Source organism: Sabethes cyaneus, chromosome 1 (assembly GCF_943734655.1).
Source record: "Sabethes cyaneus chromosome 1, idSabCyanKW18_F2, whole genome shotgun sequence".
NCBI lineage: Eukaryota > Metazoa > Arthropoda > Insecta > Diptera > Culicidae > Sabethes > Sabethes cyaneus.
In genome coordinates, this window is record NC_071353.1 from 50486734 (window position 1) to 50558284 (window position 71551).

General features: G+C 39.8%; 7 protein-coding genes across 11 annotated transcripts; 2 read left to right on the forward strand and 5 right to left on the reverse strand.

Annotated features, from left to right (window-relative positions):
• Window positions 1-1893: 1893 nt before the first annotated feature.
• Window positions 1894-3785, reverse strand: LOC128744193 (uncharacterized). Of its 5 annotated transcripts, none has more exons than XM_053841039.1 (3): window positions 3500-3785; window positions 2687-3042; window positions 1894-2601 (listed from the first exon to the last, which is right to left on the reverse strand). In XM_053841039.1, exons 2-3 carry the CDS (start codon window positions 2943-2945, stop codon window positions 2138-2140), a joined length of 723 nt encoding a protein of 240 aa, XP_053697014.1. In that variant the 5' UTR covers window positions 2946-3042; window positions 3500-3785; the 3' UTR covers window positions 1894-2137. The 5 variants fall into 5 exon arrangements, with proteins under 5 accessions (XP_053697014.1, XP_053696997.1, XP_053697033.1 ...); XM_053841022.1 differs by having other exon boundaries at window positions 2687-3045; XM_053841058.1 differs by lacking the exon at window positions 3500-3785 and adding an exon at window positions 3291-3331 and having other exon boundaries at window positions 2687-3045.
• A 3291-nt stretch (window positions 3786-7076) lies between these two features.
• On the reverse strand, window positions 7077-9695 carry LOC128745664 (uncharacterized). Its single transcript, XM_053842743.1, has one exon. It carries the CDS (start codon window positions 9693-9695, stop codon window positions 7077-7079), a length of 2619 nt encoding a protein of 872 aa, XP_053698718.1.
• Window positions 9696-10853: 1158 nt separating this feature from the next.
• On the reverse strand, window positions 10854-13109 carry LOC128745665 (uncharacterized). The gene has a single exon (XM_053842744.1). The coding sequence runs from the start codon at window positions 13107-13109 to the stop codon at window positions 10854-10856; it is 2256 nt and encodes a 751-aa protein (XP_053698719.1).
• Window positions 13110-19159: 6050 nt separating this feature from the next.
• Window positions 19160-20770, reverse strand: LOC128740404 (beclin-1-like protein). The gene is made up of 3 exons (XM_053835948.1): window positions 20549-20770; window positions 19424-20474; window positions 19160-19363 (listed from the first exon to the last, which is right to left on the reverse strand). The coding sequence occupies exons 1-3, from the start codon at window positions 20658-20660 to the stop codon at window positions 19252-19254; spliced, it is 1275 nt and encodes a 424-aa protein (XP_053691923.1). The 5' UTR covers window positions 20661-20770; the 3' UTR covers window positions 19160-19251.
• Window positions 20771-24345: 3575 nt separating this feature from the next.
• Window positions 24346-25836, reverse strand: LOC128745390 (zinc finger protein ZFP2-like). Its single transcript, XM_053842454.1, has 3 exons — window positions 25762-25836; window positions 25558-25696; window positions 24346-25506 (listed from the first exon to the last, which is right to left on the reverse strand). The coding sequence occupies exons 1-3, from the start codon at window positions 25776-25778 to the stop codon at window positions 24346-24348; spliced, it is 1317 nt and encodes a 438-aa protein (XP_053698429.1). The 5' UTR covers window positions 25779-25836.
• Window positions 25837-32138: 6302 nt separating this feature from the next.
• Window positions 32139-34281, forward strand: LOC128739679 (phenylalanine--tRNA ligase beta subunit). The gene is made up of 3 exons (XM_053835178.1): window positions 32139-32309; window positions 32368-32581; window positions 32638-34281. Exons 1-3 carry the CDS (start codon window positions 32252-32254, stop codon window positions 34136-34138), a joined length of 1773 nt encoding a protein of 590 aa, XP_053691153.1. The 5' UTR covers window positions 32139-32251; the 3' UTR covers window positions 34139-34281.
• A 7600-nt stretch (window positions 34282-41881) lies between these two features.
• On the forward strand, window positions 41882-42682 carry LOC128745666 (protein atonal-like). Its single transcript, XM_053842745.1, has one exon. It carries the CDS (start codon window positions 41882-41884, stop codon window positions 42680-42682), a length of 801 nt encoding a protein of 266 aa, XP_053698720.1.
• Window positions 42683-71551: the final 28869 nt, after the last annotated feature.

Sequence of the window (71551 nt, forward strand, 5' to 3'; positions counted from 1 at the left end):
CGTCTTATAATCATGTCGATAAAAAAAAATCTTGCATAGGAATATCGAGCGACAATGGTTCCTTTAACTTTAATGTTTATAATTCTTTCTACAGTTCATGAAGCTTCTGCTCTGTTTACATAGCCGAATTGACGGTAATATAATACACCCTTAACTGAATAGAATCGTTACCTTCTGGTCAATATTATATTTTCTCGGACAGCTTAAAGTTATTAGATACCCTTAAGTCGTGCGAAATTCACACATGCTACTTTTCAGATGAAATATCCATCACCTATCACCCATCAACCATACTCTGCACAAACAACACTAATCCACATTACATACATGGATTCCTGCTCATTGTCGAATTCCCGGTAATGAGATAACTTACGATGAGTAGGGTAGCACGGGGCAAGATGCCCACCTTAAGCTCACAATCAATATATCCGAAGAAATCTACAGCAAAAGGCTCAAAACCCTCGCTACGTTATCTTTTACAGTCTTTTCTATAACCTGTATGCATATTGGGTGCTAAAAGTTATAACGCATATCAAATATTCACGAGCAAAAATTCTTCGATTTTTGGGAATTTTTGCAACCTGCGGGGCAAGATGATCATCCTTTCCAAAAGCTATTAAACCTTCATTGTATTTCACGTATAATCTAAATAATAAATATTATGGATTCAAGCTGGTCATAAACTATTTTAAACATTATTTGAATAATTTGGAGTGTTTAGTTATAACCATAAAAAAGTTGTTCATTGAATGTACGTATTCCTCGGTGGTCATTATTAGACAATATGACAATATGTTAAATAATGTATTTTTATCGAAAACAAATAAATATGCAGGTTTATTCCATTACAAATATTTTATGCAGCGATTGTTGCTGAATTAAGGTTATGGTTATGCAATTCAGGGTAGCAATCTTGGTCTATAAAGCGGTGCGCATTTTGCCCCGCAAGTAGATGTATTTTTTAAAAGCAATTTGTAAATACGTTATCTGCATAATTGCGGCAATATCAACATCTGATTCATTACTAAAATCAATGCCACGATAACTCTTTCGTTAGATGAAATTTTTTTTAAATCATGATTAAAACCTTATTTTATGGCTGCGCAATCTTATAATAAATGTAGTATTTTTAATCATCGATCTATTTTTTATGGTTATCGAAGAGTTCAATGATTTTATTTTTGTAATTGTTTGAATTATTGTTAGATGTAGTGTTTATTTACACGTACGGTTACTAATTATATACCTTTATAGCGTATATAACGTTTTTTGGAAGGGTGGTCATCTTGCCCCTTCCTACCCTATCTTGCCATAGCAAATCATAGAGCTCCAAATGTTTGTATTACTTCCTGGTTTAGTTTAGAGTTAGTAGGATTGTTGCACTAGCCCAGTAGCTGTCCTGTACTCTACCAGCTGGCTGTGAAGTCTGTCGCTAAAGAAGGGTCAAGTCTTAGAAAGATGTATGTATAAGCCCAAGGCTTTGCTTTTAGTCCCTGGTTTAAACCCAGTGGATTTTCAAAAGATTTTATTATGGCTGCAATGGTCATGACGCACATATTGGAATGGTCGAAAATACCCTTTGCGATTGCAACAAGTGTTACTAAGATATATATCATATTGTCTGGTACTGCAGTTGACGACTCCTATCAGGAAGCTAGATCCAAACTAAAGGATTTTTTAAAATTCCGCGGGAGTAGGAAGACTATTTGCCAACACGAGATGCATTGGCCAATTACGGCTATGAAATTCTCATTCCGTAATATCGTTTCCTGAACAATCGATAAATGTTTAATTTATTCACTTAATTCTTCGAAAGAAATTTTTACCTCATCGTAACGTTACTTAATAATAAAAAAGCATACTTGAAAAGAAAGAAAAATTTATTATCTCTTAATGGATTCAAAAAGGTAAGAAATACTAATTTCCACGATTTACATATTATTTTCGTAAACTTCGCTTAATTCTAAATACTTAAAAAATTCTCTTTAGTTCCAAAGTATGGCTAACATGAGTTTTGTTTGCAGTTGGTGCATTTCTGTTCGATTTAAGTAAAAAACTACAACACTTGTGTTGTAACTGGATACCGCAGAATTACATATCTATTCGAATGATTGAGCGTTAACGTCCTAGCAGCTTTTTAGTATAGCATAATTGCGCCTTGCGTCTTCTCATCGGTCTGAGGCTCTAGCATGCGATTCCGCTCTCGCTTCTCCATTTTCACGGCCACAGTCAGTAACACAAGGTTTATGATTACCACTATAAATCCTGCCACCACTAAGTAGAAGCTAGTACCTAGGGCAGCCAATCCCGTACTATACCAATTGTTGTTCCGGTCCTCCGCAATCAATACGTTATTTCTCAGGTATTGAATAAATTGTAACAACCAACAAATGAACGAAAGAACCTGCGATATCCCGGATAAAAAGTTACTGATGAACAACACCAGTATTGTGCCTGTTTTCTTCGATGCCGACGATGACTTCAGGACAGATGCTATAGCTCCTACAGCTCCGCTTAGCGCACCGAGTCCAACTCCAATTGTTGTTCCAAGCCACAACCAGTAGCTCATCACATCCGGTTCATCCTGAAGTACCGCCAAAACTATCAAAACAATATGTCAGTCATTAGATTCAATATCGTTCTATCTGCTTCGAACAATAATGAAGGATAAAATATATATACTTACTGTTGACCTCATGTCTGCGCCAACCGTACGCAACGTTGAGATGTTTTTGACCGCTGAATAGCCCGAAATTTATACGGCCTTGCGATTCAGTTGAATTGTACCTTTTAGCGCTGGATTGCACCCAGTTATCGGTGGTGAGAGCGGCCACTAGAAAGCCTACGATTAAGCAACTACCGAAAAAGGTAGCAAATACAATTCCTCTTGTTTTGAGACTCATTTTGTATCGCAGTGCTTTTGTGGTAAAAACTGTCTGTCGCATACGTTATTTCCAATCCTGGTTCCACTTTGCGATGCCTACTGGGGTGGTCGGAAGCTTTTTAGGCATTATGCCAACTAACCAAAATGAGTCGAATGCTCTGCTGAAAGAACAATTAGATGGGATAGTTTACAATTTTGAAAAGCAAATGAAACACGAAATAATCGAACAAGTTTCTAAAAAGACTTCGCTAGGAAACCAGACGACCAACCTTTTTCACCGTGAAAGTGGACTTGTTTTTAAACAAAATATTTATGCTAGCCCTATGCGGAAAAAAATTAGCTTTCAGCATAAAAATTAATGATCGTATAAACGCGACTTGGGCTGGATCACTTATTGTGTACTTACGTCTCGATCAAGCTGTCACCAACGTCACCTGTGTCATGAATATGGTGAATATGTCATACGAAAAGTGGCTTTAGTGACACAATTCAGAGATCTCAACACTGCAACAACTACCACTACTGATCAAGAACTCCTTATGTGTTTATTGTATCGTAAAAATTCCAATAGAGAACCTCCTTTTTATTCGCTCTCTAAACACCACTTATACTTACCTGATGTTTGCCACCTATCTGCAGGACAGTTCTTGAATTTTCAACCCACTGCAAATTCACACAGCAATTAACCTTTTTTGTTTATTGCGGCTGACCTCCCCTGTTGCTTCCCGTACACTGTACGATCGGCAATAATGATCGGTAACGTTTCGCGGATATAATTGTTTAATTTAGATGTTCATTATAGGAGGATTTGCTTATGCGAATCGTGGAATTTCACTTTTCAACAGTGCGATCGATGATGAAAGATCAACACACTCCAGTGTCCAGTATCGCAGATGCAGCACCTGGCCTGTCGCTGGCAATGCTTGCTGGTGCTCGTTTCAGGTAAACAGAAGAGAGCAAGCAAATGATCGTAAACGTACACACACATACATAAGAGCCTAACCTTTTGTACAAACGGAAAAATCGAAAAACGCACAATCGTCATGTCTAGTTTGATAGGCTATGTGTTTGTATACGGTGTGTCGGTTAGTATTGGGCGATACCTTATCGATACCCGCGATATCGATACTCGAAGGCCGATATTTCGATATATTTTATCGATACTTGCGACGTCGATATTATGATAAATCGATAATTTCACCCCGATACTGTTTTGATAAAGCGGGATATGCAGCTGAAAAAATATAGGCTAAAACTAGGCCAGAAAATGCTCAAGAAAGCAAAATTTTAAGGATTTTTTCGCACTCTTTTCTTTTCACATAGCTAAGCTTTATTCTCAAATTTACTTTATTGGAATTGACACTTATGCAAAACCTTGAACAATGTCACTTACATGTTGAAGTCACTTACTTATTGAACAGTAAGTGCATACGATACGCGATTTTCAGTAATTCAGAACTGACCAGAGAGCACACTAGCACAGAGAGTAGTATTGGGTGTTAACGGCATTACCAAAGACTTTCCAGCTTTTCACGCGCCATAATAGCGATGAAAGTGGCAGTGGTGGGACAGAAATCTAGAAGAGCTAGAACCGGAAAGGAGCAACTCCCGGCGGAGCTCTGCAGGAATGGCCAAGAACCGCCAGCAACGACACCTCACTGGATGGTTCCCTGAAACCCCTGAGTTTGAGAGAGGGCTGCCGAATGAGTGGATTGAGGGAGTGGTTTGTCCCATCTACTGAAAGAGTGATCGGATAGATTGCTGTAATTACCGCAGAGTAACGCTGGTCAAAGCAACCAACAGGGTACTCATCCAGATTTTGTTGCGTCGTCTATCCCCGGTGGCAGGAGAGTTCGAAGGGGAGTACCAAGTGGGCCTGATGGAGGTGTTACTACGGATCAAATTTTTACTCTTCGGCAAGTCATCCAGATGTGTCGGGAGTGCAATCCATCATATTTTTGTGGATTCCGGGGTAACGTACGATTCAGTCGGGCGCGAACAGCTGTGGTAGGTGGTGCACAAGTGAGGTTTTCCGTACAAAGCGACGTGTCCGAAATAGAGCTGCACTGGAGCGAGTGATGCGTTGCGTGCGTGTTTTGGGGGCACTCTCTTTGCTCTCTTTGTTTTTATTGATTAATTTTTATGAATCCCTTTTTTGTGTAGCATTTCCTAATCCCAGAATGCCGCCCTAAATAGTATCGATAAATCTAATATCGATGCTTCACGGACGATATATCGACGGTATCGATAAAGCGGCGGATTTGATATTGATATTCAATTATCAATACTTTCGGCAATTTTGCCCAATCCTAGTGTCGGTGTATACCGTGATACGGTCTCCTCTTTTTGAACGTTTCCTGATCGAGCATAATCACCACCAATAGGGTGAAAAGGGGTAACATTGTATATATAAATGTAGGAGTGAGTCAATGTGATACAGCAAAGTTTCGTTAATTGGTGGTTCGTTAATTGGGCGGTTCGTTAATTGGGTGTTCGCTAATTGGGCTATGTGACAACTTGAATGTCAAAATTGTATGGAATTTTCGAGTTTAGAAATTTCTAACAACTGTCAGTCGGCCCAATTAGCGAATCAGCTAGAGTGCAGTCGTGGCCCAATTAACGAATTCAGGCTGTATATACAGGTATGGCAATGTTGGTTAAGTGGTGTTAGTGCAATGAAGAAATTTCATCATGCTGAGGGTGAAATCGTAAATCGACCAATCACGATGAAGCATGACGTCAAACTTCAAAAACAAACCCCATTGTCCGATGCGGTTTGTTTTTGTAGTTTGACGTAGTTTTCTGATTTTTTGCTACCAATACCATCAAATGTCTTCATCTGCCACACCTTTTTAAACCTCATTGGGAGTGAGTACCTGAACAATTAGTTTGTTATAGAGTGTGCAAAATAATCCACACGTTCTTTCCACGTGAAAAATCACGTAAATTTCTCTACAGGGAGTTACGTGACTTTCAGTTGAACATTATTGGAAAATACAATAACATCTACCTGATTTCCACGTAAATGCACGCATACTAATGCAAACTACGTTAAATTCACGTAAATAGTACGGGAAAAGTTAGATGGAAAATAATCACATAACTTTTCACGTAATTTCGACGTGAAAATTATTTTGAGTGTAGTTTTTACGGCTTTGCAGACTACGGATCCTTAGCTCATTATGCAATCCGTAGAAAGCCATGTTCGTAGTTGCTATCGCTCTTTTTATCTCATGGCTCAATTTATTGTTACATATCTATTGTCAATTGCAAAAAAATTGTACCATCCAAAGTGCGATATCGCTCATAAAAGTGCTATTTTGCATTAAATCGTTTCGGTATCTTCGGCGCACTTATTGCTTGGAAGATAACGAAAAAGTATGCCGAAGATACCGAAACGATTTAATGCAAAATAGCACTTTTATGAGCGATATCGCACTTTGGATGGTACAATTTTCTTTGCAATTGACAATAATATTCCCACAAAATTACAACCGCAGCACAAATACCCGAAGGGCTTTCACGCTCCTTGTTAACCTTCATATGTACTTCGTTTTGCTGGTCGAGTTTATGATAAGCTCTATTCTCGTAGCTTCCATATTCTGACCCTCTTTGCACACCCGCCCTTCTTAGACTATACTTGCTTACTTTACTTTAGTGGTGTCGGCGCAGCCAAATAAAAGGAGAAACTATATTGATAGCTTTCGTGTATATTATAAGTTGATGCTTCAAATCTATACAAAATTTTAGTTCTAAGTTAGTTTAGGTTTTGTTAATTCTAAGTTTAGTATAAGACTTACATTTTAGTTTCCTTTTAGGTTGCCAATAGTAATAAGTTTTATCTTTAGCCACGCCACGTGGGATCCTGTTTTTTACATAGTTTTGATTAAGTTTATATTTTAAATCGTAAGAATCTTCGTAATTTTTACCTTTGAGTAGTTTAAGTCTCTTGTTAAGTTTCACTTTTGCACTTCTAGCTTTAAGCCAACTAATTTTAAGTATTTATTTAAGATAATTTTAAGATAACTCAAATGGAGCGTATCACGGAAAACATGTCTATACTGCACGAGCGTTTTATAGAAAATAGAACAAATGATATATTTTATCTGACGTTTTGGGTATGCGAACTCACCGCTGTCACTGACGTTGAAGCGACGCTTCGACTTCCGCCGATCACCCTTCAGGAACGGTGTTAACGCAGGGTGGGCAGTTCGTTGATTTCTGCTGCGACAGTCTCCCCCGGGTGTAGTCCGGAGTCCTCTGGAACTTCACTCTTCTCTCTTACGTCGAGCAAGGCCAGCCGTGACACCGGTCGAACCAGGGTCTTTGTACCGATCTTTACAATCGCTCGCCGGCTGCGACCATCTGGATGTTGGATTGTGCGGACGATTCTCCCTCGTTCCCATCCGCCACGCTTCGTTGGGTCTGCGACCATTACCAAATCGCCAGTATCTAGCTCTCGTGTTTCACTGAACCATTTTCCTTGTCGACGAATTACCGGCAGATATTCGGTTAGCCAACGTTGCCAAAATACCTCTAATTGGCGTTGAATGATATCCCAAGATCTTATAAGTATCTTTCGACGGACCAGTTCGTTGGATTGTTCTAGAGCTAACATCTTCCCTTCTTCGTCCGGTCTTTTTACCCCGTTCGTACTCAGCATCAGGAAGTGGTTTGGTGTGAGCGCTTCTGCCTCTTCCGACTCGAGAGGTAGATACGTCAGCGGCCTTGAGTTGACCATGTATTCAGCCTCCACGACCAGTGTCTGCAGCCCCTCGTCGTCTAGTTTTCCTTCGGCATATGCGTCACCCATAGCCGCTTTGACTGAGTGTACCAAGCGTTCCCAGCCGCCACCCATGTGTGGTGCTCCCGGTGGTATGAAATTCCACTTTGTGCTGGCACTAGTGAAAGTTGTGGATAGTCCCAGGTTTATCTGATCCTGCAGTACCCTCTCAGCTCCCTGGAAATTTGTACCGTTGTCACTGATGAATTCCGCTGGCGGTCCCCGGCGACCCACAAAACGACGAACGCACGAGATGCATGACTCTGTTGATAGCGTGTAGGCGACTTCAAGGTGGACGGCTCGTACCGTCAGGCAAGTGAAAAGCGCAATCCAGCGCTTGACGTTGGATCTCCCCAATTTTACCAGTAGTGGTCCGAAGTAATCTAGCCCTGTGTAGGTGAAGGGTCGTTCATGATGTGCCAGGCGTGCTACTGGAAGAGGCGCCATCGGTGGGACTGTTGGTCGTGCTTGACGAAGCTTACAGTAATTGCAATCACGTTTCGCCTTCTTTATTACCAAGCGAAGCCTAGGAATAGTGTATAGCTGGCGCATCTCGTTGACAACTGTCTCCGCATTTCCATGACGATAGTAGCGATGGTAGCGATTTACCAAGAGTTCAGTAGCACGGTGTCTTCTCGGAAGGATCAAAGGATGTCGCACTTCGTAAACAAAACTTTTCGCAGTCTCGATCCTGCCGCGCTCGCGCAGCAAACCATGTTCATCCAACATTGGCATTAAGTGGTAAATGGAACTGTTCTTCCCGATGGCACCTTGCCCTGGTTCGTTCGCTGCTTTTTTCAATAATGCCGCAACTTCATCTGCATAGGCCTCCCGCTGCACTTGCTTAAAGATGGTTTCTTCCGCTGCTTGAAGTTCTTCCTGCTGCAAATCTCCGGAGTATTTCGACTGTTTCTTGGACGTATTATGCAGGAATCGCAGCGCGTAGGCGGTGGCGCGTTGCAGTCTATCCCAAGAGGAAAACCGCTCGAAATCTATAGCTGGTTCGAAGGCCCTGTGATGCAGAACCGAGACACGACTTTCTTCTGTAGTGGCGGTCACTGGATCTTTGACCCGTGGCCATTCTTCTTCTGTAAGTTGTAGAAAGCGGGGTCCCGTAAACCAGCTGCTATTCTTGTTGAAGTATGGGCCGCTTCCCCATTTCGTTGCTTCGTCCGCCGGGTTGGACTTTGTCGGTACCCATCGCCATTGAGCTGACGTTGTCGATTCCAGGATCTCGCCTACTCGGAAGGAGACGAACTGTCGATAGTTTCGTGGATCGGACTTGATCCAAGATAGTGCTGTTCTGGAATCTGTCCAGTAGAGAACCCTGGATACTTGAATTTCGAGTTGCTCTAGGATGAATTTCGCCCATCTTGTGCCTAGTACACATGGCTGCAGCTCCAATCTGGGAATGGACCATGGTCTCAATGGAGCGACTTTTGATTTAGCAGCAATTAAACTGCACTGCGGAGAGCCATTCTTGGAGAATGTGCGCAGATAGACCGCACAAGAATACGCTACCTCGCTGGCGTCTACGAATACGTGTACTTCAGAATCCTGGTACGTTGCTCGGGTGGCCTCGCTGAAGTAGCACCTGGGAATTCGGATGTCGGTTATATGGTCGATCATCTGAATCCATCTCTGCCACTTCATATAAACTTCGTCGCTAACTTGCTCGTCCCATTCTGTACCTTCTCGCCACAAGTCCTGAATCAAAACCTTGCCGTGGATAATAAACGGCGAGAACAAGCCTAACGGATCAAATAGCGTCATCACGCATCGTAGGACCTGCCTCTTTGTTGGGCGCGTAGCTGTGCGAATTAGTGTTTGAACTTCCTCACTCATCGTTGTCGAAAAACTTAGTTCATCACTGGAAGGGCACCACAGCATGCCAAGTACTCTTTCTGTTTTCCCAGTTTCAATGAGCTTCAGTTGCTTATCTGCTTCAGGTTGAGTTTCTCCCAACTTGCTCAATACCGTGTCGCTGTTTGATCGCCAGTTGTGCAGTTTGAATCCGGCGCTGCCCATTGGCGTAGCTAGGAAAGTTCCCTGGAGGGGGCCTAGGGGGTGCCTTCCAAAAAAAATTTCATTCATCTTGTTACTCCGACCGCCACCGATAGTACAACGTTTTGTAGGGAAATACCAGGCGGGTTTCATGAGGGCCCGCGCAATTACGGACCAGATGTTTACCATCCCACAGATCTTGCAGAAATGTTGGGAGTACAACGTGTTTACGCATCACATCTTTATTGATTTCAAAGCAACATACGATACAGTCGATCGAGACCAGCTATGGCAGATAATGCACGGACACGATTTGCTACAACTGATCCGAGCTTTGGATCGAGTGATGCGTTTCGTGTGCATCTCGGCGATACTTTCGAATTCCTTTGAGACACGGTGAAGGTTGAGACAATGTGACGGCATCCAACTAGAGGGTGTGATCCGATGAAAGCGAAATTTAAGAGGAGTGGGCTAAACATAAATGCGTTGAAGACAAAATACATGAAAGAAAGAGACTCGAAGGAAACAAGCGCGTGCTTCCCGCGGACGGCACGCGCCCTTTCCCTGTTCGAGCGGGAAAGTACTGGGGACGATATATGGTGGTGTACAAACTAAAAGCGAAGAGTAGCGGAGACGTATGAATCACGAGCTGCAAGCCCTATTTGGAGAGATTGCCATTTTCAGGTGGCGAAAGTCATTAGGCTATAGCGCAACGAAAACAGTATCACAACAGTACAACTGCTCCAGTATCAGGAACAGGGAGGCTCAAAGTGCAAGATGGGTCGACCAGGTCCAAAGTGATTTGCGACTTCTGAGACTGGGAAATTGGCGACGAGTGGCCCAAGCTGGAGTTGAATGGAGACGACTACTTGAAACAGCATGACTCAGGGTGGTTACTAGGCTAGGCTAGTGAAGAAGAAAATATCTACGCAGCGGGAACATGTACACTGAACTTTTTTTCGGTTTTAAAATTCCAATGGGGAAAATTTCTGGAGGGGGCCTACAGATTTCTGGAGGGGGCCTAGTACCCCAGGCACCCCCTCTAGCTACGCCAATGGCGCTGCCGTGTACGTATCTCACATCTCTGGCTACCTTCGCTGCTTCTTCCACTGAGCTAAAGCTTGCAAGATAATCGTCCACATAGTGGTCGTGAATATTCGCCTTCGCTGCCTCAGGATACTTTTACGAATGTTGTTCAGCGTTTCGATTCTTTACGAATTGCGCCGAGGCTGGCGAGGAGGTGCTTCCGAATATAGCGACATCCATCATGTAGACCGCAGGCTTCTCGGACGGATCGCTGCGCCATAAGAACAGCTGAGATATCTTATCTGCATTTCTAATTCTGATCTGGTGGAACATCTCCTGAACATCTGAGCTTATTGCCACCCTGTACAATCGAAAGCGTAATAGAACACCTGGTAACGAGGAAAGTTGATCTGGGCCCTTCAACAGTGTGCTATTCAGGGATACGCCTTTTACCTTCGCGGCCGCATCCCACACAATGCGGGTCTTCCCCGGTTTCTTGGGGTTTGTCACTGCTCCTACTGGTAAATACCATTTCCTCCTGTGGTTAGCGGATTCAAGTTCCGCTGCCGCAGCTTTGTGCGCGTAACCTTTCGCCTCGTATTCGCGTATTTGACGATGAAGGTTCTCCTTCAACTCCGGGTCGCGATTCATTCGGCGTTCCAAGCATTCTAGACGTCGCACGGCCATGGGATAACTATCTGGGAATTCCACCTGATCCTCTTTCCATACCAATCCCGTCTCGAACCGGTCTGCCACACGTCGAGTAGTAGTTTCCATTACCGTCAGCGCTCGTTGCTCCTGTTCCGTAAGGAGAGTCCCCGTCGGACCAATTCCAACGTTTTCGGTATCAAAGAATTGTTTTACTGTTCCATGGAGCTCCTCGTCGCAGCCACATTTACTAACGTGGAAGTTGTAAGACTCACGATTACCACTTCCTCGTGGGCCGTAGACGCACCAGCCTAGCCTAGTTTTTACCGCCACTGGAGCCGCGCTGTTGCCTTCTCGTATTTTGAGTGGGAGTGCTAGCCGTAAGTTGTCAACGCCTATGAGAATCTTAGGCTTAGCATTCCAATAGCTGTCGATAGGGATGCCCGTTAGATGCGGATGTAATTTTACAGCTTCCTCTATTTGGAAACTTTGGCAAGGAAGTCCAAGATTGTCGACGGTCCTTGCGTTGACTAATTTGTGTCGCTGGCTCTGTCCAGTCCCAGCAATTTCGATGGTAATCTGCTGCGAGCCCTTTTCCATTCGTGAGGTATCACCAGTGCATCGCAGGCACAAAGGACGGGGAGTTCCGCTTACACCAAGCGACGTAGCCACATCGTTCTCCACCAGCGTCATGTCCGATCCCTCATCCAGGAATGCGAATGTATTGATCGATCCGCGCTTTCCGTACAGCGTTACTGGAATGATCCGAAACAACGCAGATGAAGTAGAGTGACGATGTGTATGGGTTTCGGCTATTTGTATCCTCGATGGCTGTGGAGGACCCCTAGTAGAGTGGAGGAGTGGATGGTGGCGGAATGAACATCCTTCGAAATCACACGTTTTACGTATCCGACATGCTCGTCGCCCATGATTAAAAAGGCAATTCTGGCACAGCTGTAATGTGCGAATTCTCCTCCAGCGATTATCGACCGATAATTCCTTGAACGCATCGCAATCACGCACACGGTGTCCACTCTTGTTGCAGTTCAGGCAGGTGAGTGATTTGAATGATCCCCGTGATTCATTCCAGGCTTCTTCCGAACTAGCTGGGCCACCAGCCGCATGAGCGTTCACAAATCCTTTCATCTTTGGACGGTCGCGCGCATTTTGCTTCCTGTTCATCGACTCCAAGCTAACCACACTAATCGCATCCTGTACCACAGAAGCCATATAATCGCCGAAGATTTTCAGATCGACGCATTCGAAATCTCGTTTGTACTTCGCCCACGTCATTCGTTGTTCCGGGGGAAGCTTCTCCACGAGTTCCTGTAATAAGGACGGATTCGATAAATGAGCGCGTTCATTCGCTGCTTCGATATGGTCACATAAGGTCTGCACTGCCATTCCAAATTCAATGAGTCCTTCCAGTTTATCGGATTTAGGCGCTGGAATATCGCGAACCTTATCCAGTAGAGCTTTTATCAGTAACTCCGGTCTTCCAAAGCGCATTCGCAGTGTCTCCATTACTTGAGGAACCGCCGCTGGCAACACCAACCGACTTCGAACCGTGTCTAAAGCTGGGCCAGTCAAGCATCGTTGTAGACGAAGCATGTTTTCAGCTTGCGAAAAACCGCAAGCTTCAGTTGTGTAGTGGTAATTCGAAATGAAGATCGGCCACTCTGAGGGGTCACCGGAGAATCGAGGTAATTCCTTTGCGAGAGACTGTCTAGCTGCTAGCTGCTGCTGTGTGGGAGCACTAGTCATCCTTGAGGGGGGATACGCTTGGTTTTTTGTATACTTTCTGACTGACGAGGGGGCTGAGACGAATCAACCATACGCGGGGAAATTTCACGCGTTTGCTCACCGCTCGGGTGTTGTTCAGGTTGACGGTAATATTCTAATAAAGCTTTCAGATCATCCGAGTGCGCGAATGTTTCTCGTCGCTGTTCTCGGTGTACTATAGGAGATATAATAAATTCTTCCGGGCGCGCGACATTTCGCTGCTGCTCTCGGGTAAATCCACATTTATTGGTCGTGGGGCAATGGTATTCAGTATATTCATTTATTTGATCACAGGCTTGACGCTTACCTGGGGGTTCCATATTGTCTTGGAATATTTCAGTCGATGTGACTGTCTGACTCACCGAAGGCAAACCTGCTTGGCTTACCACTTCCCTCGATCGATTATCGGTAACTTCCGCTGTACCGGTTGTAGCACGTCGTTCATGTTGATGCCAACCATCTTCCGGTACAGTTAGTACAGTTCGGCGAGTTTTCGGGATAGCTCCTGTCTGCTTCTCCAAGCGCGGTTTGTTCGCCGGCATCTTTGGTAGCAGCTCCTCTCCCGGGTTGCTTGCAGTCGCTGGTTGATTCGGCACACCAGCGTCTGTTTTCGATTGAAAACCTTCCAGCAAATTCCGACATACTTCCAACTGGGCTTGCAGCGCTGACAACTGCTCAGAGGTTGGTCTGGCGCGCCTCTCGCACTGCTCGACACGATTTCTGAGTTCCAGAAGGGCAGCTCGTGAATCGGTGGGGGAATTTTTCGTATTCTGTCGAGATCTTGGAATAGATGATTCCAGCACGGCAGAAGGAATTGAAACCATGGGTGGTACAGCTGATCTTGGTGAACCTGACAACGGCACTGAACGAACGGACGACGCTCGGGGAGCTCCAGGTGGTGGTGGAGTTGAGGGGCGATTACACTGCGCTGGAGATGCCACCTTTTCACAGCGGTTTTGTGGTAAAACACTGGCACTACGATTGTCTGTCGTCTCCTGACCAAGCACATTATCGATGAGCTGCTGCTGCTCGTCAAGATGTCGCCGCTGTAGCGCAATTTCTACACGAGCACGTTCCGCCACCAGGTGCCTTTCCACCAGGTTGATTAGGCAAACCGAGAAATCCGATGTAGCGCTGCAACGACTGGATCCGCTTCTTGCCGAAGCAACATCGTCATGGTACTGGTGGGTAGAACAAAAGCCGCACACCCACGATCGATTCGCTACGCTATCATCCACTCCGGCGCACGTGTAATGCTGCCATTTGTCGCAATGGTCGCACTGGACCATGTCCTCAACGTGGTTCGGTCGTCGACAACTCAAACAGTTCATCTGTTCGTGGTCCTCTCGCTCAGCGGGTAATTCATCGCTTTTGTGTCCATCCATGATAAACGAATAGTAGCAAGGTCCTTGCTTCTAACCTCAATGTAAAATATTTGAAGTTTTGTCGGCGCAGCCAAATAAAAGGAGAAACTATATTGATAGCTTTCGTGTATATTATAAGTTGATGCTTCAAATCTATACAAAATTTTAGTTCTAAGTTAGTTTAGGTTTTGTTAATTCTAAGTTTAGTATAAGACTTACATTTTAGTTTCCTTTTAGGTTGCCAATAGTAATAAGTTTTATCTTTAGCCACGCCACGTGGGATCCTGTTTTTTACATAGTTTTGATTAAGTTTATATTTTAAATCGTAAGAATCTTCGTAATTTTTACCTTTAAGTAGTTTAAGTCTCTTGTTAAGTTTCACTTTTGCACTTCTAGCTTTAAGCCAACTAATTTTAAGTATTTATTTAAGATAATTTTAAGATAACTCAAATGGAGCGTATCACGGAAAACATGTCTATACTGCACGAGCGTTTTATAGAAAAGAGAACAAATGATATATTTTATCTGACGTTTTGGGTATGCGAACTCACCGCTGTCACTGACGTTGAAGCGACGCTTCGACTTCCGCCGATCACCCTTCAGGAACGGTGTTAACGCAGGGTGGACAGTTCGTTGATTTCTGCTGCGACAAGTGGCAACGGTCCGTTACCGATCCTGCGCCGAACGAATTATGGTCCTCCAGTACCGTCGGCCCTGGGCTGCCGTTCTCCAATCCCCACGAACACCAGCTGAACGTGCATCGTCTTTGACAGCCCGCACCCACCGGGTGCGGGGTCTACCTTGGAGTCTACGGCCTCTTACTGGTTCTCTGCTGAAAATAATTTTGGCTACTCTTTCGTCGGGCATACTGGCCGGGTGTCCAGCCCACCGCAGCCTGCCATATTGCACTACCTTCACTATCAGCATATTTGTTTACTTGGTACTACAGCTCGTGATTCATGCGTCTGCGCCACACCCTATTTTCCATTTTGCCACCAAGTATAGATAGGGTTGCCAAGTGGCCGGTTTTTGGCCGGCCCGACCGGTTTTTCACTTGCAAAGCCGGTGGCCTGACCGGCAAAAAGGCCGGTTTGCCGACATATGAAGCAGGATTTGTACTTTTTACCTGATTTTTACATTTTCTGATAAATTTATTAGAATTTTTATTAGATACCTGCCAGAAGCAGGTTGTTACTACCTCCAATAGTCCATTCAATACTCGGTGTGGTTGCGAGCGTGATGTCCTGCCGTTCGTTTCCACTGACTGCTCATCCCATTTACACGGAAAGCACGGAAACTATCAACGGTTACATACTACCGGCGACTAGACACATTTACACATTCCAGGCAAATCCTCGAATATGCTATAAATACAAAAATGCCATAGCGACCTGACCCGCGGTCTCACCCGCTATTCTAACGCATGATTTGAATCCGTCCAGCGTCGCACGAATCAGCGTAACTAGTTTTGTCGGAAAACCATGTTCTAGCATTATCTGCCACAGTTCATTTCGTTTAACTAAATCGTACGCCGCTTTAAAGTCCACAAACAGATGGTGTGTCTGCAAGTTGTACTCCCGGAACTTGTCTAGTAACTGACGCAGAGTAGACATCTGATCCGGCGTTGAGCGACCCTTACGAAAACCAGCTTGGTACTCGCCGACGAAGGACTCCGCTAACAGGATACGGGAACGCACTTTGTAGGCAGAATTGAGCAATGTAATTCCTCTCAGCGGAGACAACGCAAAAACTTCAGGTATTCATTAACCGGTGCCTGCGATACATCATTCGTGCCTGGTGGCCTGATAACTGGATATCCAATGAGGAACTCTATCGTCGGTGTCGTATCGTAGATAGAAGTAGATCGGACACACCTTGAGGAAAGGAGGGAACGAGGTTTGCAGAGAAGCACTCGACTGGAATCCACAAGGACAGCGTAGAAGAGGCAGACCCAGAGGCTCATGGTGACGGAGCTTAGCCGACGACATCCGGGCTGTAGACGAGAACCTGTCCTGGCGACAGGTAAAAGCCATGGCGGGTAACCGACAGCAGTGGAGATCTCTGATTTCATCCCTTTGTTCTGCCGGACCGGCGGACATGGACACATAAGTAAGTAAGTAAGTAATTACTCGATAGTTTTTACACTCCAGTCCATGTCCCTTTTTGAAAATTGGGCAAATGAGGCCATCCAACCACTTCTCCGGCATTTGTTCTTCCTCCCGGATCCTGACAATGATCCGGTGGATTGCTTCGTACAGCCCCTCGCTCCCCGCTTTTAGAAGTTCAGCTGGGATACCGTCCTTCCCAGCAGCCTTACCGTTTTTCAGCTCACTGATTGCCTTTTTAGCCTCCTCTTGTGTTGGTGGCTCCACAGTATGACCATCGCTTACAATCCTATCCTGTCCCTGCTGAACTCCGCATTTACCTTTCCATTCAACAGTGTCTGAAAGTGCTCCTTCCACCTGGCTGCTACCGCGGTTTTGTCGGTAAGCAGGTTGCCAGCACTATCACGGGAAAATTCCTGCATCTCACCGTTTTATAGAAAGGCCGTGTGTCGTTGCTGACGTATCGCTCCTCTGCGCCGGCGAGCACGTGCTCCTCGTACTCTTTAGATGATGGATTCTTTTTTCCGCAGCTCTAGTCTCTCTGTACCTCTCTCTGTTTTGACGCGCTGCCGTAGTGAGTATGCGACTCCTGGCCTGGTTCTTTTCATCTGTCACTCTCTGGTATTGGGCATCAAACCAGCTGTTACGCTGTCTTCCACGCGTCGTGTCTACCACCTCTGTCACAGCTGTTTCGATGGCACCATGGATGTTCCTCCACAGCCCATTTATATCTTCTTCTTCTACCTGCTGTTCTGCGATTCGTTGGTCAAGCTTCCTGGCGTACTCCACTGCTACGCCGTCTGTCGTTAACCGCTGGATGTTGAAACGCAGCGTCCTCTCAATGCGAGCTTTCGCCGTGTTCGACAGCCTTGCGCGAATCTTACTCACTACGAGATAGTGGTCGGAGTCGATATTTGGTCTCCGAAAAGACCGTACATCGATAACATCCGAAAAATGTCGATCGTCAATCAAGACATGATCGATCTGAGAGCTAGAGTCTCCATTTGGATGCCTCCAGGTGTGTTATCGAATATTCAAACGTGGAAAGTAGGTGCAACAGATGGCCGTTCCTCTGGCCGCGGCAAAATTTATGAGCCTCAGACCGTTATCATTGGTCGACAGATGAAGGCTACGTCTTCCAATAACTGGACGGAACAATTCCTCCCTCCCGATCTACGCGTTTGCATCTTCGATGATGATTTTCACGTTGTGTTTTGGGCACTCTCTTTCTTAGACTATTATAGTCTATAATAGGTACCTTCTTATGCGATCATATGTCTCACCCGTGTTCAACAGTCTGTCATCCGAAGTCTACCATTAGAAGAAGTTACATAATAATCTCAAAATGCATTATAAATCAATTATTAAGAAATGCAAGCTGGGGATTTAATGTTGACGTAGGACTACGTCTTTGTTTACTACACTGGGTAGCACTTTGTAAAAACCAAAACGGAACTGTAACGTTTGAATAAAAGATTTTAAACATCAATAGCCTTTTTACCACTGCATGGAATTTCATCGTCAATATGTCGTTGCTCGTTGGAGTTTTTTTTCTTCTACTAATCACATGTAAGCACACTTTTTGCTTCCATTGCCCCAGACAACGATTTTATACACCGGTGGTTTCGTGCGCTTCGATTACAGAAAAAAGTAACCAAGCGAATATTTTTTCCAGCGAACCCAGTCTAAATTAATGCCCTGAGAGTAAATCGTACCGAACAAGTGCACAACCACCCCTTCTCCTCGACCAATTTTGTCGATCGATCACTTTTTAGTGAATCAAAACAGAAGTCTGGTATGAAAAGGTAACAGTGCGTTGTATTATAACTATTTAGATTACTGTGATAATCATTTAATGAAACATACCGCATTTTGCACTGTTAATCTGACACCAGAGCAGCGTTTAGTTCAATTAACTCATGAGTTGACTTCATTTTCCTTTTTCTTCAGTTCATTTTGCTTGAGCGAGATCCTGTGCGATATTCGGTTGTGATAATCGAGCAAATCAGGGTAGTCTAAATAGGTGCAAATGTCGCAATATTTTAAAGTAGTTATTCGTGAAATGAGTAAGCCATTCTTTTATACCTGAATGAGCTGCATGCATTTATTTTGGCTCATCGTACAAGTTAGATGTTGGTGATTCTTTACCTACTTTCATTCACATTGCATCTGATAACTAAGAACTAAGATGTAATGAATATTCGTTTATAGCGTGTGATTTTCCAGACTGGTCCCCACCAAGGAAACTGGCCCTTGAATGTGTAAAACGAGCCTGGACTTTAATTTTAAAAACGTTAATAATAAGTTTAGCGTAACACTGGATAAGGAGCGCTATACGAGTTCATGATTCTATAACTCAAAAATGATAAAATTAGAAGAAACCATGGTTTAAGAAACGAGGGCACCAAATTGGGTCTTCGCCAAGGGCTCCGCAATGTCACGCTACGGCTCAGTCTGCTCAGTACATTAATATACTACTGTAATTTCAATTCTAAAATCATATGTAAATCATTGCTTCTGCAAATTATATTTATCATTTTGATTTTGTTTAGTTGAATTTTAAAATAGAATTTTATTAACGCTTTTTTTTACATAAAATACACATCTTGAAATTAAAATTATCAGACTCACATTGCGCCAAGCGAACGTTTGATACTAGTGTTTATCATCAGTAAACTGAGAGGAGACCCACGTCAATCCCCACTTTAAATTCGTTAGCAAAAATTTCAAAGCTTTAGTCCATTGTTCTTCGGAGTTGAATTGAATCCTAGCATTAAAAACGTTATTAAATAAGAAAAATGGAATATCAATTTTCACTCATACTTACTTTATTGAATAGCTGTTTCCTGTAGCTGAGTCTTCGATCTTTCCTTTTTCCATTCGATATGGCAGGCAAAAGTCCGGATCTTTTTTCACGACCTCTTCCTTAAATTGTTGCAAGCAATCAAGAAATGCCACCATAGCTGCATCGAATTTTGTATCCCAGAAGAATCGGAAGCCTCCACTTCCATATAGCGGTAGTTCTTTGCCTTCACCCAACACCTCGATGTGCGAATGGTTTCCATACGGTACAAGTCGATAATTTTTAAAGGTTAAATTCATTTTTCTCGCCAGTGCTGACAGCAATAAGCAAGTCTGTCCCCAGGCGGCGTTTATCTCGGACCAATCAACCGGAGCAGAAGGAAGTCGGCCCAGACGAAAGTTATTGATTGTTCCGAAGTGCCCGGAGTGCCAGATGTGAAATGTAACGTTGAACACGTTTGTTTTCTTTAGTTTATCTAACTGAACCTGCGCGTATGACATTTGACATTCAAGAGAACGGAATTCATCTTCGGTTGTTATAACGTCCCGCCGATGCTTAGTGTATTCTCGCCAGTATTTTTCTTCCTCATTGCTTAGCCTTTGCTTCTCTAATTCCTGTTCTTTTACCGCCAGTTTAATCGCAAGCTCCTCGCGAGTCATTTCCGCCAAATCCTGCAGCAAGCGTTCTTCCTCTTCCTTAAGATCGACTAGTTCCTTCTCCAGGAGATCAATGTTCGGGACATCGTCTGTCATCTCCAACTTCTTCAAATAATTATTGTAATCATTCCATTCATCTTCCGCCATCTTCAACTGCTTATCCATCAGTTCTAACAGGGTATCGGTGCACTCATCACACAGAGGATGATCAATTTCAGAATTGTTGGACAGTGCATCGAACAGTTCCGCTTTAACTCGTAAATTTTGGCTAAGCGATTCTCGATCTGGACCATCTGAGAGAAGCATGAATCCGTTAGTATCATTTCCACTACATTCAGCAAATCGAAACGGCGGTACAAAGTGATCCAAACTGGCCGATTGTGATACTATGTCCACTTCTATATGGGAATTGATAGGAACTGTAAAAAGTATGAAATTCACTATTCGTTTCAACCGAGCAAACGAAAGGGATATAACAAAGCGTTATACTTACGGGCTAGTTCCGCCAGTGTGTGTTCCCCAAGGGCAGCGAACGAATCATCGATGTGAATCGGTTGTAGACATCGCTGACAGGAGAAACTAACACTGACCTTTGGGTCGTTCATATTTCACCTGCTAAGAATCTTATTTTATTTTAATTATACTGATTGTTCGTAAACGATGTACATGGAAAACATTCGCAAATCGCAACCTGTTTACTACGAAGATAACTAATCAAAAACTACAAAAAGACTAAAACTAAACCCCATCAGATAACTGTTTGGTGTTTGTAAACACCTGTCAAACTGACGTTTGCTAGGGCCATCAAGAAATGCTAGTGAGCCTATAGTGTGTGAGAGATACGCGGAAACTAAATCCAACGATTTGGCATCAGTGTGCAAAAACTGCCAGCACTTGCTGCTGAGCAAAATGCAGCAGCTGTATAGTAAGCACCTGAGAGAGATTCGCGGATAGGAAAAAATCACGGTCCTGCTAGGCAACCTGTTTTTGCAGCCAACATCTTACCATGAAATAATTTGCGGTTTCGTCACTAACAAGAATGACATTAGCTGTGGATCGGTTATGCAGGAGTGAGAGGGGGAGCGAAGAGTGGAGGAGAGGATCCGGGAGTTTGATATTTGATGTTTTTGATATTATTCCTACTGCAAACAGCCTTAGCCAGGTCCACAGCTAATGTCAAAAAATCTTTATATGTGTGCGTGGTGGAATACTTCATTTGCGTAAATGAAACAGCATGACACCGCTATTAGGGTTGCCAAGTGGCCGGTTTTTGGCCGGGCCGACCGGTTTTTCACCTACAAAGCCGGTGGCCGGTCAATCCTGCAAAAAGACCGGTTTTCCGACATAGGAAGCCGGAATGGTACTTTTTTCCTGATTTGTTAAATTTTCTGATAAATTTATTAGCAATCCTGAGCAGTGGATCATTGAAGATAGCCAGTTTTGCAGTGACAATACTTTGCTTCTGGCGGTAATATACATTAAGGCGGTAAACCATTTCGCGAAATTTTTAACTTTTTGGCTAAAATTTGACAGTTCGATGGTTTTCCGAAAATAACCCTGCTCGGGAGCATGGTTAGTTTTAACCAAGGGGTTTCCAGTAAGGCGTATAAGTGCGTAGTAATCGGAGATTACTTTTGTAATCATTTACGAATTAATTAGATAATCAATTGTAAGCAGTATAGTAATCAATGATAATCTTAAGTAATCTTTGATAATCATGATTAACTTTCAGAAACCACAAGAGATTGATTACTGGTAATCATAGGTAATCAGTAAAGTAATCAACAGTAACTTTTTTCATACACGGAGAATAAAAATGTCGTTTCAACCATATTTATGGTTGTTTTACGCACAAACAAAAATTTCGTTTTGTTTCAAACTGAAATATATGATTGAAATAAAAATATTTATTGTTATATCAATCTTAACTTCAAATTTGAAAATACTTTACTTTTAATTCAAAACTGCTATTTTCTTGATTCAAACAGAATCTCGTTTTGAAACAACAATATTTTCAGGTTGTTATAAAAATATTTTATTAAGGCTTAAAGCAACAATCATTTTGTTTGAAACAAACTGGAGCTTTCTCGCTCCGTGTAGGTGCGTAGTAATCATTGCTGTTCGATACCCCTTGGTTTTAACCAAGTTCTGAGAGCCAATGAGATATGCACAGGTGAGGAAGAGAGCTTCGACAAGTTTCACTGATTTTTCGTTAGATTTTTTTTACATTGGTATGGATGCTTATCGCATTATAAATTTGTTCAAACAACCCGGGTTGAAATGAGATGAATTTTATCCATCAAATAAAAGCAAATGAACATAAAAAATTCCTCCGATTTTAACTCGGACAGAAAAAAACAATATTTTCATCCTCACCTTATATGCTCTCATTGAGCAAAAAAACTATCAATCCGCCAAATATGAAATGGTTCACATTCTGATCTGAGCTGATTTTAACCACTCAAGAAGAAATAACCATCGAACTGTCAAATTTTAACCAAAAAGTTAAAAATTTCGCGAAATGGTTCACAGCCTAAATTGTCCACCAGCACCAGAAGTAACTAGTTGTCTTCTACTAGTATCTTCAATAATCCATGCAATGTTCGTTGTGGTTTCGATTTCGACGACTACCTAAATAATAATTAACGCACACTATCCAGCTTTTTACGAGCCATAATGGCGCACGTCTTCGTAATATTTGATCAGCTTTTTTGACATTTCCCTAATACATCGCACGTTTTCTTTCCGTACGTTCCTTTAGTTTTACCGTGAACGCGCGGAAAGAAAACGTGCGATGTATTATGGAAATGTCAAAAATGCTGTCCAAATATTACGAACACGTCCGCCATTATGGCTTGTAAAAAGCTGGATACATTCCAGGCAAATTCTCTTAATATGCTGCCTCAACCCCCCCCCCCCCACCCGTTGTTTTTGAAGGCAGTCCGGCCGGTTTTTGAAATTTTCGGACTTGGCAACCTCCGCTATACGTTCTGTTCGTTTTACTCTGCAAAGCCGGTATGCTGGCAGATGGGTAGTATTTTCAAATCTTAGCCAGATTTTTGCAAATAATTCCCACGCCAGCAGTAGATGTTGGCTATTGTCAAGCACATTGAGTAGGGATAGGTTTGCCAGTCCCTTGGGGTCTAGGGTTGCCAAGTGGCCGGATTTTGGCCGGCCCAAACGGTTTTTCACTTGCAAAGCCGGTGGCCGTTCAATTCGGTAAAAAGGCCGATGCAGCGGGATTTGTACTTTTTACCTGATTTTTAAAAATTTATGATAAATTTATTAATAATCATTAGCAGTGGATCTTTGAAGATAGCTAGTTTTGCAGTGACAATACCTTGCTTCTGGCGGTAATACACATTAAATAATTTAATAATTATTGTCCACTAGCGTCAGAAGCAGGTTGTTACAACCTTCAGTAGTCCATTCAATGTTCGGTGTGGTTGTAACTGTCCTGCCGTTCGTCTCCACTGACTGCTCATCCCATTTACACGGGAAACTGTCTTCCGACTCCCGGTTACATGCTACCGGCGACTAGACTACATTACACATTCCAGGCAAATCCTCTAATATGCTAAATATAAATCCACCGACCTGACACCACCCACGTATATTTGAAGGCGGGAGCGACCGGCCGGTTTTTGTAATTTTGACTTGGCAACCCTAAATGGTTTACAGCCTAAATTCAGCCAGTTTTTCTTTTCTTTCGCTAATAATAAATATTTTGCGGACATACAATTTTAATATGTTATAACTATTTTCTCAAGATTAAGTAATCTACTGTTTTTCATTAAAAGAACGTCAAAATCACCTGTTCTTGCACTAGAACTAGGCCGAAAAAAGATGCAATCGCTTAAGGGGCCGAAAATGCCCTCCCGTCCCATGGAATATCAGCGATTAAAAAAATAGCCCTTACCCGCCAAATGGCGGAGTTGGGCACTAGGTGTTGAATATGATGGTGCCAAAAAAGACACCATTAAACTTTTTGTTTTTTAGTGGCTACTAGGAAAAAATGTCACATAATTAGCGTCATAACGCATACCAACCTGGGCAAGGTATATAGTTACCCCTCACAGAAATATGTAGGTACATATGACCAAGAGAAATTAGTGTTTGGTCTTCTTGAAATAAGACAAAGTATTTAATGTGATTATTTCCCATTATGTTCTAGCGTATGAAATTTAATACGTGATTTCAATGGAGCCCGGGTCATAATGGGTTAAATCTACACAAAGGTCGTTCTAACCTAATACTAAATATTAAAAATTCTGTTGATTTATTTCGTGGCTAATTTGCTTTCACTTTATTTACATGAAACACCGGTTTAGTACTTTGCTGTGCGTGCATACACTTTCTATAATCTTCACCGCATTTGTTGCACCGGAACGGATGCAGTGCCTGATTGTGTAGCTTTAGATCCTCTGCACAGGAATAGTTTAATAGACAGATTTTGCAAAAGTACACTTTGTCGCTGCTGGATATGTTGTGCACCTCCAAAAGGTGTTTCTGCAAAAAATATTTGCTTACATATGTAGAGGGACAGTGACTGCAGCGCAGTCGATCGCTTTTAGGATCATTACGAAGTAACTGTATTTTAGGCGCGACATTTTTAGTACGTTTGATTGTTATCTGTGACTTGTCCAATTTAGCCAGAGCTGTTAACTTGCATGTTTTTAGATGCTGTTTAAAATTGGCTTCCTGAATAAAGCTACTATTGCATTGAGTGCATTTGTACAGTGTGATGTGCGGAACATTTTGATCCGCGTTTGATTGTTGGCACCGTTTTGTCGGTGTTACGACTATCTTAGGGGCAGACGTATTTTGTTCGAGATCCTTATCAGGGTGATCATTTTTCATATGAATAATTAGATTTTCACGATTCCTGAAAACCGCGTTACACGACGAACATGTTACTACCAAAAATGTATTGCGTGTTGGTAATTGTCCAGCATGTTTTTCCACAGGAGGTTTTGCTACCCGTTGTTGCAAGGGTTGTTTTTTAAGTAATGCATCACTAAATGGTATAACTATAATTGGACTTGGATTTTTGCCATCTTCATTCTGCATATGTTTCCCAGTAGTTTTATCCACCGTCGATCTACCTTTTTGCTTGACGACAAGCGTTTTAAGCTCTCCATCTATATGATATAGGTCAATGTCTTTAACTATAGGTCCCGCTTGATTAGGACTATTAATTGCCGAACCATCATTATCATCCTTGGCTTCCATCTGTGAGTCGTAGTCCAATATATCTATTAAAATTTCCTCTGTTGTTTCGGTATCTAATTCTTTTATGTTGGGTTTTATATCACAGTTATCACAATTTGAGCGACGGAACAGTCTCACAAGATTGTGATTACGTAGCACATTTTTCCGAAATTGGTAAAACTCATTCAATTGAGCAACGCAAATGCCACAAATCGCGCTGGGAAAATCATCGCTAGCAAGCTGCAATAAGACGAACATTATTGATAGTCAAATTTATAAAACGGCACGCACATTAACTTTTGCCAAACTATTTAATTGTTGCAGGATCTGTTTGAGGGAAGGATCATTGGTATGCTCAGACTCCAGCACTGTCAGAAGGTTCAACTGGGAGAGACAAAATCGACAATACACGTAAGGATTTCGCGCAGGACTGAAAAATGCGTATATTTAATTTTTACACGACACTATTATTTCATTTTATATAACATGACTTACACTCCCGATGTTTGCATTTTGAATTGTAGATATTTTGAGTTTGTAATAATTATATACTTTTACGGCGTCTGTTCATTAGCGAAAAAATATATGTTATTTAAATACCTATGCTAGTGGCCACCCCACCGCATGACGCCACCGTACATTGTCAATCTGCATCAATGTGGTATATACAAGTGTGGCGATGTTAGTTAAGTCGAAAACATCAAGAAGACAGGCAACTCCAAAAGTTGAACGACTGTAACAGCAATGCTATCTGCCGAGTTAAAGTTGAACCCTACGGGGTGAAGTGGCTGTCAAATTCATACATTTTCGATGTCCCACGCATAGGTACCAAAATGTTAATTTTGACAAGAACCAAAAAATTTGCTGGGAATTCCCTTTTATCGACGACCATTTGAAAGTTGCTCTCTTCACTCCTACATGAGAAAGAGAAAGCAACACACCATGCCCTTGGTTGAACCACCACATACTATAGTGTGTGTAAATTAGAATATGGATGTACACAAACAGGTATGCAATGCATTGCCACGTTCGCACACATTTTTTCCGACCAATACATACCGTGGACCCCCGTTCGTTTGGCTGTTAAACACGATTTGTTTGTACACTCAACCCCCGCTAATATGAAAAACACCTCGTTCAGATTGGACGAGTTCATTTTTAATCTGAATATTTGGTAATGCTATTCATTTTCGTATACGCGCAAGACGCGCACCCTATGAATTTGTTGTTTTGGTTTGACGAAAACAAACGTTTTGAAAACATTTCAAACATGCGCGAATTCTAAACGTCCGGTTTGTAGAAGAGGCAATTGGCTCGGCAGTTTCGACTAAAATGGTCTATTTTGAGTGCTAGCGGAAGGTAAGTTCCATATGAGCTATATTGCCAAAGCTCTTGAGCAAGAGGAAACGCATTAAGTTTTTTTGCTTTTTTCATTTACCTGGTCAACTTTAACGTCAATTGTGTATGACGCTTGATCGGTTTTTAATGTGAACGCATTTATACCACCGGGGTACAGATTAAAAATATTCAGATTAAAGAAGGTCATACCAACGGGGGTACACGGTACTTACCTAGCGTGTGTAATCTGTTTCACATTCCATTTTCCCAACGATTGTGATAGAAATCCGATCAGAGATTGAAATATTCGCTGCTTGCAACCTAGGACAGGACGTGCTAAGTGTCAACCGCGGCGTTGACCCAAAATTGACCCAATTTCTGATTGGCTGAAAGCGACGAGCAACCGTTAACTGGAAAATACAACGCAGTATCGCTTCCAGTGTTGCTGAAACTCATTAGTGGGAATACGACCATAAAGTATTATTTCCGAATTTTGATTTCTTTTGTATTCTGTAGTTCTATGCTTGGCTCACCATTAGTTTTGTTTGTACACGAATTTTAATTTTCAAAATGAAATGCAAAACATGATTTTGGTCGCTTAAACTGTGGCGAATTCGGGAGCTGTTGTTCGGCAAACGAAGTTATTCTTTAAATAATATGTGCAGGCAACAGTGGTGCAGAGTGTAACAAGAAATATTCAATCGGGATGGCGGTAATAATAAGAAGAAGGGTAAGAAGCCAGATGGCACGTCCTGTCCTAGCTTGCAACTGCCGACTAAATCAAACATCAAAATAATAACAAAGAACAGGGCGGCCAGTTCATACGAGTTTCAGCATATTTAGGGTGGCCAGTTGTTCAAATTAAAAACTACAAGGTATACAGCCGTAAGGATTGTACGAAAGGGTGACGTAGGACTATATCAGATCATCAGATCAAAGACTAATGTAAACCGCATTTCTGGTATTTGTATATTTATAAGAATCTGTGAGTGCCATTGTTTAAGTGACTGTTTAAAAGAGAAGAGCGAAATATTCAGATTCAATTATTCATTGAACGCAATGGTGGCTATGAAAATACGTGGACAGGGTTTCATAAGTACAACGCCTGCAACCTTTCAGACATACAGATTTCTTTTAAAAATCACTTATGTGCATCATAAAGGTAGGTAATGGTAATAAATGGTAATGAATGACCAGCCCACAGATAATGTCCTTCTCTTTTGACATGAATGGCAACAGGTCGAGAAGGTTTTACTAGTTTACTTTCACAGCTTGCCGCTTGTTACAAAGCAGAAAATATGGCACATACGCATTTCTGTTTTATTTGTATAGGAGAGTCCTTATCCTCCTACCACAGGGGTGAGGGGTCTCAAACCATCATAAAATAAATAAATTCAAAATAAATTCATGCTTCCAAAAACACCCACATGCCGAATTTGGTTCCATTTTCTTGATTCGTTCTCGAGTTGTGAAGAAATTTGTATTTCATTTGTATGGGATCTCGCCTTTAAGCAAAGGTCCTAATGCAACATAGAAAAAATTCTTGCCTCCAAAAACCCCCACATGCCAAATTTTGGTTCCATTTGCTTAATTAGTCCTCGAGTTATGAGGAAATTTATGTTTCATTTGTATGGGAGCCCCCCTCTTAAGGTACCAGTACACTGTCGTCAAATTTTCTTCCTGTCAGAATTTGGGCAAATTTTGGTATTTGACAGACATATTTGTCTCGCCCAGTACACTGTTTGTCAAATTTGATGTCAAAAATTTGATCTGATGTCGAATTTGTTTATTCAATCCGGGTTGAAACTGGATGAATTTTATCTGTCAGATAGGAGCAAATGAACACAAAAAGTTCATCCAGTTCCAATCCGGATTGAATAAACAAATTCGACATGAGACATTACCCGTGTTACAAAACCGAATAAATTTTGACATATTTTGTGAGGCCAGTTCACTGTTTGCAAAACAGCATGGAATTCATGAGATTATCAAATACATTCGGCTCGGAAATGTTTGCGCCAGCAGATTTCTGTGCATATCAAACAGATCAAATAAGCAAAAAAAGTATGCTCGGAAAGTGAGGCTATTCATTTAACAGGAAGCTGAATTCCATTTTAATTTTTTTAAACACGTTTTAATACGGTCATTATTACTAATTCAAAATAATTAATACAAATTACCCAGATAACACAAAATCGTAATAGAAAGTTCACATTAAATCGTTTTCATGTCAATTTCACATTGGAATTGTATAATGATTAGAGTATGTCAAATCGAAGTGAACAATAAGTTGTTTTGCAGTCGTGTGTGCCTTCATATACAATTGATGACTGTGAATTATAAAGCAGTATAGACGATTGCAATATTTGATTATATCTTAATCATATATTCAGGAGTATTTAGTTGCGTGTTATAAAAACTACGCAAAATAGAATTACAACTAATTGTCGAAGTTTTCGCACGTATATCGCCTCCACTTTGGTACATATATGTTCTTATATGGCGTGAAATATAACTTTTTCGTTCAGATATGATTTCGTATATCTCAGTTGCAATCGAGATATACAAACCAAATGGTTTACTGGGTACTGTGGTATGAAAAAATTCAATTTATATAATTTCAATTTCTACATTTAGTGATGTCCGGTAATCGCTCGATTAATTGAGTAAGCGATTAGAGCATGGAATATTCGAAAAGTTTGTAATCGAATACTGCCGGCACGAGTAACTCATTAATCGAATAGTTTAAATAAGATAAAAAAGTGCGAATAATCCAGTATAATCAATATATATAGAATGCCAGTGTCGCTGCAGTGCGCGTGGTAAACATCACACATGCTCAGATAATGTATATACATTACATATGCATGTGTGTGTGCCTGAGATTCATCAAAAGGGGAATCTCGTTGTCAAACTTTGACAACCAGTTTAAAATTTCAAATATGGCTGCCAAGTAATGTGATTGGAAACTTCGCTTGCTTCAAATTTCTGAAAAAATCGGTGCAAAAGGGCGCAGTTGTGAGATTCAATTTATCCAGACGAAAGAAAAAACGTTTAAAAACATTTCGCTGGCATGAAAACACAGCGATGAGCGCACTGATGACAGCACCAACCAGCGCACAGATAAAGAACAGATAAATAGAGCTTTCTGACAGCTCAAGCACCCACACTAGCGAACACGAAATACGCGTGTATATACATGATGTTTACCTCATTTTGGGGAACAGCTGATGCTGGAGGAACAAACCGAAAAATAGCGATTACTAGTTGTGTTTCTCCGTTTGCCACACTGCAGAGCACATATTTAAGTCAAATTTTCCATCCTGTTTCAAATTTAAGCACATATTTTGAAAATTTGCTAGTATTTAAGCCAGCGGAAGACGAAATTCATTCTGTACCTTGGCGACAAAGCAATGCATCTCTTTTGTTTACTGTTGTTGTTTGCCTCATTTTCAAGCACCAATACACACATAACTGGAAAGCTCTATAACAATGAGCAACTTTGACAATGAAGCTCCCGATTCACAGACTTGATACAGATTGTTAGCATCATGTTTACCACCATAAGTCCTGTAGAAAAACAGCGACACTGGCATTCTATATATATTGATTCTATTAATAATCCCCATTAATCGTTTATCATCGTACGATTAATCCAATTATTAAACGAAATATTCGAATATTTATAATCGAATGCTACTAGCACGAATACTGAACTTAGAGTGACTATATACAGAGTGGCGACAAGTCATCCCAAATGTATGCAATGCGGTTTTTCCAGGGTTTTTCTTTCTCTTTCCTGCATATGCGTTGGATAGGTCGTCTGCTCGATTGGAATGACACTGACAGATAATTATCATTCCAATTTTGACATTGTCACCACTCTGTATATAGTCACTCTAACTGAACTAATCATTTAGTGCATACAACGCTAACCGATTAATCGGTAATCGAATAATTGAAAATTTCGGACATCACTAATATCAATACCAATGTCAGCCGTGTCGCTTTTGTCCAATACCAGTATCAGCCGAATAGACCAAATCAAGGTGACGTCATCTAACAGATACTGGCGCCCTTGTTTACAAACAGACCGCAGGGTTCGAAAAAGTTTCAACGGTTTAAACCGTTTAAACCACCCCATTGGCAGGCAACCATGTTTTCGCCGCCAACATCTCGTGTGTGCGAAAATGAGATAGCATTTCATCACTTCGTTTCACTCGACTGCCAGCAGCTTGATTTGGGCCCGCTGTCAAATTTTGAGCCCAGGACATGCTGTCACTGACGTTCACTGCAGCTCGATATAGAGGTGTCGATGGGGTGGTTTAAACGGCAAGTTTGTTGTTTAAACAGCATCAGGACCAGGTAGGAAGCCAGATAGCACGTCCTGTCCTACTATGTTACCTGACTCACTGCGAATATGCGTTGTGTTCGCGGGATCGTGTTGGTTCGAAAGGTTTCGAAAAATATCGCCTTTGTATCGAAAATATCGTTAATTTTGATCACTAAAAATAACGTACTTAAACGTTATATTTCAAGTGCGAGTAGTACGCAATAATTGTATTGTGAAACTGAATTGTTATTTATGCAACTTTTTACAAATTAAATGCTATAACAAAAGCACAACTTATAAAAAATCGTTTGTCGACCAACATTTGAAAGGGGCGGATAAGCCAACTGTCAAACAGACCGAGCGAGAGTTATTTTTTGCTGGAGCAGCATAGGAAAATGAACTCTCACTCGTTCTGATTGACAGTTGGCTTATCCGCCCCTTTCATATGTTGGTCGACGTTTGTTATCGATATTGCCTGCATATGCGTTATAAACGAATAAAACGTATGGTTACGTTTAATTTCAATAATACGCATATTCGCAGTGAGTCAGGTAAAACAGTAGCACACGACAAGGTAACTTCTTCACCTGTGTATTGAGCTCATTGACGGTCGAAAATATCAAGGGGTTTCCAGCAAGGCGTATAAGTGCGTAGTAACCAGAGATTACTTTTGTAATCATTTACGAATTAATTCGGTAATCAAAGGTAATCAGTATAGTAATCAATGATAATCTTAAGTAATTATTGGTAATCATGATCAATTTTTAGTAATCACAAGGGATTGATTACTGGTAATCAGAGGTAATCAGTAAAGTAATCAAAAGTAACTTTTTTCTAAGGTGCGTAGTAATCATTGCTGTTGGAAACCCCTTGGAAAATATATTCATGATTCATCGAGATATTCATCCAGTTCGGTCCGGTTCAAGGGGTATCCAACAGCACTGATTACTACGCACCTATGAAAAAAGTTACTGTTGATTACTTTACTGATTACCTATGATTACTAGTAATCAATCTCTTGTGGTTTCTGAAAGTTAACCATCATTACCAAAGATTACTTAAGATTATCATTGATTACTATACTGCTTACAATTGATTACCTAATTAATTCGTAAATGATTACAAAAGTAATCTCGATTACTACGCATTTATACGCCTTACTGGAAACCCCTTGGTCCGATTCATCGCCGATGAAACTGAAGTAATAATTTGGCTGAACGTGGCACAGTTTCGTAATTTATTTTATAAAATACGTTGCTATTTGTAGTCATATTTTGCGTGTAAAACCGGTAGGAAATAAAACAGATTGTTAATATGCCAACCGTCGGTGTGAAAAGGGATCTGCTATTTAAAGCTCTGGGAAAATCATACAGTATGTTCTAGCTAGTCGGCATGTCGTAAGGTTAGGCTTTTCATTTTGTCTATTTTAGGTGACGATGAGTTCCAGAAACTTTGTTTCGAATTCGGCTTGGAATTGGATGAGATTACAACAGAAAGACAAATGATCACTAAAGAACAAGGTGAGGTTGATGCTGCAAAGGATGCGTCTGAGGAAATCATCTACCGGATCGATATTCCTGCTAACCGGTATGATCTGCTTTGTTTGGAAGGATTAGTATTAGGATTGCAGGTGTTTCTCGGAAAGTATGTTTTTCTTAAATGTCACACAGTTAAATTTTATTGTTTGTTCTTGCTTTTAGTATGCAATTTCCCCAATTCAAAAAGCTTCCTCCAGTTAAAGGAAGTCCGCAAAGATTAATCATCACTGAAGCCACCAAACAGATTCGTCCATTCGCAGTAGCAGCTGTTTTAAGGGATGTAACATTTACGAAAGATTCCTATAATAGCTTCATAGATCTGCAAGATAAACTGCACCAGAACATTTGTCGTAAGCGAGCGTTGGTTGCGATCGGAACTCATGATCTAGACACCCTGCAAGGTCCATTCGTTTTCGATGCTAAAGCTCCTAAGGATATCTGTTTTGTACCTTTGAATCAGGAAAAGTTAATGAATGCTGAGGAACTGATGAATTTTTATTCTACTCACGCTCAGTTGAAGGCGTATTTACCGATTATACGCGACTCACCAGTATATCCAGTCATTTATGACGCTAATGGGGTAGTTTTATCATTGCCGCCTATTATCAATGGAGATCATTCCAAAATAAAAATAGAAACACGAAACATTTTCATTGAATGCACTGCAACAGACTTGACCAAAGCAAAAATCGTGTTGGACACATTGGTTTGTATGTTTTCCACGCATTGTTCAAAACAATTTACGGTTGAGCTCTGCGATGTGGTCAATTCCAATGGAGAAATTGTCCAATATCCTGAAATGGCATTTAGGAAGGAATCTATTTCTGTTAAAGCAGCTAACGCGTATATTGGTATTAACGAATGCCCGGAATCAATGGCAAAAATGCTAAATCGTTTACTTCCAACTACACATAGTAAAGAGAATTTGGATGAATTAGAAGTTCTGATTCCTCCTACGCGGCACGATATGTTGCATGGATGTGACATATATGAAGACGTGGCGATTGCCTATGGCTATAATCGTATACCAAAAACGCTACCAGGAACGGCACAAATCGCCCGGCAATATCCAATTAATAAACTAACCGAGCAATTACGTGAACAAATCGCTCAGGCTGGTTTTACCGAGGGACTTACTTTTACTCTCTGTTCCCGGGATGACATTGCTGGTAAATTAAACAAGAAGATTGTAGATATACCGGCGGTCCATATTGCCAACCCAAAGACTCTCGAGTTTCAAGTGGTTCGTACTACACTGATCCCTGGACTACTAAAAACGCTTTCAGCAAACAGAAAGATGCCTTTGCCATTGAAACTATTTGAAGTCTCCGATGTAGTTTTAGCAGATAGTAACGCAGAAGTAGGTGCCCGGAACGAACGACGGGTTTGTGCGGTAAATTGCAACAAAACAGCCGGCTTCGAAGTGGTTCATGGATTGTTGGATCGTGTAATGCAATTGCTAGAGGTTCCATGGGATAGTAAAGAGGGTTATTACCTCAAGGCAGTCGATGATCCGGCTTACTTTCCGGGCAGGTGTGCCGCGATCGTCTACAAAAACGTGGATATTGGCAGAATTGGCGTACTACATCCAACGGTGCTGCAAGCCTTCGAACTGAGCACTCCCTGTTCGGTGGTGGAGTTCAGTATGGAATATTTTGTTTAAAAAACAAAACTATTCGCGCTATACGCATATTTTGTCCCAGTGTTCAATAAAAAGCATTCGTTAACTAATATTTTTAGCAAATAGGTACACTGTCGTGGCATGAACAAGATATAATAAATGACAGATTGTGAAGCTGCATTTTTGGCGATAAACACTTCATTTTTACTGATGCAAAGCTGCTCGTACATATATGGAATCTGCCCTTTTACTTATTACACACGCGTGTAGGCTGAAACTCTGCAGAATAATCTATCTTGTGTTGTTGCATAATATCATGGACTTAAGTAATTCAAAGTCATGATTTTCTTTCTGTCCATCTGTCTGTATGTTTCATATAGACTCGGAAACTACTGAGCCAATCAGCGTGAAAATTTGTATGCAGGGGTTTTTGGAGTCGAGAAAGATAATTCGAGACCCCTACCCCTCTGTAAGGAGCATAAAATGGTTGCAATCGCTGAAAAATCGTTGATAAATGATATTTAGACAGTTTCTAGCGCATTTACATATATTCAATTTTTTCACATCAAAAAAGGGTTTCGATTTTGGCATGGTATCAATGTTGGCAGCATAGGCGACATGCATTTGTTGCCAAATTCGAAACTCTACTGTATTTATGCATAATTGTACAGTAAATACAATGGAATGCTGTCTATCAGTTTTTTCGTGTATTCGGTGGGAATTAGGTCCCATTCGTCCATTAAGTGCTTTCTAAGATCGTTTTTGTTAGAAATTTGATGGTTTCTAACTTTTTTGTAAAAATATTCCAAAAGGTTTTCAATGGGATTGATGTCTGGAGATATTGTGGTAGAGTATCAATAAGTTTTGAGTAGTTGTAAAGTAACCATGTGGGTTTTTTAAGTACTTTGTGCTATGGGTCTGTTCGGATCCCACGCGGATAAATAAACTTTGAGCAGTCCTTTTCTGGCAGCTAAAACTAAATTTCCATTTATTAATCTCAAATTGCATAGAAAATATCATATTCTCACTTTATAATTTTCCTCCCACGCTAATGCTTTCGATCTAGATTTTCTTCGTTTAATTTTCACTCCACTTTACCTCTCCTATTTATTAAGCAACAGTAATTAGCCTAGAGATAGCAATTTATATATGGGTAACTTACACGGTAGTAAATAATAAATTTAATCAATAGATTATAAATTTGGTGCTCAGCACACTTCATACAATATTTTACTTGTTAATTTTATTAAATAGGCTCCTTGCACAATGCCAAGATATTCGTTAAACTTTTCTTCTTCACACGAGCGGAAGCTAGCCTATGTTTACATTTGTAAACGTCATTTGTAACCGGTGAGTGCTCTAATCGATTTCGAACACTAAGGTTCAGCTGCTGTAACAGGTCATTGTCTCGGTAAAACTTGGACCTCTGACTAAATCCCATTTTGTTGGCACTTGGCTTCAAATTTTTCTTTAAAATGTCTAAATTGACATTTTGATCCATTATGCCATCGATGAAGACTAAATTGCCAACACCTTTAGCCGTAATCCACCCGTTTACCACCACTCCACCCCAGCCGTGTTTAACCATCGCTTTCAGATTTTTTACATTTAGTTCATCGTTTGGCTTTTCCCAATACAAACCGATGACCATCTGAACCAAAGATGTTAAATTTGAACTCATCTGCCAAAATAATATCTTACTGGGAAGAAAAACAATCAAGCCCTACTAATGCCAAGAGGGGTCAGTCACGGCGTAGTGGATAGCATTCACGCCTCTCACGCCGAGGACCCGGGCTCAAATCCCAACCCCGCTGAAGTCAGGAATGACCCAAACTGTTAAAGTGATTATAATCTAACAAAAAAAATTAATGCCAAGGCGGGTGTCCCTCAAGGCTCTCATTTAGGACCTCTACACTTTATTCTGTTTGTAAACGACTTATCTTTCAAAAAATAAATTCTTTAGTCATAAACATCTTCAAAAATGAGATAATGCTATTCCACACATGGTGTACAAAAGTTTGCTGCAATTAGATGTCAAAAAATGAAATTTCTTTTAGTAGAAAACGTAACAAGCCTGATGTGACAATTTCTTTAGGTAATCAGAACTTCATGGTTTCCACCTAAGTAACATTTTTGTTGTATAATAGCTTATTAAACAACTAATTCCCGTGGAACAAGTGCTTGACAAGCTATGTATTATACAACAAAAATGTTACTTGGGCATTTACGATCACCAGAGTGGGGTACCATTTGAGTACCTGTTGGAAATTGCCAACGGGATCGAAGGGATCGAATTTTCCGTAATAATCTCCCACAAGAAAGAATACACAATCGTTTACGAGCGGAGGAACGCGCGCACTTCAACGACACGTTACACTTAATAGCGTCAAAGGCGGCCTCGTAATGAAGCTGCCCGTGGGTTACAACATTGATTGAGCATAACCGCTCGCTTCATATTGACACACGCGCTGAGGCATAAAAACTCATAACTTCCAGAGTTTTCATTTCTCTATTTCCAAATTTTGCATGCTTCTTCGAGAAAGATCAACAAATATTGTCAATTGCAAAGAAAATTGTACCATCCAAAATGCGATAGCGCTCATAAAAGTGCTATTTTAGCTTAAATCGTTTCGGTCTCTTCGGCGCACTTATTGCTTGGAAGATAACGAAAAAGTGCGCCGAAGGTACCGAAACGATTTTAGCTAAAATAGCACTTTTATGAGCGATATCGCACTTTGGATGGTACAATTTTCCTTGCAATTGACAATATTTTAAAATAAAAAAAAATCGAGAAAAAAAAGTTCCAACTTTGACAAAATTGCTATTGTTTCTAAAAATGCACTATTTAACTATTGAAAAACAATCGAGAGGAGGCATGGTATACCAATTTTGAAAGCTTGTGGAATAGTGAATATATCTGGTAGAAAGTCATTTTTTGATATTACAAACTACCCGAGCAGGAGCGAAGAGCAAAATAATATCAAAACTATATCAAACTAACGTATAATACTATATTTTGTTATTGAATAGATATGGAAATACATTGATAACACATTTTGTTATTAAGTAGATATTTAAAACATTGTAAGATGAGTTTAATAACTGATTTTGTTATCATATCTTATTGTGACCTTAAAATGGCATTCGATATATTTTATAATTTTTTTTATTGATTAAAGAGATTTTAAATTATAAATATTTTATAAAATAATTTTTAATATGTTATATGCTACTACATTGGTTATTCAATACCTTAATAATACTAAAATATGTTATTCCAAACTCTGAATACAGTCATGTTATTGCTTTATTATTCAAATAACACAAGTAGTTATTCTTTTGGCCTTAAAGGAACAAAAATTTGATATTATTTTTTGTTATTTTACCAACTATGTCAGCCAAGACAAGATAAAATTTTGATATGAGTTACTCGATTTCCATAACACATTTTGATAATAATTTGCTCTTAATCAGCATTTAAAAAATAGTGATTTTTTCAATACTTTGAAAAATCATATCTTGCGAATTCCAACAGTAACATCGAAATAAAAAAATACGTTCTGATTTTTTTTAACAAAGAACGTAAAAAATATTCCGAAGAGGAAAAAAATTTTGACTAAATTTCCCGTGAAATGACCCATATATAAAAAGCAAGAAATTCAGTTTTCATGTTTAAATTTTAAGTAGAAATGCTAAAAACGCAGTTTTTTTTGCTCGATTAAAAATATCTTTTTGTTTTTTTTTGCCCCTCCCCCCTTCAGGTGGCCAACACCGGAAGGACAAAAACTTTTTTAAATATTTGTAATGGCCTTATGACAAATGTTATATGAAAGAGTCTAAAATTTCTCGAGTTCGATTAGTTTTTGAGTTACGCAAAAATTTCTGTTTTATTTATGTGAAAGTCCTTATCCCCCAACCACAGGGGTGAGAGGTCTCAAACCATCATAAATAATTCCTGCCTCCAAAATCCCCCACATGCCAAATTTGGTTCCATTTGCTTGATTAGTTCTCTAGTTATGAGGATATACTCAAGTCGCTTTTTACGCGAAGGATACGTCCCGCGTAAATCAAAACCGCGTAAATTCCGAAAACTGCCTAAAAACCCGCGTAAATTCCGAAAACCACGTAAAAAAAACGCGTAAATTCTGAAAACCGCGTAAATTCCGAAAACCGCGTAAAAATAGTCGCGTAAAAAAACCGCGTAAAAAGCGACTTCAGTGTATTTGTATTTCATTTGTATGGAAGCCCCCCCCCCACTATTGAAGGGGGAGGGGTCATAATTCCCCTCTTGAAGAGGGGAGAGGTCTCAATTCACCATAGAAAAAAAATTGCCTGCAAAATCACCCACATGCTAAATTTGGTTCCATTTGCTTGATTAGTTCTGGAGTTATGAGGAAATTTATATTTGATTTGTATGGAAGCTCCCTCTCTTAAAGGGGAGAGCAGTCATAATTCCCCTTCTAAAGAGGGGAGGTGTCTCAATTCACCATAGAAAAAATTCTTGTCTCCAAAAACACTTACATGCCAAATTTTGTTCCATTTGCTTGATTTTTTTTTCCATGTGTGGACTCATTACTGCGACCTGTATAGTTGATCTATTGTAATATCGCCCGGGTGTTTGCTGTATGACCTGCACTGCATTTCTTTTTGCTATAATCGCTATTGAGTGAGCGATATGCTTATTAAATTTTATGCGTGCTTGCGTGTATTGGGGTTTACCCTTCCTTCAAAGCTTAATCTACTTTACCCACTTATTCCTCGCTGCCAGCACTATCCCATATTATAGCCGTCCCTGGCGAGGACTCATTCGTACCTCTGACCAGTACACTTAACTATAGGAGGGACATTTGCACTGTCAAGAGGCTTCAGAGGGTAAATATAGAATTCAGCACGAAGGAAGGGTAAATGGAGGGGCCTGTGAATAAACCCATGCTAAAGTCACTTGACATCGAATGGCTTGATTCTACTAAGATTCGAACCCACGACCACTCGCTTGTCAAAGCAGACTCGGTAACCTTGCGGCTACGGAGCCCCCCGATTTGCTTGATTAGTTCTCGAGTTATGCAGAAATTTGTGTTTCATTTGTATGGGAGCTCCCCCTCTTAGTGGGGGAAGGGGTCTCTAACCATCTTCCCTGGCCCCAAAAACCTCTACATGCAAATTTTCACGCCGATTGGTTCAGTAGTTTTCGAATCTGTAAGGAACATCCCGACAGACAGAAATCCAGCTTCAGTCATGATTTTCATGCAAAAACAATTATCAAAGGCAGCGCCAACTAAGAAAAAGTCCAATTTGCTATATCCAGTTATTTTTGCAATTCAGATATATTACAAAAGTGAAATCGAGCATGTAAATTAATCATAGAAAAATTTTGAGGTCAACCATTTTGTTCTAGATGCCCATTTTTTATGGAAATTGGAAATACAGGTCGGACTCGATTATATAGAGTCGCCAAAAAAATTTCACTGCATATAATCGAATCCTCTATATAATCGAATCAAGAAGAAAACATTTTTTTTTTTCATATACATAATTTTGTGTTTTTTTTAAATGTAAAAGAAAAATTTTAATTTTGGCTCTCACCTTAAAGGCAGAAAATACCTTTCTTACATTAAAAATGAATATGAATATACAGTTGGATTTCGAATTTGGCATGGTTCGATTTTGGCATGCCTCGATTTTGGCAACAAAAGTATCCGTTTTTGGCAACACAAGATATTTCTTTTCGAAAAATATGCTTAAATATCAATTAGTTTCCGCATACATGCTTTAAATGACGAAAAAATGATGCCCTGAGTATGTTCATGAAAAAAAGTTATGTGGTTTCGAACAATAATATTTTTATTGCTGTAGGACTGCGTCTTACCGCAGGGTGTCAATAACTTATTTGCACCGGATGGATAGCTCTTGTCGGACTTTTTAAACATAAAATGTTTGCAATCGGTGATTAATGATATTTAGTCAACATCTAAAGCATTTACATTAATTTTATTCATATCGAAAAAGGGTCTCGATTTTGGCACGGTTTCGATTTTGGCAACATAGGCGACACGCATTTGTTGCCAAAATCGAAATCCAACTGTATTTCAATTCCGCAGAAAAGTACTATCGAAAAAAAATTGACCCGATTTTATTCAAACTCGCTGTACTTTTTCCTTTTGAAAATAATTAGACTCGTTATTTTTTTTATTTGGCGCCTAGGGTGACCTTTTCTGAGTTAAGGTGGTCCCAAAAAACGCGATTTTGACCTACCTTCCTGCCTCAATTATTTGTTCTAGAAAGCCCATTAAAAACCTTTCATTTGCTGCATAAATGCTTTAAATCGGTCCAGTGGTTCAAAAGTTATGAAGGAAGGTAGGTAAGAATCGCATTTTTTGCAACCACCCTAATTAAGAAAGCGCCACCCTGGGGGCCATGTAAAAAATTATGGGTTTAATTCAAAAAAGTTTCAAAAAAGAAAAAAAATAGAGCGAGGTTTAACAAAATCGGAGCAATTTTTTTGATTATATAATCGAGTCCAAAATTTTATATAATCGAATCATATATAATCGAGTCTCTATATAATCGAGTCCGACCTGTAGTTTTTTTTTCAAAGTTTTTCTGAATTCCTTTTAAAAGATGATAACTCTGAATTGTCAATTCAAAATGAAATTCGTATTTCAAACCTTACCCGTTAAACGGTTAATTTATAATTTTCTGCATATATTCATTCAAGTCTGCAAAAATGATCGTTTGTCTTTAAATATATTTCTTGGAGTCACTTAACTATAATAAAACTAAATAAGGTGTTGATAAAGTAAATTAAAGGACCCTTACAAATATTTACGCACGCTAGGATACAAAATATTGCACGCAGTACGTTCTTACGAATTTTACTGTTAAATAAGAATTTTGAAGAATAAGGAACATATATTTAAAAATGTAGTCAACTTAATTATAGATGTTCCTGAGAAATAAAAAATAATAATTATTGCAGTAGAAAGGCCAGGTCATATTTTTTTTCAATATAAGTAATATTAAACTTTCTGATGCACTACAAAACTACGTTGCTCTCTTTTCACAAAATCAAATTTTATACATCGATTGGTGCGATGAACTAAAAATTGTAAGAGAGCTATGAGTCCCTTACATTTTTCAAAGTTACAAATAAAATGTGGTTTTTACACTACGTTAATTTCACCTGCCTAGCCTGCCTATAAAGATGCTGCCTGCGACTAAGCTACTGTCCTATTTAAAAATTGTTTAATTAATTTAATATATTAGTAGCCATGTTTTTCCACTTACTCCAGTTTTCCTCTGCAGAGCTCCATCAGAAGATAAAAAATTCCCGCCCCAGGAAGAGCAGTTTGTCGTCCAGCTTCCGAAATCCTTACCAAAGCGTTCCTCTCTGCCTCTCCTTAGTCTTAACATTTATGTACTGTGGTCCAACTGCTATATACGTTGCTGATTGGCTTAAAAACACGTGCGTTACTCACCTTCCCCTTATTTTGCACAACGTTTGCCGCGCTCTAAAATTTCCGGGTTTGTTTTGTTCCGTTTTTCTGTTCGTTCCTGGCGAGGAGAAGTTTTCTCCTCTCACACGACGATCATGTTCATACGTTCCAGTTGGATATCTCTTTACGTTTCGACTAGTCATTAGTGGTGGGGTTGATTATTGTGTGGTTTTTCTCAAGAACAATATAAATACCGTAGCAGGGCAGGGTTCTTGCTCAGTTTTAAATCTGAAAGTTTTGTGGTGAATGTGTATCAGAGAGTGGTCCAGTGATCCTTCATAACAAAATAAATATGTCTACTGTCGACTTCAGTCGCCAACAGTACTACTATTATGGTCAAGATCCGAGTAGTGTGAACGTTAAAATGGAACAGTTGGAATCCCAGATGCACACCGAGGATTATTACGGTGGCTTTCCTGCAGTGGTCAATAGTCAGAGTTTAGCATTATCTAGCATGTTGGTTGCACAAACCTTCGAATCTTCAGCTAATTATCCGGACAATTGGATGACCCCATCTCCTTCCAGCTTTGGATCAGAAAGTCCTGACTACTACTCTATAAGCTCACCGGCCTTTATCGACGTTGAGGAGTGCAAAGAAAATCTTCTAAAACAATCATCTTCACAACAAATTCTTCCACTTTCGCCATCGCTCTTAACGACGCAACCGATCCTCGCTACTACAATCAATCTTCCGGTCAAAAAACGTCAATATCGTCGATCTCCCAAAGTTAAGCCAGCAGCTATTACGATGGAAACTCAGACGACCGTCATTGCGGACTTATCGTGCAGTAGTTTGATCTACTCGAAAGCGAGCACGTCTTCGGAAATTTCACTCCTAACCGGCCAAAACACTTCTACCACGGGAAGCTCCGGTGGGAAGCGAAAGAGGAAGCCCGTCTCGCTGCAGATCAAGAAGAAACGCCGCCTTGCTGCAAATGCTCGCGAAAGGAAACGTATGCAGAGTCTCAACGATGCGTTCGATCGGTTGCGCCAATATCTACCCAGTCTGGGCAACGACCGGCAACTGTCCAAACACGAAACGCTTCAGATGGCGCAAACGTACATAACAGCATTGTGCGACTTGCTCCAGTAAGGATTGCCGATCTCTAGACGAGTGTTATTTAGTCAGTAGATGAGTAGAACCCTCTCCGACGGCGGGACGAGTACCGGTAGATTTTTCGATGGATGTATGTACATTTTCGTTAGACGAAATTTCAACGACAAATGAGTGACAACAATATGAGGCTTTGACTGGGGAAAATGGATAATGATTCATCTCAGAACGAATCGTTCGCTTTTGTGCCAGTTTTATCATTTGTATTATAGTTTTATGTAAGAACTTGATTTTTTAGATAGCAGTTAAGTTTGAGCAGAGTAGTTTAAATTATTGTATGAGCGAAAACAGAAAATGTTAATATGAATTATGTTGCCAATCTATATTAGTATATTTGTTTATCGATTCAATATCACAAATATTCTTGCTTTCCTCGGGGCTTACAGTTGCGCTATAGGTTTATTTCCTTATCTTTTTATTTGATTATTTTCTAACAGCGTGCTTTAATTTTTATTTTCTAAAATTATTATACTATGTTTTCTATGTTACTTTACTTGAATTGATACGTAAAGTAGGGGGAAAACTTGTCCACATTAAAAATATGTAGGGTATGTATGCTTCGTCGTAATTGCCTCTTGCTGTCCTAGCCAACTCATTATTAATAATATCATCGTTTTTTAAGACTCACAATGCAAAATTAGTTATTCCCTAACATTTTAGTTTGTTGACTATCATACGCGATCAATCAAGGTGAGCTGAGATCTATTTAAATGCCTTTTATCATTAAAGAATTGCTAGCAGCCAAATTACCTACGAAAAAACTTTCGTGCGACGGAAGAGAAAATGTCGACTAATCATTTCAATTTCCGTCATTCATAAATGAAATTAACTCACGCAAGGCATTGTCGTTATTCTAGAGCCAGGAAAATTTGCCTGACCTGCAGAAATTTTGCAGAATAACATTTGTCATGCCGTCCTTCACAAATATATGCGCGTTAGCTTCGTAAACATTGTTGTGATTTTTAGTTCGGACGATGAAAAATTTTGATGGGCGGATTTTAAAACGGTTCGACGAATTTAAGAAATAAAGTCAGTTGCGTAATTTCAATAAAATGCTTTAGTAATCGCTTCTTAGTGAATTCAAAGTGCACGGGTCGGAAGGTAAGTGTGTTTGAGTCGAATCAGCACAAGAACTTTTGGTATATTAGTTAAATCCATCCAAGAAATGATGAAAATCAGAGTGGCTTTACTTACTACGACGGGAATTAGAAATAGACCCTATTACGTTATTTTTAAAAAGTTCTTGACTTGAGTAGCAAATGTAACGTCAACGACCATACCATGTTGAAAACACTGGTTGTCGTCAAAACATGTTAACAAACTAAGGAATAGTTTTGCTTTGCTGAAAATGAAGTCTCACTCAGTTTGTTTGCATTTATTATTTAAGATCATTAGAAAAATAACATGAGAAATCTAAATTTGCGCAATACTCATAAAATGTGGTTTCTGTCAAATTTCCACAACGAAATGAAACCCATATGCATTGTGTCTAAGCTTTTACCAGTGCGGTCGCAGGGAGTCTTGCGCTTCAGGTGGGTCTCGCGCTTCGTCAAATCTGCAGAAAAATGTTGAAAGCCCTAGTGGATAACCCATAGCATTCATCGCAATTGGCTGCTCAGAAATATTTTCATGATTTTTATTGTTTACTCATACGGACGATGGTTAGGTATCTTTTCTTTTTTATTTAAATGTAGAGTATAAGGTAAAAAATCGATAAAATTATGGTTCGCTGTCTTCTGAACAGAGCCTCGCGCGCTGCAACGCCGATTCTGCATCTCCAAAAAGATAATCGCGGTTATATTAATTTAGAAAATGTCAAAATCAGACATAGTTCTTTGAAAAAGATCCTATAAAATGATGACGTTCTGAAGGGTTTCAACTGTAAAATTGCAAACACAAAATTAATTCGCAAAACTCAAGTTATTATCTGATTGCCATTAAGTTTTCAGCTTATCAAATGAAATAATTAAGCTTAGTTTTAGCGCCTTAATTTTATTTTTTCGCCTCCGTATCCGAATGTCCATACTTTTGCTTTAACCCCAAACATGAGGCTTTGCACAACCTCAGGTCGTAGAACAGTTGTGAAACTTTAGAAGAGGAAAGAGTCGCTTTTGGAGACACTCTTTTAAATGCACGTGTCCATTCATGGTAACTGTGGTCACAAAAGGTGTACTCCGCTTTCCACATGAGCATATTGCTTGCCAAATCAAGAATTTCCCAGTAAACTTCAACATCTTTTGTTTTCGGAGGTTTTCTGGAACATCAAAATTTTGTTTTGCAGTGAAATACTGGTTCTCCGAAATCTGATTGAAGTCCATTTTCACGTAGATCTCGTCGTTCATAACGCAGCAGTATGATTTCGTCAGCTTGTGATCGTATAACTTCCGGGTACGGCTTTTTGCGACCGTATTCTGTTGAGGTCTTTGAACCTTGAACGTACGCAATCCAGTGCGAGTAGTGGCCATCTGCACGAAACTTTTGCTCAGATTCAGTTTTTTTTGGCATATTTTGAACGGAAACGTTTGGTTTCTCGTCGAAGGCCCCACCCAGGTAACCAATTAGCATTACCAACGCAATTTAAATGCAAGCTCATAAGCATTTTACTCACCTTAAATGCTACTTAAAATAAAAATTTGAATAGAATTGCGGATGCCAATTTACAACAGCTATGCAGTCAAAAGGCAAAAGGGCCAAATTATAGAAGTCACCGCGAACATTTTTCAAACGCAATTCTGCTCCTGCTAGAAGTAAGTGGCCAATGAATTATTTGGGTTGAAGAAATGCAATAGTTATCCCTTACACTAACTGACTTCTCCATTTCATTCATGGTTATCAACACCTTTCGGAACTGTACTAACGTTCAATGCTAACAAAAATAATATTAAAACGATATGATTCTATGTTCTATGTTTGTTATCTTTTCGGTGAAATAGAATTCAACAAACATAAAACATAAAAGTGCACGATGACTAACTCCAACTTCATAAGTGTTGCAAGTATCCCCGGATGACGGTATTAACACAGACAAACAAACATAACACTCGTTTTCCATTCTTCGCACCGGTTAAGCCGTCATTTCAAATTTGGGTCTAGTTGGGAATGTCTCCGTTTTGCTCAAAATGGTGCTTTTTAAGGGGTTATATACAGTTAGAATCTTCGAAAAATCGATTTTCGGTTTATATCATGATCATAGAGTACATGTATTTAAGGATGCACACAGAAAATTTCATACCAATCCGGCAAATATTAACGAAGCTAAACGCATATTTGTAACGGCGTGTCAGAGCGATTACAGAAGGAACGCGATACTTTGAACGCGCGTTTCTCAAAACCGTGTTTTCAAAGTCGATGAGCAAGATTTTTCAAAAACGGCTGAACCGAATCACTTCAAATTTTGACACAAGTGTTCTAAGGATATATTCTATAGATTCATCTAAGGGTTTTCCTCACCGATTAATATTTCTTATTTTATGGGCAATTAAAGAGCAAAATTTACCCCAAAAGTCGATTTTTTATGTTTAACAAGCCACCATTTCGTCAAAAATGATTATTTTGCTAAATCCTCAATCTAAATCAATCTATAGATAATATATTTTATCACCGATTCCTTTTTGGTTTTTCGATTTTCGATGATCCACTCCAAAGATATCTTGCTCACCGCAAGACGCCATATTTTAGAAGAGTTCCAGGAGATTAACTATAGCAGCTACTTAAATAACTTTTTTTAAAAACAAAATATGTTAAAATACAGCCAAAAGGTTCTGCAAGATGTATACAAATTTTCACTTTTATCAGTTAAAGGGTTTTCTCTGGATTTTTTTTTGAAAAGTCAATTTTTTTAAGCCTCCTAACTGTATATAACCCCTTAACGAAAGAAGGAGAATGCCGCATAAAAAATGCTTGCTAGTTCGATGGATACTCCTGTTGCTATTAGATATTTGGGATTTGGGAATGTCGATCGATAATTTTTGTTGATTTTTCTTCCAAGTGTTATGTCTGTTTGTCTGTGGTATTAACATTATGGCAAATTACTATCGTAAAGCAAATCTATCGTTTTCTCGACCACATGTTGCCAAGAGTGCTTGATTCGGTTTCAATTGCAAATGTTTCTGTGCAAATTCCGTTTCGATTCACGTCCATGTTTTAGATCGATTAAATGTGCGAAGACCCGCATCACTAAGTTTTCGCTTCTGACTCCTTAGACAAGTGTCCCTGAAAAATCCGGCCACTGCTGTTGACTGGACTTTAGACTTTTTATCATTCTCCCTACTTTGTTGTAGTACCTACTTACCCGGGGTGAGTGCAAAGTATACGATAATTATATCCTATATTTGCACCGGGTGCGGATTGTACCTGAGTTGCTACCGCTGTACCTTGTTGTGAATCAGACTATAGGAAGGAAACGTCAGATGGCACGAGATTCATGACGGCATCCATCCTTACCGATCCTCGTGGTTCCGGTATAACAGTAAATGCGTAAAGATGTGAAAATCATGCTAAATAAACAAGCATGAAGATTTATGCGACACCATAAATACTGTAAGCGCGCCTAATTCTACGCATTGTTGCTAACTCTGCGCACATTATGTTTTTTTTTATTCAATGTTTGAACATTCAATTATCAATAATTACAGGTAAGTATTTTTTACTAGATGCGTTACTCACAATTTGCAGAACTTTGGCAGAAGTTTTTGGAGCGTCTTAGTAGAATACGAAACCTGGAAATAAAACAAAAAGAAAACTTATCCAATTTAATTCTATTATGTATGTAATACATAGTAGTATTAAATTGGATAAGTTTTCTTTTTATTTAATTTCCAGAACTTTGGCAGTTTTGACTGAAATCTGTGGTCCGCAGAATTAGGAACCATGCGTAGAACTAGGTGCGCTTATGGTATACCGAATTTGAATAGCACATGTTAAGAATTTCACAACCGTTTAAAGTAAGTGTTATCGGAAGCATCAATGTCAGTGCCGACCAGAAACTATCCAAATGCATTTCGATCGTTTCCCGTTTCCGGTGGTCGAACAGCATCTTTAACCGTACATAATTGAGTGCTTTTTTAATAGTACTTTCTTCCTGATACGAAAAGAGTTGCCGGCAAACCATTTATTAATGTAGCGTGAAATTTGTTTCTTTTATTGGGACGCTCAAGAGTGAACATCATGCTTTAAAGAAACCTGCGGTGAAAACTTCAGATAAGCCTTCTAGGGGTCGAAAACTGGTTTACAATGATCTATCAATTTCCGAATACGTTACAACCTTTTTTTTCCAAACGAACTAGTCAGCTGTTATTCTGATAAATAAAACTATTGATACCTATACCTATGGGTTTTAGTTTCAAAATATAGGGAGTTTTAGCTCGGACAATATTTACAAACAACTCTGGAAACTTCAAATCCAAGATTGTGGAACATCAAAGCAATCACTGGCGACGTCAAATTTGGCAAAACACATGACCACCCGAAAAACGGTAATCTCACCCTGATCGAGACGACGGTCAGGTTCAAGTTCAAGTCTTTCGTCGCGATCATCATCTTTGTTCAGTGCAGGGACCACCTTAACGTTCTAGTCCGTAGTGTTCGACGGTGAAAAAACTCTGCACTGGTTTGACTGATCCTCGAAACGACGTGATGTACCATGCGGTGGGTAAATATTGAATTACAACCGAAAATTGACTTGTTGCCAAGCTTTTGTCTCGGTTGCATTTGTCTCGACATTTTTAAGCACACTGTTTGCTTCTTTCTTCATGCTTGCTTGCACTTTACTCAAGCGTGAGCAGGTTGCACATAAATTTTGCAACCGCAATGCGCACGAGGCGATAAGGTAGCAGATCAGGCGAAAGAGGCAAATAAGCGTGAAATCTTTTCTTGTAAAGGGAATTTCTTCTGGTCTCTGAGGGAAACGCCATCCCTTTCTTTGAAGTGAGAATCTCTTCTAGCCAGTTTGGCACGGCCAGAGGCTTAATCAAGTGGGAAAATTTTCCTGCCAAGCGTAAATCATAACAATGGTCGATCCTTATTCCACATCCTGATGTGCGTAAGCTTACCCACCACAATGCAGGCTTTGTTATACAAATCGCGCCTTGCCGGTTTCCTGAGGAACGTGTGATCTTATACCACCCCTGTAGGAGGCCATTCAACGCTGCAGTCAATATGGGAAGGTGAGAACGACAAAAGGATCAGCTATTATTCGGCCGTGGCAAATTTTATCGCTTTATTTCGATGCATTCTTTTCTATAGAATACATAACTATGCCGCGAAAATAATGGAACACCAACGGTGCGGGTGGGTGTCTTGCTCGAGCGCTTCGCAGCCACCCTTAAATCTGGAATCGAAGATTGAAAAGTTATTGGAAACAATCGAGCCGAAAAGTACAATAGATTTACTGGTTCAAAAGGTACTGTTATTGGAAATGTTAGAAGTTAATTAGTTCTAGAGGCGCTAATTTGGATTGGAATAAAAAGACTTGATATGTGCGGAACCGAACGGGGCAGTTCTGCTGCACAGTATCCAACATACGATTATTCTAGGCCCCATAAATTAACAAAAAACTTAAAGTTTATTGCACTTCGTCAGAATTACTGCCTCACAATGTAAATCAATTTGATTATTCATTAAGGAGAAATGAACGTCTCAAACTTACAAAAAATCTCTGTTTATTTAATCCAGATTTCGATTCTACAGATTTTTCTGCCTATTTTGATACTGATTTTGTAATGATCCGACCACCGGAAGTGAATGGAAAACGATCATATGCATAAGTAGTTGTTTATGTCCTCTTAAACACCCCAAGGAACATTTTTATTGTATAATAGCTTATCAAGCATTTGTTCCACGGGAATCAGCTGTACAATAGTTGAATAAGTTATTCTTAAACAAAACTGTTTGCTGGGACGTGAAATTTGGCAAAAAAATTCTGCACAGCGAAATTTATTGCACACTCACCTCTCGCTCATACTTGGACCACAGACAAACAGGCATAACTCTTGGAAGAAAAATCAACAAAAATTATCGTACCTCATATTTAGCCTGAACACTAGCACCATCTATGATCGATATTCCCAAATATCAAATAGCAATATGTGTATCCCTCGAAGTAGCAAGTATTTTTTATGGGGAACTCTCCTTCTTTCGTCAAAAAGCACCACTTTGACCAAAACGGAGACATTCCCAACTAAGCCCAAATTTGAAATGACGGTTTAATCGGTACGATGAATGGAAAACGAGTGTTATGTCTGTTTGTCTGTGCTGGACTTTATAAATATAAATATAAACATGATCAACATTATTGATTGTCACCACAAATATGTAGTAGTATCCCAAGTAACCAAGAGTTCGAATAATGGTGTCTAAGGCGGGTTAAACAGCTTTATGTATATCTATAACTTGCTAAGCAGCGTCACTTTTAAGTAATTAACCGACCTTTCAAGCTGTCTTGGGTTCGCTGCATAGAACGCTAAGCGGCTTCGAAATAAACTGTCAAAAACTAACAAAAAACAAAAATTTAGCAGCACTTCTATGTTCTATTTTTATACTTCTACCTAACTTCTATATTCGTTGCATTTGCCTGTTGTTGGGTTTGAACCCGGGTGTTCCGCGTTGTAAACCTATCCCGATCCACTGCGTCACCTTTGTCGTATACAAGCGATGTGAATTTTGCCAATGAGTTGTTCTTAAGTAAAAGTTCGTTTTAGAACTTGCAGCAGCTTAATGCAGCGCGAGTTAATTATAAACACAAAGTTTGGAGCCAGGTAATTAACTTGTAGTGAGATACCGACAGCATATACTACACAACACAACACAATAACGAAGAGCATTGCATTCTAATTTGTATTTGTAATTAGAAATGTGCGAGGATTAAATTTATTCGAGTGAAATAAAAATAAATAATCTCAAATAGTTTTAGGTTCTGCTGGTTTGATCACCACAAATGTAAACAAAAAGCAGCACGCAGAACTTGTTAACTAACTAAACTACAACTAAAGTTCCTTCAGAACTTCATGTAGCATCCTAATAGCTTTGAAGTATCTATGAAGTACTCACAGCACTTCTTAGAGCATTTAGTTCCACGTATGCTTGATATACACTACTAATCAGCAAGAAAGTTCCACGGAACTGAATTTGAACTAATTGTAAACTTTCGAGTTCGCGTGTCAAGTAATATTCGAACTTCTGGTTGCTTGGGATTGGTGATTGCGAAAGTTTAACTGTCATTGGAATTATTTTCCAATAGTCTAAAATTCATGAAAACATCCATATATTTTTAATCAAGATACAATCAGTTGGCAGTGCTGCCGAATTTTCCATTTTAGCATGAATTTTTACCTTTGTTATATTTTTAATTGCAAGGAAAATTGTACCATCCAAAGTGCGATATCGCTCATAAAAGTGCTATTTTGCATTAAATCGTTTCGGTATCTTCGGCGCACTTTTTCGTTATCTTCCCAGCAATAAGTGCGCCGAAGAAACCGAAACGATTTAAGCTAAAATAGCACTTTTATGAGCGATTGCGCACTTATTGATTGGACAATTTTTCTTGCAATTGACAATACTATAACAAAGGTTTAAAAATTGGTCGAAAAACACGAAATTGATCTGAGGCCCGGAGGGCCAAGTCACATATACTAATCGATAGGGTTCGACGATTTGAGCAATGTGTGTGTGTGTGTGTGTGTGTGTGTGTGTGTGTGTGGGTGTGTGTGTGGGTGTGTGTGTGGGTGTGTGTGTGTGTGTGTGGGTGTGTGTGTGTGTGTGTGTGTGTGTGTGTGTGTGTGTGTGTGTGTGTGTGTGTGTGTGTGTGTGTGTGTGTGTGTGTGTGTGTGTGTGTGTGTGTGTGTGTGTGTGTGTGTGTGTGTGTGTGTGTGTGTGTGTGTGTGTGTGTGTGTGTGTGTGTGTGTTCTCTATTGAGTTGTTTCGTGATACGACGTTTCGTTTAAAAGTTATAAGCCAAAATGTGAAAACTACGTGACATAGGTTTCTCCGGAACTGACTGATTTCAACGATCTTAGCAAATGAAAGCTCTTGTTAAAGCTAAACTGTTCAGGAATTTTTATTGAAAACAAACAAGTAGTTTAAAAGTTATGCTTAAAAAACCAGTTTTGACAAGGTAATAATTATCGCCTGTTTCTCAGAGCTGGCCAAACCGATTTATGCGCTATTAGTCTCATTTGAAAGGTAATATATCTTAATAAATCACTATTGAATGATTTTTTGATTGGACGTTTAATTTGAAAGTTATGAGCAACCGTATACACCACACCAAAATTAACAATAATTTATAATGATTTTAACCAAGATAATCTACCTTATTTCAATTATTTTAATATCAATCGAGAGGTTTTGACACTACGAATATATATGCATAATTTCATAAGAATTGGTTTTACCGGTCAAAAGATATTAACCCGCGAACACTCGCGCCAACTTTTGTAACACGGTTACTCGCGCGCAAAATAGCCCCTAACCAAAGAAAACGTGTGCACTAGGGTTTTGACTGGGAAAACTTGGTTTTAGGTTTATCGAACCTTTAGAAGAGTTTCTAGAAATTGAAAGCTCTATCATCTGGTGGAATTTAAATTTTGATTAAACCTGCTAAAAGTGAAATAAAAAATTATTTTTCTTCAGTGTCAATATAACACATTGATGGACTCTGCAAAGTTATAGAGCATATTATTACAAGTAATTTAGCTAAAGACAATAACCTTCTATCTCTGCAGCGAAGATAGAAAAATCTTATTTATTGTATATGAATTTGTAAGATCAGTTTTTTTATTTTTGCGCTTTTTGTAATTGTTGTATGACTTTTTCATGCACTACAAAATTGTACCAATAGTAAAAATACACAACTTTGCTGAAAATAGTATACCTCTATGTGTGCTTGTTTAGGAACTGTGGAACTTTGATTATAAAAAATGCCCTAATTTTGACTCCGAATGACTCGACTACCAGCATACGGATACATTTAAACATTAAACAACGATTTGTAACTTTATAACATGGCGTTGGAAAACCTACACGTGTTGTACAACAGCGTGAGTAACCGAAGGTTAATAAAAATTGATGAAAATTATTCAACAAAACTCTATTGATGTGAATCAAATAGAATGGCATTACAGGAAATTACGCATAGTTCAAAAACCTATAAACTGGACCTTTACTAGGCAATGTATATGTTAAAGAATAAGGTTTCCTCTTACAACTTACTTTTATTTGCACTAACTCAGATTAATAACAACTTCTTTATCCTTACTCAGCAATTTCATGAAAAAAGTATCTATCAAAATTTAAAAGTGTCCCTATTTTGTTCAAATTTTGTAAACTTATTCAATTTTCAAAAATTTTATGTAAACCAACGCAATACGCAACGTTAACCAATAGATCAATTATGTTCCGAAGACGTGTCGATTTTTATCTCAAATAGCAAGTAAGAACGTATAACAAAGGTTACTTTCATCACTAGGTGGATTAAATCGGGTTTTTTATATACATTTCAGCTGCTGTTCACACTGACAGACTGATCTGTATATATAATTGAATGTATGTTGTACGTTCCACCATAACTCTAGAACGCCTTGACCGTTCTCCACTAAACTGGGCACACGTGTTCCTTGACATAAGGGAATCAGTACGGGGGGACTAACAAAAGGGGAGTGGGCCCTAACAAAGGAAGGGAGGTCCAAATAAATAAAAGGGATTGCATTACACACGCATAATTAGCTATGTGACAGAAGCGGGAGCTGACTGGAATAGAGCCTACAGGGGCGACGAGGAACGTTAGTATGTGTTAGCGTGTAGTCCAAAAAGAGCGCAGAATATCGCTGATCGAGGCGGACTAACTGTCGGAAAGGACTTTCGGTAGCCGGGACGAATAAAAGAAACACGTATCAAATTATTATTACTTCTCAATTTTTTTTAATATATTGCCGGTATCCGCATATCAGTCCCATAACAAAAATCACTATGTTGAGAAAAAGACGATTGAAATAAATTACAATTGTTTGTTATTTATTTCGTGTTACGCGTAATTATACTTACCGCAGTTTATACGAAACCAGTAACATTCAATTCGTGATTTTTTCCAGTTTTGATTCATCATACCACTTGACCATTTGGCTTCCCTGTTGGCATCGAGGTATGATGCTGGCATAATGAGCCAGTCGTCGTATGTTCGAATCCCGGCTGGGAGAGGCTGTTAGAGTCAATAGGATCGTAGCAACTGGCCTTGCAATTGTCCTGCACTCTAACAGCTGGCTGAAAAGTCTGTCGTATAAAAACAGAATGTCAAGTTTCGATAACCGAATGTAGTACCTAGGCTTTGCTTTTTTACCACTTGACCATTAAGCGAAATTCGCCTCTCGGATTTCCGGAATTCAAAATTTCGCAGGAATATCTGGAATGCGTAGAGAACTAGTTGTATTGTAGTTCGCAAAAAATATCAGTCATGTGGGTATTAATGCTCTAGAAATTTGCAGAGTGGACTTTTTGCGTATAGAGTGGTGAAGCGGTTTGGGCACTCCGGAGTAAATTCCTGTGGGGCCAAGGATGAGCATTCAAGCTTTAATATATAGTCTAGCAATATGGATATCAAAGTTCTTGGAATAGGTTGAACGGGTTATCTTTAGACGGTTCGAAATGTTTTAAATTGACGTTCAGGAACTGGTTCCTAAACAGGACACAGAGTGGTAGTTTCGAATACAAGATAAAGCTTGATAATTGGACCATTTGTTATATTGCAGGAACCAGTTCCGAAATGATCAATCGGAACTAAACTGCTCATAAGTAAAGCAAAGCCCAGGTGGTACATTCCTTTTTCGAAACTTGATCTTCTGTTTTTATTCAAAAGACTTCGTATAATTGATAATTACGGGGCTAGTGCAACGATCTTATTTACTATAACAGCCACTCCCAGCTGAGATTCTGACATACGACGACTGGCTTATTTGATCAGCGTCGTACCTCGGAGCCTGTCCAAAACTGCTCATATCGGTTTGAAATGACAAAAACGAATCACTAAATAAATTCTTTAAATAAGAAAAGAAAGGAAAAGAAATGTCAATATTACCGTTTAGATCTACTACCTCATTAGATTAACTAAACCAATTTTAATATGGTCTAAGGTTCAGCACGGTTCATACATGGACCTACGAGAGCCGATTCCGAAATGGTAAATTCGATTTTGAATAACTGATCTTCTTTGATATATGCAAAAAGGGCTCCCATTTTCTATTGACTATTGATAATCATAAAGCTAATTTTTTTTCTACACAAGCGGTTCCTTACCTTATACCGGATACTATTCCGTAATTCCCTACCGGGAACTCTGGTTGGTTTATGCCCAAATATTTTAGTACACTCAAGTACACGGTTTGGTTTTTCAATTATTAAGAACGGAACAACTTAGGGAACATTCATTTATTTCTCAATACATTTGCTAGAGGCCCGACATTCGTCACGTAGGTTGTAAATGGTCCCTAACTTGACCCGTTTTTGAGTAATCGAAAAAAACAAACCATGTAAAAAAAGACTTGAGTGTATATCAAAACTAGATAAACGTACGAGTCAAATGCCACAAGTGCCGTTCAAATTGGCTGTAAAGTAGAAAAGTTATGGTAATATCAAATTATGGGACTGTTATGTGGGGTACTTTCAATATGGGACCACATGACTTAGGTATTTTTTTGTACTTTGTAGAAATAAACAGGTCAATTTCAATATGTTTTTAAAAAGTACACTAAAAATAAAGATTTAGTTATTCACTTAACTCAAAAACGGTGAAAATCGATATGGGACCCATTTGCGAGTATGGACAGTATATTATTATGTAAAATAACGGTATTTTCAACCAAACCAAACAAATACGCATTCATCATAAAGCCAACAAACAGCATGATCTCTGAACAATTCTTTATAACAAAAAATAGCTAGTTGGTACATTATCAAGAATATGAAAATTTTGGGAAAAAAGTGTCTCACTATAGACGACTTTCCTCTATATGTTTTTTAAAACCATGTCTTTGAAAAATATGGTGTTGATAATATAAATCAGCGGAGTGACGTTAAAAAATATATACCCATCCTAATATACAATAAGTAACATAACACGAAGTACATTCTTCAATTATTTTAAATCAAATAACGATTTTTAATTAAAAATATTCGCGTTCGTGTATTGAGAAAATGAAAAATAAAAACCGTTACTGTAGAAAGGCCAAGTCATAACGCAAGGTAGATTACTTAGGGTTTTTTTGATAAAAAAATAAATGAATTCTTAGTGTCATAGTCAAAATCATCCAAATCTTCTAAGTTAATACTAATAAATATTTGGTTAAAAAGTACAATCGTCATTGGAAAAAAGAAAGAAATAAAATGTTAAACATCATAAAAAGCTTCCTCTGTGACTTAAAAAAACAGTTGACGCTCAGGATCTTCTTCGTTTTCATGTTTTTCTTCCCCTTGCTACGCATTTCTGATTCGAAAACATCCGTTTCAACGCCATATGCCAAGCTTCAGCTAAGCTCACAACGCCAAAATTGTTCGTTTCCTTCCTTCCTTGCTTACGTCACTTGATTGGTAGAAATTCGGAGAGCCTAAAATAATTTGCTACCCGAAGAAATACGCCTCTCCTGCGCCCTTCTGCCGATGATCGCCAATAGACAGGATAGCCGAGGATGTGTATTTATATGATTTAGAGACCTTCGAAGTGTGGCAGACACGCGCAGTGTTGGTGAGGATTGCCAATAGGCGTGTCAATATTTGCATGTGAGACTCTTGAGAGGGATACGATTTTCTGCACAATACATGTTTTTATGTTCAATTGACGTATATTTATACTAAAGTAATATTTATGGGATACTAGAAAGATTCTCTAGATCAATTAATACAACTTCTTAAAACAGTCCTACGCAGAATCGCATGATTCGCATGTTTGAACATTTTTTGACTCAAAATGTGTAGCAGGCTACTCAAATGTTGGCGTCAGCTGCCAGATTCCTTCTGTGGTTTCAAACTAGTTCTGCTTCCATCCGGCGAATTGGTCGTGTGCCTTGTATCCTCTAAGTTTTGATTATTGTTGTTATTCTCATCTTTAAAAATTTCGAGGTGCGCATCAGGCTGTGAAGGTACTCGCATACATGTATAGATAGCTAGGAGAGTAACATCCTGCTGGCGGCACCGTAGTCATGCACATGACTCTTGTTTTCATCATATGTCCATGAAATAAAAAATATTTACGGAAGCTGAAAAACTAATTTGTTCTTAAATTGTTATTAGAACAATTGAATATCGGAGTCGTGAGCCGAGGCAATGTAAAAAAATTTCGACTGCACCTACGTTGAATGGCGCTTCGAAGAAATATGCTTTCATTGAATTTCCCTAAACAAAGCCGATGACATGCTGGGAGAATATCGGCCAGTACTGTAAAGGCTACCGAAACTGATTGATTCCTCTGCGGGAAACTATTGTCGGGGTAGAAATAAAAAAGTAAGGGTCAATCCATACAGCAGGAGAGTTTTTGAAAAAAAATGATCGATATTTAATCAAAATATCTAACGTAGAAGCATCAAAACAGTTCACTTGTCGTTACAAGTGCGCCAAACAACTATCATCCTCAGAAGTTCTGAGTCAGAACAGAGTGGAAAATATGAAAACCAAAGGGGATGAAATTTGTATCCTTAATAACAGTCATTTGATTGATTGTAACCCTTTTTCAGACCTTCGGTTATAGGAAATAAAAAAATAACTATACAAACCGATTAAAAGTGTTCCGACTGGCTGCTCTCCGTTCGAACCCTTAGGGTGGAAACACGTGCACTGGCAGGACTCCCTCACCATCCGGAGTACGGTCATGTGTTTTTCGGGCGGTGTACGTGGTTTTTCCGTTGTTCAGGGATGAGGTGTGCCACATGTTGCATTCAGGGCTCGAGAGCAGTATAATTGCTCGCAAGCAAATGAATGATAGTACATAAATTAGTTTTTAACTGGTCGCAGAAGCTGTTGGTAACTTGTAGGTATATGAACATTTACTCTGATTGCTATTTCTATAATGAGCCAAATATTGGTGAGGTCGGATTTTGTGATTTCTTCTACAGATGCAACTTGATCGTACCAAATATATCAGCGAATAAACTTGATACCTATAGATTAGAATTTTTCACTGGAAGGGTGACAACAAGGATGATCTAATGCTATTTTCGACGCTATCTACGTAAAAGTTTTATTGTCTACAAATAGAAAGTGTGTTAGCAAATATGAGCGATTTTTATCATTTCTGCCCCAATTTTTCAAAACGCCCTAACTGGAAAATGTGAACAAAAGTCACAATATCTCCTATAACTCAAGTTAATCGAAAATACTTAATACTTAATAGAATACTTAACTTAATAGAATAAAAATGGATTAAAAAATATTCCTCTAGCACGTCGCAGAAATGATTACAAGTTTTCAGTCGACATGATGAATTCTCTTAAAAAACGTCCATGAATTGTTTAAAGAAGTGCTCTGGATTTATCCCTGAAGAATTATTATGTTTCCCAGATAATTCGCGTTAATGATCTAATGACTCTTGTTTTTCTCAGCTGCACGGCAAATCATGTGCTGAATGGCTAAGTGTCAGATGCAATTCGTTAGTAGATGCCGACGCTGAGAGACTGTTTTGGAACACACGTGCGGCTAATGGAGAACTTGTATCGGCACACAGGTTGCAGATAGTCATTAGGGGAGCCCAAGTGCCAAATCGAGCCAACTCACAGCCGACTCATCTTTGATTGATTGTTCTGTATTTAGCATGTCACAGTTATGTGCACGCTAGGTATTTTAGATTTTATCCATAGTCATTTTAACACAACCGAATTGGATACAATGCGCCAAATTAAATGATAATTTAATGAGCGATGATGACAATGTTGCATTATGCAAAGCCCATTACGCAAAGACAGTTTGACAGTTATTCATGACGTCCGACAAATTGTGTTAGATAGCATATTTTCATTTTGACATTTTCTTAAGACAGTTCACCTGACTTGCAATTTTTCTAATTATGGAGCTCATTTTTTAGTCATGAATGTTACAAAAATTGCAAACACATGTTGATTTTTATCAACAGCAGCTGACCCCAATTTACTTTTTACTCTAAAGTATTTTTGAGCAGGTTTCATTTTCATTGTTTTAGTCGTTTGACTATAGCGCCTCAGCAGAACAGAATTCGTAAAAGTAGTGTAAAGGGCAATTATAGAGTTAATTATTATCTATAAAATTATAGAAGAAAGTATAGTTTTATCATTTGTATCATTCATCATTTGTCATTTGTCAAAACAAAAATCAAAAACCATTGAAAGTACTCCAATTGTGGCAAGACTTAATAAAATTTTTGCTAAGTAAGAACAGACTAGGTAATCTCAAGAAAAAACCTTTTCAGAAGTACTTGACTTAATGATGCGGGCCCATTTTACGGGGTCTTCTTTTGTCTATGCTGTTGCGTCAGTTACTAAACAAGTCCCATGAGTACAACTTTTAAGGCGACGTACGATTCAATCAAACGAAATGAGCTATTATGCTAAAAACTAATTAAACTGATTCGTGCGTCGCTGGATAGATCAAAATCCTGCGTTAGAATAGCGGGTGAAACCTTCACCGCTCTCGTGACGTTGGATGGACTGAAGCAAGGGCATGCACTCTCTAACCTGCTATTCAATATTGTCTTGTCGATTGAAATGCGAAGAGCAGACGTGGTAAGGAACGGCACTGTCATCACAAAATCTTATTATGGTTTGGCTTCTTAGTTATGCGATTGATGTCGATTTCGTCGGAAGCAACCGTAGAGCAATGGAAGAGACCTTTTGGCCTTTTAAATGGAAATCAGCGAGTTTGGGACTTACCATTAACACCACCGAAATGAACATTGTTGCTATCAGAAATCGTGGGAGTCCAAATGGTGTTGGAATCGAGGTAGAGTTGGATAGGGAACGATATGTACTGGAGGAATCCAAATAGCTTGGTAAGCTTGTGACATGTGACAACGGTGTAAGTCGCAAAATAAAACAACGAATTGAAGCCGCGAATCGAACTTTCTACGGATTTTTTTCCCATGTGTGGACTCATTACTGCGACCAGTATAGTTGATCTATTGTAATATCGCCCGGATGTTTGCTGTATGACCTGCACTGCATATCTTTTTGCTATAATCGCTATTGAGTGAGCGATATGCTTATTAAATTTTATGCGTGCTTGTGTGTATTGAGGTTTACCCTTCCTTCAAAGCTTGATCTAGTTTACCCACTTATTCCTCGCTGCCAGTAATATCCCATATTATAGCCGTCCCTGGCGAGGACTTATTCGTACCTCTGACCAGTACACTTAAACTATAGGAGGGACATTTGCACTGTCAAGAGGCTTCAGAGGGTAAATATAGAATTCAGCATGAAGGAAGGGTAAATGAAGAGGCCTGAGAATAAACCCATGCTAAAGTCACTTGACATCGAATGGCTTGATTCTACTAAGATTCGAACCCACGACCACTCGCTTGTCAAAGCAGACTCGGTAACCTTGCGGCTACGGAGCCCCCCCTACGGATTACATAGCCTGCAGAAATTCCGTAGTTTACCAATTCGCACAAAACTGGGGGTTACGGACATCGGGACATGAATTATGGACGCTAAAGGAAGTAGATCGACCAGTAATTGGGAGGTTTGAGCATAAAAATTTGCGATTAATACTTGGTGGCAAAGTGTAAAATGGAGTGTGGACTACGAGCTGTATCAAGTAAACGACTACGCTGATATACCAAATGTAGAACAATGTGGCATGCTGCGGTTGGCATAGCACGTGGTCAGAATGCTCGATGAAAAAGTAGCCAAAACTATTTTCAGTAGAGAACCAGGAATAGCCCATAGTGTTCGGAGCAGACCCCGTATCCGATGGATGTGCGCTGTCGAGCACGATGCACGTTCAGCTGGTGTTCGAGGGAATTGTAGAACCTAGAACCGACAGTACTGGAGGACCATATTTCGTTCGGCACAGCAGCGATACCTTGAACGCGTCATGGGACGCCATGGCGTAAGAGAGATGAGCGAAAACGGGGAGCTGTTTACAGATCTCTGTGGTAATAACTACATGGTCATTAGTGGATCGCTCTTTCCTCATAGACCAGTACATAAAGTCATGTGGGTTTTCCGCGACGTCCGAACAGAAAACCAAATCGACTACATCTGCATCAGCCGAAAATGGCGAAGGAGCCTTTTTGATGTACGCAACAAACGCAGCGCTGATCCGACCATCATCTTGTTATCGCTGAGATACGTTTGCGCGTCGCACGTGGCAAAAAATGGATGCCGCTACGACGTCCGCCGATTGGAGAATCCTGAGGTAAAAAGGGCCTTTGGCGAACAAATTGAAACCTCGGAGTTGCCACCTGATGGAACCGTAGAAGAGCAATGGACCGGCACCAAGAACGCCTTCATCACGACTAGTGACGAAACCCTCGGCAAAGCTTGCAGCGGGCGGAGAGAGTGGATATCGGATGAAACTTGGAGGAAGATCGAGGAGCGAAGAGAGGCGAAACCCGCCATTGAGTGAGCGCGAACCAGATCAGCTTAGACAGTTGCCCATCAACGATACGCCGAACTGGAGGGGGCTGTTAAACGTGCTTGAAGGCGGGACAAGAGAGCCTGGATTCACTCCCTAGCCGAACAAGGGGAAACCGCCGCCGCCAATGGTGATATTCGTTTGTTGTACGTTATTTCTCGCCGTCTTAGTGGTGCCAGGATGAAAACAAATATGTCGCTAAAGGACAGAGCTGGTCAGCTACTGATTGACCGTACAGAACAGCTTAAGCGATGGACTGAACATTTTGAACAACTCTTGGAGTTTCAAATGTCAGAGATCAACAAAACCAGCAGCGTATGACGCCTACAGTTCGTCGAATTAATCGCGTCATCTCGGAGACGCCATCGCTTGATGAAATTGATGGAGCCATCAAGAGTATGAAAACCAATAGAGCGCCAGCGATAGACTATATTTCAGCCGAGATGCTCAAAGCTGACCCATCTTTGTCAGCCCAGATGATGCATCAGCTTTTCAGTAATATATGGGAAACCGCAACTTTTTCGGTGGACTGGATGCAGCGCATATTGGTCAAAGTCCCTAAGAAAGGAGACCTAACGGAATGCGGTAACTGGCGTGGCATCACGTTGCTCTGTATTACTCTCAAAGTACTCTGTGAGGTAATCTTCAACCAGATCCAGGAGAAGATTGATGCTACTATCAGGCGGCAGCAAGCTGGATTCCGTGCTGGACGATCATGTGTAGATCATATCACAACACTCCGCATTATATTGGAGCAGATCAACGAATTCTAGGACTCTCTTCTGCTGGTGTTCGTTGACTTCGAAAAGGTGTTCGACCGTTTCAACCACGAAAACATCTGGGACGCACTAAGGCGTAGAGGAGTTCCAGATAAGATAGTCCATCTCATCGAAGCTCAGTACGAGGCATTCTCGTGCAAGGCTTTGCACAACAGCGTCGTGGCCGACCCCATAAAGGTTACTGCTGGCGCGAGACATGGCTGCATTTTATCACCGCTTCTGTTTCTCATCGTTATGGATGAGATATTAGTTGGAACAATTGACAGTAGACCAAATCGAGGATCGCATTGGAATTCTCTAATGATGGAGTAGCTAAATGACCTCGACCTAGCCGACGACATTGTCTTGCTCGTACAACGCCGAAACGACATGCGGAGCAAATTGGATGACCTCTCCGAGAGCTCCCAGGCACCAGGTCTCACAGTCAATGTAGCAAAAACTAAATCTATGGTAGTGAACACTGACAATTTCACCAATTTCACAGTAGCGGGACATCAAGTTGAGCAGGTAGACGTCTTCCAATATTTTGGTAGCCAGACAACGCCAGATGAAGGTACCACGACTGATATAGTCACACAGATCAGGAAAACCAGGAGTGCCTTTGCCGGTCTGCGAAACGTTTGGCGCTCAAACCAGATCATTCTACATACGAAAACCCGAGTTTTCAATTCAAACGTTAAATCCGTATACTTACTGCTGTATGCCTGCGAAACGTGGTGCGTCTCAGCGGAGACAACGCAAAAACTGCAGGTATTTATAAATCGGTACCTGCAATATATCATTCGTGTCTCGTGGCTTGACAACTGGATATCCACTGAGGAGCTCCATCGTCGATGTCATCAATGGCCGAAGGTAACAGAAATTTAAGAAAGTGGGTGGAAGTGGATCGGTCACACATTGAGGAAAGGATCGAACGAGATCCGCAGAGAAGCACTCGACTGGAATCCGCATGGACATCGTAGAAGAGGCAGACCCAGAGGTTCATAGCGACGCAACTTATCCAACGACATCCAGGCTGTAGACGAGAAGCTGTACTGGTGACACTGGTAAAAGCTCCCGAGCAGGAGCGAAGAGCAAAATAATGTCAAAATGTGTTATGGAAATCGAATAACTCGTGTCAAAATTTGGTCTTGTTTTGGCTGACATAGTTGGTAAAATAACAAAAAAATAATGTCAAAATTATAACTACTTATGTTATTTGAATAACAAAGCAATAACATGGCTGTATTCAGAGTTTGGAATATCATATTTTAGTATTATTAAGGTATTGAATAACAAATGCAGTAGCATATGACATATTAAAAAATCATTTCATAAAATATTTATAATTTAAAATCTCTTTAATCAATAAAAAAAAATTTATGAAATATACCGAATGTCATTTAAAGGTTATAATAAGATATGATACCAAAATCAGTTATTAAACTTATCTTACAACCAATGTTCTAAATATCTACTAAATATCAAAAAGTGTTATCAATGTATCCCCATATGGGGGGCTCCGTAGCCGCAAGGTTACCAAGTCTACTTTGACAAGCGAGTGGTCGTGGGTTCGAATTTTAGTAGAACCAAGCCATTCGATGTCCAGTGGCTTTAGCATGGGTTTATTCTCAGCCCCCTCATTTACTCTTCTCTCATGCTGAATTCTATATATTTACCCACTGAAGCCTCTTGACAGTGCAAAAGTCCCTCCTATAGTTTAGTGAACTGGTCAGAGGCACGGCTATAATATGGGATAGTACTGGCATCGAGGAATAAGTGGGTAAAGTAGATCAAGCTTTGAAGGAAGGATAAGACCCAATACACACAAGCACGCATAGAAATTTAAAAAGCATATTGTGCTCACTCATTAGCGATTATTGCAAAAAGAAATGCAGCGCAGGTCATACAGCAAACACCCGGGCGATATTGTAATAGATCAACTATACTGGTCGCAGTAAGGAGTCCCCAAATGGAAAAAAATCTCCATATCTGTTCAATAACAAAATATAAAATTATACTTTAGTTTGATATTGTTTTTATATTATTTTGTGTCGAATGAACATTAGCCGTATGAATAAAATAGTTTACTTTGCTTTTCCCGTTTAAATCGCATGGGAGCATATGCTCTAACTCTTTTATTCATACGGCCTATTGTCTCACCGTCAGTTAGGAATTCTCGCGAAACTTTTCAAAAGGACCTAAGTAACAATGGGAGATCCTCTTCGGGTCTCTTCCCTTTCGCTTATCACGGCAATGCAAAAGCACTTTAATACATCAGCTTTGCATAAATCGGTGCTGCGCGGTTGCACATGTATCTTATTCAGCTACTATCGATATCAGGTGATTTTTTAAAAGTTGTTTTTACTATTGATTTAAACTCATAAAAAGGTGCGCTAATAACAATGCAGAGAAATCGAATAACAAGAAAGAAATCATTGCACACTACTGTTACTTGAAATATAGCGTCTATAGATATAGATATAGGTATCTGTCTATAGACCTAGATATATTATTTTCTGAGATCCGAATTAAGCAAGGGAACGTCGCGTATAGCGATAATTTACCGATCCTGCCGATCCGATTTAGAAATCCTGCAAACACAACGTTTATTCGTTATGTGTCAGGTGAGACAGTATGGTAGTGTTTACCCTTTTTCCCTAGTTCCGCCAATGATGAGAAAATCACTGTCCACTATTCAATAAAGCAGTGCCAGTATCGCGGATTGGTTGTGCATTCATTTGCGAGATTCTAATGAACGAAAGAATCAGGTTTTTGCTATTGTGTTATCAATGTAGCACTCTATTTTTCCTTGACTTTTATTGGTACGCACATAAGACTTCATCTATAGGAATCAACTCGTTGGAATAACTTGTTTTCTGCGTCATCCTGTATATGAGCCTTTCCGAATTATAGTGGTCTATTGACCATTTTTGTCAAAAATGAGATTTTTGCATAAATCGCATCTTTATCGATAGATGTACTATATAAGCACTAAAAATTACAAAATAGTAGGTTTCCAACCTGCTTTTTTCATGATGAATTTTAGGTCCGGAACAGAATGACCATTCTGTTTCGCATTATAGTGGTCTATGTGCATGGGACTTACTTGTGACAGAGATTGAGATAAAACTCCCATAATCCCATAATTAGATGAAAGTAGTTAATAAGCGCAAGTCGACTATTGTTTTTTTTGTGCCGATTGAACTCCCCCTCCCTCTATGGGAGAACCCCCCCCCCCCCCTAATCAACAAAAGCCTTGTTTTCGTCAAATCCGCTAATTTTCGTTTGCTTTTATCTCCGGAAATATTAAGTCTAGAAAGATACTATTTTCACATTTTCAAAGAATATTGCCCAAGGAATTCGAAAAAAGTAGTATTTTTTAGCACCATTGCTGCCAAATATTTTTTTATTCGATTTGAAAACTAAAGTTCTATTTTTCTCTCAATGAATACATTTTAATCTCAAAAGTTCCGACTCCATCGTATTCCAGAGATTTTTTTTACATTAGAATTACTTATCGTCACGAAGTATTCCTTGCCGATCCAGAGACAACGTTTTGAAGCAAGCGGCCTCCAATTTATTATGTAAAACCAAGAGCAAAATATTTTGACGTAGGACTACGTCTTTGTTTACTATACTGGGACTGGGAAGCACTTTGTAAAAATGAAAATAGAAGTGTAACGTTTGAATGAAAGATTTCAAATGCTAATATTTCGCTCTTCTCTTTTGAACATTAACTTCAACAATGGCAGAATTCTTATAAACGTGCATATGCCAGAAATGCAGTTTACATTAGTCCTTGATCTAATGATCTGATATAGTCCTACGTCATCCTTTCCTACAACCCTTAGGGCTGTATACCTTGCAGTTTTTTTCACGAAGCAGTGAGTCTCTATGCCCTGTTGTGAAAGCATGTATATGTTACTAGATATTACATTTTCCTGAGCAGTGTTGCCAGCTTTTTAGTTTAAATTTTGGAATTTGGCAACACTGTTAATTTTTTTGGATTTTATAAAAAATCTGGCAAATACGATGGAGTTGGAATTTTTGAGATGAAATTGTATTCATTGGGAGAAAAATAGTTTTTAAATCGAATCGAAAAATATTTGGCAGCCTTGATACTAAAAAAATACTATTTTTTCAAATTCATTGGGCAGTTTTCTTTGAAAATGTGAGAATAGTGCCTTTCTAGACTTAATGTTTTCGGGGATATAAGCAAAAAAAAAGTGGAATTGACGTAAACAGCCCAAGTAACAATTTGGGTTTTATAACACTCTTATGATGGTTTATATGACCAATTTTGGTCTTAAAAACCGCAATAAGAGTGCAGTAAAACTAACATACTTGGGACGGCTTTTGCTTATAAAAACGGGCATCAAACTTGGATTTGGAACTAAACAAACTTGGAACTATTGATTATTGACTCTAACAGCGCCTCCCAACCGAGATTCGAATATACGACGACTAGCTTATTAGATTAGCATCGTACCTCGAGGCCAACTGAGACGCTACCTCACCTACCTTGTCGTACAAGATTATCCGCATTTCAGACTCGATTAACCGGGTGAAGAATTTTTTTTAAATGATCATCATTATCATCAGTGAAAAAATTATAACAAAAGGTTTGTTATGACTCAAATTATAAAATTACTTTTACCTTCAAGATGGTATGGAGGGTTTTTTCCTATGCTAGTCCAGCAGAAAATAACTCTCACTCGGTTTGTTGACATTTTGCAGATTGACCCTTTTGAAAATTTGGTACCGAATTTTCTTTGATTATACAATTTTCATGAATCGTGCAAAATGTTTAGAAAGTAACTGGGAATGTGTTCACGTGACTGAGACCAATAGATTAAGTGAGTTGGTGGGATTTTTTTGGCCTTTTTAGAAGTACCATTAATAGATGGTAGATGAATTTTTTACAGGCAGTTAACGCAGCTAGAAAAAAAATTGAGTGTTGAAGTTAACTAATTCTCATAGCCTTGTAGTAGTGAGACAATTCTGTACTATTTTGATATTATCTTAAAGCTGGTAGTCATTGGAATAACCTTCCCGAGGACCGCAACTTTCTAGATAGTCAGCAGCGCAAGATACAGCCTGTATATGAATATTACATATACACTAGTGCCACGTAGTGAGACAATCCTGCGCAATTTTTCATACCACCTGGAAGCTGGCACTTACTTACTTACTTATGTGTCCATGTCCGCCGGTCCGGCAGAACAAAGGGATGAAATCAGAGATCTCCACTGCTGACGGTTACCCGCCATGGCTTTTACCTGTCGCCAGGACAGGTTCTCGTCTACAGCCCGGATGTCGTTGGCTAAGCTCCGTCGCCATGAGCCTCTGGGTCTGCCTCTTCTACGCTGTCCTTGTGGATTCCAGTCGAGTGCTGCTCTGCAAACCTCGTTCGCTCCTTTCCTCAAGGTGTGTCCGATCCACTTCCACCTACGCTCACGAATTTCTGTGGCTATCGGCCGTTGATGACACCGACGATGGAGTTCCTCATTGGATATCCAATTATCAGGCCACCAGGCACGAATAATATATCGCAGGCACCGGTTAATGAATACCTGCAGTTTTTGCGTTGTCTCCGCTGAGACGCACCACGTTTCGCAGGCATACAGCAGTACGGATTTAACGTTTGAATTAAAGATTCGGGTTTTCGTACGTAGAGTGATCTGGTTTGAGCGCCAAATGTTTCGCAGACCTGCAAAGGCACCCCTGGCCTTCCTGATCCGTGTGGCTATATCAGTCTTGGTACCACCATCGGGCGTTGTTTGGCTACCAAGATATTGAAAGACGGCTACCTGCTCAACTTGTTGTCCCGCTACTGTAAAGTTGGTGGAATTGTCAGTGTTCACTACCATAGACTGGAAGCTGGCAGTCATTTGAATAACCTTCCCGAAGACTGCAACTTTCTAGATAGTCAGTAGCGCAAGATACAGCCTGTATATGAATATTGCATATACACTAGCGCCACGTAGTGAGACAATTCTGCGCTATTTTCCATACCACCCTAAAGCTGGTAGTCATTTGAAAAATCTTCTCGAAGACCGCAACTTGCTAGACGGTCAGCAGCGCAAGATACAGCCATTTACAAATCTCATGGAGATAGACCACTATGGTGCGGAACGTTTTGGGGATTACGGTGAAAATATATATGAAATCATAGTGGTCTATGTACATTGGTGTGAATAAATCGTATATTTTGACAAAAGTTGGGATTTTTATGTATTCTCATGTTGAATCACTTTATACACTACACATTAGAACACTTGGTTTGGAGAAAATAATTGTATAGAATTTATTACAGAGTTTTTTAGACAATTGCGTCTCCTGTAAAGTTAACTAAATGGTCAATAGACCACTATAATTCGGAGCGGCTCATATGTATAAGCGAAAATATGTGTTTTTTATAATGTTGCATCAAAAAACAGTGGCGCTAGCTGGTGAGGGTGATGTGATAACTCAATGCTCACTAGGAGGTCCAAGACAGAAGCTAACCCCTCTAAAACGAATTAAAAATCGATGAAAGTGATTAATGGGTTTTACATAAAATGCTTATCACTACTAACCGATCGCAAGAGCAAACAGGTTGACAAATTTCGACTTTCTATTTCATTTTGTTCCTTCCAGGAAAGCCGTATCGGCAAATACCGGACTGGCGCTTCTGTACACACGTGCAGGACTCGGTAGCACATAAACAAAACCACACTAGAGTAATCGCTCTACATGTCATTCTGTAGCACCCTTCAGTCATTGATGCTCGCTCTTAATCCAATTATCCGTTTTCATTTTATTGGAGCAATTACACGGCTTCTGGTAGCGATTATTAACGTCAAAACATCTTTTTCAATGAGGGATCATAACTCGGCATTAAGACCACAGTACACTGTACCAACACCAACAATGAAAAGAAAATCCAAACAATTCGAGCATTAGAATGAATTTACATAATCTGACCACGTTGAGTGGACCCTGGGCTTCTGATGATGAGATGTATGTTGGGAAGAAACCTTTCAACTCGTTTGGTTTTGTTATGATTATTTTTATTGTTATTCTTTCCGTTAAGAGATGGAGAGCAATAACAGCAAAAAATCAAACTGTTTCTAGACTCCCGTCTATGTCCATACTTGTCCGATCGTGCCACTTCGGAGGCTTCACCAGGAGCTCACGCAGACCACGGCTAGAAGCGAAGCAGTTCGTCGGATTTGGCACTTGAACTCTATGGAATCTTCCTGGCCGTCGTTGCCGCCGTCGCGCGGTGACGGTGTGACTGTGACTCGATCATTTTTTGGGAGCTAGGCAGCAAAGTAACAGCCGCATTTGAATGGTCATCCTCTACGTTGCGTTGGGAGTCTTCGTCGTTCCCGGTACAAATCATTTTGTTTTTCTTAGCTACGGCCGCTTCATGGGCCGGTGCTCATCATCAGCAGCAGCATTCCCGGAGCCTTTTATATTCAAATCGAGCACTCGGATAAAAGTTCAACGAGCCACTCATCGATCCGAGCTTGGAGAGTTTGGCTGGGCTGCTTAAGTCAAGAATTCTGAGCCACGATTAATGCTGGGGAATTTCGCAGTTTGTGGTATGCCTTGTGTGGCTTTTAAAATGTTATAATTTTATAATAGATTTTTTACGATGCAATTGGAACTACAAAATTAGTAGTTTTTATTTATTATAAAGATTTTACTCGAAAATTATTAACGATTTTAAGACAAATACGATACCAACAGATGTTTATTGATTGTTAAACTGCTAGTAACGTAAAAGTGCGATTCGGTACTTGATCAGAAAATGATGAATTTATTGTGCATATTCCTATTACTCTAGATGATTTATAATTGAATGTGAAGATATTAAGTTGTTGCATCAATATTAAATATATTTTATTATTGAGCTTCTTTATATCTCAAGAAAATTGTAGACAATTTCAAAACTTACTCTGTATCAGAGGCCTGTTTAAATATCTGTTACCTTATTCGGTAGTAAAGACAGCAGATGGTTCTAAGACCGCTCCCACCTGTTGTCTGTTTGTTAAGAAATCTAAATCACTTTTCTAAGTTTAAAACTTAAATAAACACTACACCACATGGAAAGCACTTATTTCGGAGGCAGCTCTGGATCCAGAATTAAAATCCAGATCTTTTTATTCACATCAAAAGTAAGATGCCTGCTCCTCGCAGAACGTACTCAAACATACACTGTTCGTTTGTATATACTGATGGAAAACGTAGATATATTCGAGAAGTTTACAGCATACGCTGATTTAATTCAACGAGTGCCCTTGAAGGTGTTTGTTGAAATTCACTTATCATTTGATTATTACAAGCCAAGGTAGATCCACTAAGCAAAACAAGCCACAATTTACATTCATGGATTTTAGTCTGCATTAAGGCCGAAGCAGCGCAAGCATTAAACAGCGTTGGTGCGATCGAGAAAGATAGCATGTTGAAAATCTCTAATATCTCTTAATAATGCTACAACATAGTTTTTCGAACACATCATTGTATGTAAAACCCGTACCTGATATGATATGTCACTACAGTTGAGGGTTCAAACCCATCTAATAAAAGCGCACTCTCATTGAAAATTTTGCTTCGTCTTTTTTTCTCTCTAGTGCGCTGGCTTGGCTTTAAAACAGTAGACGTTCTTGCTGGTCTGCAAATTTCTCATTTTCAAAAATCTGAAAAAAAATTAAACAGTCTCCAACTCTCGAAAAAAAAACCCAAGACACTTTGATGAAGCATCTTTTCAAATTATGCTCTACAGCTCAATTTTTGTATCACTTATCCTGCTCGAGAGCAAAATGCTCAAATTCGCACGCTCAGCTTCCCACCAGCTCAGTTCAGGTCAGCAAAGCATAGTAGTAAAGTAGCGTCCGAAAAGCCTACTCCGTCTTATCACCTCTTGAAGTTGCAAAGAGATAGAGCCGGAGAAAAGCATAGTTAATTTTTTTTCCTTCACACTAAATTTTGCTGGTGTTCCAATGGTGGCTAACAAGCATGCTAATATATGCGCGTCGCGTCGTCAAAGGCCACTTGGGCTGCAGCGTCAAGAGTCCCGGCTCTCTTCGAAAATGATCAACGGTGCTGGGAAAGAAACCAAATCCCAGTAGACGAATTGCGCCCGTGATCCTATGGATACAGGCCGGCAAACCGGTGGCCATTGAGAAGGTCAGAGCTGGAGGAGTTTCACTTTTTTCCTGAAAATTTGAACCCGAAAAAAACCTGCAGCATCAGAACTCGCTGGTCATCGTCGTCGCTCCTTCAACGGAGTAGGTGGAGGACCGGCGGCGCCATCCCTGCGACGATCTATACAGTTTATATCGATCTGTTTCGATTCGATCGCTTGCGGAATGAGTTAGCAACAAAATTCGGTTCGGTTTATTACGCAAAATAATTTATGATATCAGCTTTTCGTTATGCCCTGCAAATCTACTTAGTAGAAGCATGAATGGCGCCTTCTTGATGGCAGAAGGCGGCAGGACGATGGTCGGCTTGGTAC

Excerpts from the sequence above, each read along its gene's own strand:
- LOC128745666 (XM_053842745.1), top strand. The coding sequence starts at position 41,882 with ATGTCTACTGTCGACTTCAGTCGCCAACAGTACTACTATTATGGTCAA.
- LOC128745665 (XM_053842744.1), bottom strand. The coding sequence starts at position 13,109 with ATGACTAGTGCTCCCACACAGCAGCAGCTAGCAGCTAGACAGTCTCTC.
- LOC128739679 (XM_053835178.1), top strand. The coding sequence starts at position 32,252 with ATGCCAACCGTCGGTGTGAAAAGGGATCTGCTATTTAAAGCTCTGGGA. Across the intron at positions 32,310-32,367 it reads AGCTCTGGGAAAATCATACA|GTGACGATGAGTTCCAGAAA; the intron begins GTATGTTCTAGC and ends TGTCTATTTTAG. Across the intron at positions 32,582-32,637 it reads TTGCAGGTGTTTCTCGGAAA|TATGCAATTTCCCCAATTCA; the intron begins GTATGTTTTTCT and ends TCTTGCTTTTAG.
- LOC128745664 (XM_053842743.1), bottom strand. The coding sequence starts at position 9,695 with ATGGGCAGCGCCGGATTCAAACTGCACAACTGGCGATCAAACAGCGAC.
- LOC128745390 (XM_053842454.1), bottom strand. Across the intron at positions 25,507-25,557 it reads ATAGTTTGGCAAAAGTTAAT|CTTGCTAGCGATGATTTTCC; the intron begins GTGCGTGCCGTT and ends GTCTTATTGCAG.
- LOC128740404 (XM_053835948.1), bottom strand. The coding sequence starts at position 20,660 with ATGAACGACCCAAAGGTCAGTGTTAGTTTCTCCTGTCAGCGATGTCTA. Across the intron at positions 20,475-20,548 it reads CACACTGGCGGAACTAGCCC|TTCCTATCAATTCCCATATA; the intron begins GTAAGTATAACG and ends TACTTTTTACAG. Across the intron at positions 19,364-19,423 it reads GGAAACAGCTATTCAATAAA|GATTCAATTCAACTCCGAAG; the intron begins GTAAGTATGAGT and ends TTTTAATGCTAG.
- LOC128744193 (XM_053841039.1), bottom strand. The coding sequence starts at position 2,945 with ATGCGACAGACAGTTTTTACCACAAAAGCACTGCGATACAAAATGAGT. Across the intron at positions 2,602-2,686 it reads GCGCAGACATGAGGTCAACA|TTTTGGCGGTACTTCAGGAT; the intron begins GTAAGTATATAT and ends TTGTTTTGATAG.